Below are 72,089 nucleotides of genomic sequence, written 5' to 3'. Positions count from 1 at the left end.
TATATTGCCCATAGAATTTTATGAATGAAAACAATTTATAGATAAACAGGATTAATTGGTACGGGTAAGTTAGGTTTCACTAATGGTAAATGTGAATGAGTTGTGTCCAAAAAATCATCGGCCTTTGGTTTGAGTTGTATTTATCTCAATCTTGTTTGGGTTAATTTATCTTGACATTTGGCTCGTGTTGATTTGTTTCTACTTTCAAATCATCATATTGACTCGTCATAAGATTTCACTAGTGATTTTCAGTCTATGTTAACTTGTCCATACCTCTAGATTATATTGACCAGGCTCAATCTTCGGTTTAAGTATTGACTCAGGTCGAACTGTCTTGATTGTAAATCTAGATTGATTAATTTTAACTTTCTGTTTGGATTGACTCTTCTCAATCTTTTGACTAAACCGATTCTATTCGACTATAAATCAACAACTATTGACTTTTAATCTAGCTCAACCTTCATCCGATATTAGTATAATAAAAAATGAATTTTTTTTGTTAGTGTAATAATAATAAAGATTCAATTTTAATGATTTAAATAGAGCAAAGACAAAATTATCTATCACTATTTTAAAATGACAGAAAAAAAAGGTGGAAAATATATTTACTAAAAAAAATTAAGCTGTTAGAAATATAAAAATAATATATGTTTTGTTGTTGAATGGCAAATTAATACACAAACGGATGACGTTTAGTTACCTTTAAAAATAATAAATAAAAATAAATAAATCTGAGTCTGAATAATTATTTACTCAATATGTGATAAGAAGAGAAAAAGAAAGAGGGTTGAAGAAATAAAAACATATAAAAAAACACTTGCATAATTAAATTAAAGAGAAGAAGTATGATTAAGAATTGGTCAACGAAAGCGCAATCTAGAAGGTTTAAGCTCGTTTAACAATCTGGAAAGTGAAATTTTGAAATGAGACAGACTTTTTACTTTACCAACGCAATTTCGATCTCTATGTTTATATATATTACGTACCCATTTTAATTTTTTTTTCATGAAATTCATTAAAATATCAATAATTTCTATAGATTTATATATATATATATATATATATATATATATATATATATATATATATATATATATATATATATATATATATATATATATATATATATATATATATATATATATATATATATATATATATATATATATATATATATATATAGGATTTGATTAATAGAAACTATTAGAAAGAAGCAATAAAACTTCAGTGATTTAGATTGATTTTTCTTCCTCAAGAAAAAATATAAAATTTTGATTTGATGATTTCTTTTGTTGACTATTCGAACCGCGTACGAAAGTTTGACATTGATTTTGTACATCACCATTTTTGCACCACGACTTAACTGGACAGAAATTGGTTCTTGCTAAGCCAATCATAAGAACTACAGTTAAGTATATAAGATTTATGAATATTTTCGGTAAAATTTATATGACGTTTCCTACACACATCATTTCACACTATTATTAAATTAATATCTTTCTAGACTCTTTTGAGTTTCAACAATAACTCGAACTCAAAGCTATATTATTAAAAAACTGTCTTCATTTCTCATTTGAATAAATTTCTTCGACTTTAAATAACTTGAGTTTGTAGACCAACATTAAAATAATATTTTTATTGATAAACAACCTTCATGAACACCCTTAACTTTTTCTCAATTGAAAGTTATTTAATAATCTTCTTCGTAATACGCAAATATGACTATGACGCGGCTTTAGATAGATTTTAGTTTAAGTATTGGTAAAAGAGAAAAATATGTAAAAAATTAAATTAAATAATTTTATCTATAGTCTAGTTTTAGCTTAAAGAAAACAATATTTTATTTTTACGTTTTCATAAAAATTTATAGAAATTATACCAGAAAATTTCTATAAATCTAGTTCTGTAAATACCATAATATAAATTGACATCTTAAATATTACATTCCTGCCAAATAAATTCCTTTCGACCGCATAATTTTCAGACAACCCGACAATAGCTAGCTTCAAAGATCATGGAAAATGGATAGGTCATTAGTCAAAAAAAAAATCCACAAATTTTCCATACAAATATAATGGAGAGCCAATGCTCAGATTACATATACATATGCCTTCCATGACTACCGCCAGCTATGGAAACCATCAAAGAATTATGCTCACTAAGCATAAACAAGATTTTAATAAAACAAAAAGACTTATTTTATACAACAGCAAACTTTCCATGTATCGGACAGCCCATTCTTAAGATTGCATATAATATAAAAGCCTTTCATGAATTACAGCTGTGGAAAAGTCAACCACCTAAGAATTACTTTTTCCCACTGATAACAAGTGACTGGAAAGGCTCCCTCTTTATATCCACGAATGTGGTGAACTCCTTGCTCAATGGCTGCTTTCAGGTTCTCCCTCCATTTGCATATAGGCATTTTTCCACCGTCCACCTCTCACTTCCAATCGTATAGCTGAAGCCTAAAAGATATAAATAGAATTGAACAATCATAAAAATCCAGTGGTGGTGTATTATCACTGACAAAGACAATATCAAGAATAAGGGAGACCAAGACTTGCCGAACAAATTCCATACAAAGAAAAGAGAACGAACCCCCTCTACTCTGGCAGATGGAAAAAAGGTTTTTCACTTGTCAAATTTAAGTTGAAAGTAAAAAATTAGAATTTAGTGCTAAACACAAGATACAAGTCGTATAAGAAATCAGGCCGCATCATTCAATAGTCAATTCCAGTAGATATTTATAAATTTTTAATTTGATAATTTATAATGTTAAAAAATAATTTACATGATTTTATCAAATTTAATAAACAATGAAAAAATAAAAATATATGTATGAGTGTATAAAATTCGAAAGGAGCGTTTCAGATCTCGATATCTGATTCTGTCTGTATCGGATGTGACCAAAAAAATTTGTTTTTCACAGTTCAAAATCGGATGCATACATTTTAAAATTTCTGTTTCTCACGTGCAGATGTAAAGTATTTTTTTAATATATTATTTACTGTTTCATTACATTACTTTAATGTATTATTTACTGTTTCATTACATGACATGATTTTTAAAATTTCTGTTTTGCATGTCCAAATTTCTGTAAAATGTTTAATTATATTATTTACAAATGTTTAATGAAATAATTTTAAAATTTGTTATATTATTTTAAAAGGTTTAATTATATTATTTATACGGTAAAAGTTTGTTTTTTTAAAATCTTTTATTATATTATTTTAAAATTTAAAAGTTTGTTTATTTTGAATGTAAAAGTTTATTAGATTAATTTAAAATGTTTAATTATATTATTTATACATTTTTAAATAGATAACTTGTATACAAGTATGAATATTTTAAGTTTATTAAAAATATAAATTTATTTAAAATTCATATCAAAAAATTATAAAAATTATTATGTAGTTTTAAGTATTATTATATTTTGGTGTTTTTATTTTTAAGTTTATTAGATTATTGTTTTGATTTTATAATTTAATTATAAATGTTTAATTTATTCTATTAGTTTTTAATTTTGTTAAAATTTTGTTATAAAATAAATTGTATGAATTTTTTTAATTTATTTAAAGAAAATTGGTATGTAAAATTGATATGAAAAATTTGAATGAGTTTTAGGTACTATTATGTATTATTATTTTGGTGTTTATTTTTAAGTTTATTAGATTATTTATAATTTATAATTTATTGTATTAGTTTATGATTTAATTATAAATGTTGAATATATTGTATTACTTTTTGATTTTATTTTTTGTATGATAAAAGAGGAGAGGAAGCTCTATGTGTGCTAGAAACCAGAGAATGCAAGAGGAGAGGAAGAGAGAAGCCAGAATAGAGAGAAACAATTAGATCAGAGAGAAATATGTGTCCATAAATTTGCACTTGGCACTGAAAAAGTTGTTTTCAAAGAAATCTTTGACCATTCCTTTTTTTTAAATATTGAATAGTTTTAAATAGAGGTGATTCGGATATGGTTTAAAAATTTGGAAGTGTAGAATGAAGGGGTTGAAGGTGCATGGTGAAACTCCCTAAGACTTTTAGAGATATTTTGATGGAGTTTTGTAATGAAAAGTTTTTTGGTTAGAACCAAACCATATAATAGGCCCAATTGATAATTCCAAACCTAACCAATCAAAAGTGATTAAATAGTCGTCATCGTCGCTACTTACTCTTTAGACTTATTCTTCTTGTATTTATGACTATTAAAATGGTTTGTATCTACTACCTACATACTGTGTTCTGTTTGGATTTATCTGTGACTATTAAAAAGGTTGTATCGACTACCTACATTGATTGTGTTATGTTTGGACTTGTTCTTCTTGTATTTATGATAATGATAACAAAGGTTGTATCTAGTGTAAAATTAGTTTTGTATTTTTCTTTGTAGTAGTTTAGTCCTTTAATATAATCTTGACTTATGATACATAGATGACTTTCTACTCACAATTGATTGATATTTTTGAGTATGACTGATGAAAGGATATATGCCGTCTTTTCAATTTTGTTTTTTCATTGTATTCTTTTTTAATTATGAATAATTTATCCTCTATGGGTTTTACTTATTTTGGTTTAATTCCTCAATGTTCAATATATTGGTTGATATAAGAATTGTTACCACACAAAAAAATATTATTAAAAACTGGGTGGTTTAGAAGAAAATGAAAAATATAAATTTATATAAATATTTGCAATGACAAAATATATATTAGCAGGGTTCAATAAGTACACAAATTATATTAGACTTAATGAAGGTTTATAATAATAGTATATCCACTTTGATATGCATATTTTATGTATCTATTCTACTTTTCAATAAATACAATTATAAACATGTCAGCCTTACATAGACAGTGTTACACATTCAAGTTTTATCTTATTTTCTTACAAATTAAACATACATTCTATTTTGTCTATCTTCAAAGCAGGATTTCCCAATTTAATATAGCATGTTAACAAATGTTCAATTTCAATTTAATTAGAAAGGCAGACACAGAATGAGACGTCCATTTTCCATAATATATAAATAATCTCCGAATGTAATAAGGAATCTATCTTTGACAAGGTCTTAAGCCTCCGTTCCATGAGTAGAATCATGATTGGATGAGTACGTGTTTTCTTCTTGAAAAGAGGGATTGAGGACATAATCTCAGTCAATGTTTTAGCCATCAAAATGAGTCTTTGCCAAATAAATCTTTCTGAAACCAATAACGCTATAACAAAGTAGAAATCCCAGAAATAACGAAAAGCCCAAAGAAACTATGAAAGCTGAGACTGAGAGTTTCAGAAGATATTTCCCCAGACGAAACTTCTCCTCCAATATAATTCTTTCCAAAATATTTTTCCTCAATCTCATTCATTATTCCATTTTCAATCACATTCAGGATGGCTGTCGAAAAGTAACCCGTGAGATTGGAATTTAGAGGGAATACCTGGAAATATAACATAAATAACACTATACAATAAGTGCACTCTATATAATTCGCATTTTATTAACTAAATTACTTCATCCAAGACAAAGTCAGATTTTGCATAGACCAGTTAGTTATGACTTCTGTATTATTATGTGTTTAGAGAAACTTATAAACAGAACATGCAAAATATGTGCTAAAACTAAAAAGTCTATAGTTTAGTCTTATTAGTTTTACAACGACAACAAAAAATACAACAAATTAAAGAAAAAGAACCGAAGCACAAGCTTGTCCAAGAATGAGAGAATTAGAAAAGAGATACTTACAAAACCAAACCCGGCATTTCTGTATTCGGGGCCAGACATAATGTAATTGGATCCGTATTCTTGAAGGTAAATATTAAGGTAGGGAACTTCGTCGAATATAGCTGCAACACCCCCATTTTGGCTTCCAAGCTTTAGAGCGTCATGGTACTCGGCAATGTTTCTGTATGGCCTTAGTTTGGATGGGTCAAACTTAAATTGGTCAATCAAGACGTCGTAAACGAAAGACCCAGACTGGTATCCAACGTAGTAACCCCCTCTCCTTATATCATTAAGGTTCAGAAAACTGGGTCGCAGTTGATCTAAGGTCAATATAGAAGTCAAGTTAGCAGTGTAACTTTGCATGAGGACGAACGCCAGTAGAAGCCAAACCATCAGCACAAATCTTGAGCAGCTCTTTACCACTACTTCTCCTGAAAATCCCAAATTTTGAAACCGAGAAAGATAATTAATCACATATATAAATTATTTAAAACTGAAGCATCAATCAACAGCATGTGTAATTACTTTCAGGAAGAATGGCTTGTGATATTGGAAACCACAAGATGGTTGCAGGGCAAAGCTTTTTTCGATTTGGAGAACCCTCTTGATTAGGCAGAGCGTTAACATTTCTTTCCATAATGAGTATGGCAAGTCCTATGAAGGCAGAGATGATGATTATGCTCAACCAAAGATCCCAACTGAAGGGTTTAACAAAAGTCCACATGGTTTGATCCCTCCCGTGTTTAACTGGTACTACCATTTTAACACCTGATGCAATATATGGTACTGTGAAATCTACAAACTTCGAACGGTTGGCCAGGATCGTCACATCTCCTACCATAACTTCGCCCTTTTTTGTCATATTTTGAAGTAAAGTAAAAGTAATTAACTGTCAGATTTTTGTGGCTTTATTTTTTTCTTAAATACGAAAAGCATATATAAGGTGCAATTTACTAACCTCTGTCAAGATTTGTTTTGGATTTGCATGGCGTGTTCTATAAACCTGGCTTGACTCAACAACAACACACCTAGGGAAACATTGAAGGGTAAGTAGGTTATAGCGGCGTTGAAAACATCCATGCAATATCCAGATGCGGTATACTTTTGCTGAGAAGGGTCCCAAACTACATTCACAAACTGAGGGAAACCATCTCTCATGGGTATCCTTACTATTAACTTTATCTCTCCATTCTTCATTCTATCATTTGATCCATTTCCAGTTGACGCCTGTAGTAGCACAAGCAAAAAAGGTAAAAAACAAGAGAAAAGAGATAAAAAACACTTACCCTTCATCGTATATAGTGAGTACTGTTCAGTACTTTTAATCATCGGATGAAAACAATACGTTGTTGTTCACTCCTTCCTCTTTATATAGAGTTTTAGTCCATTGGAGAATGCTTATTTAGTTGCCATTAAATAATGGATTCACAAATATTTTAAACTATATTTATCTTTTATTTGATATTTATATAGCTTTGAAATTTAATATACAAAATGCTTGTTAAGGAATAAGAGCATTGGTTTGATATGAAAATTCAGTACAAAATTTAAAAAGAGAAACAAAGGTCAAAATATTGAAAGTGTACATGAGCTAATCATTTTGGAAGAACGACAGTTGTTAGTTTTTCATGGTTAAGATAGTGACTTCAACCTCAGTCATAGACTAAGTCAACCAAGGGAGATCAATTAAAACTAATACACTGTCACTTTCTAAAATTAGTTTCTCTTAATTTTATAAAATTTATTTTAAAGTGGTATAGTTATATTTAAATATTTTTAGTTTAAAATGAGTAAATTGGGAATGTTTTCTCTTGGTATGCATTTCTTGACACATAATTAATATTTCTAGAAAAAAAAAACTAAATGATGTGATGTGATCAATTGTGAAAAAAATGAATAAAAAAAGGGGAGAGTTACAATTAAGGCCAACAGGTGGTTTTGTGTTAATGTTGTGTGAGGTAAGTAATGATGCTATTTGGTTTTTCTATTTGGATGTGATGAAAAGAACTACATCATTTTATATATTTCAATGTGTTTTGAGATTAAATAACAACGTCATTTCTTTGGACTCTATTAAGGAAATATGTGGTAAATGTAAAACATAAGAATGAAGTGAGGAAGGAGAATCACAAACAAAAAGTTACAAAATGAAGTAACTTGTGTATAGTAACAAGACAAAGAGATTGTCCAACATGAAACATGGAAGTGAAACCAAATTCATGTTAGTGTGGTGAAACATTTAAATAAAATACTGAGATGAACCAACATTACAGAAATCTACAAGTTTTAGAAATATACATTATGATAAACAAATGAGAAAATGTCTAAACAAACAATAAAAACACCATCAAAACTAAAATAAAAATCCTAAAACAAATCCATTACATGTATCTCATATTACAAATAATAATATAGTTTGAAATTTAATATTTCTACTCACATAACCTACAACTAGACCTGGTGGGTCAGGACAACCCATGAGTATTCTTTTAAAAAAAATATTCATTTTGAATACAAGAAAAAATACAATTAACTTCTAATTTGTTGTAAATGTATTTATTTTTAATTTTTTAAGGAACTATATATACAAACAATCACCTCATATAATTGTAAATTCAGAAATGATACTTTGATACACATAAATTTTTTACATTTATTTAATATTACCATTCTTTAATTTTTTTTGTAAAAATATACAAATCATCTCCTTTATGATTATTTTACTTTTATAATGTGTCTCAAATAAATATAAATATATATCACATTACTTCTCAAATGTAAAAAAATAGAAACATTAATTAAAAAATCATCGAGAATACAAATTCACACAATTTTCAGAGTAAAATCTTTTTACATGTTACCTTCAATATAAGAAATTCACTTCATACATTGACGATAATTATAATATATAAAATTAATTTTGTGTTGGTATCAATTTAATTAACTAAAACAAAAATTAAAAATAAAGATATTAACATCAACATAAAAATTTAATTAAAATAAATATTCATCAAAATAAAACGTTAATCAAAATAAATATTAAATTTTTTTTACTAACTTTAATAAATACTAAAAATAGTGCTAGTTTAAACATTAATTAAAATAAATATTGAAAATAAATAGAGTTAGTATTATAAAAGTCTATATTAAGATAAGACTATAAATTCTTTCTCTTATAAAAAATAAGAGATAAAATGTCTATTTTATAATTAATGGCTCATTAAATAAGTGCGATCACAATATAAGATAAAAAAAATTATATTTTATAACAACATTTGCAAGTAAGACAATTATTCTTAACATACGTGTTAGCAAAATCATATATTCAATCAAAAGATAATTTTAGTTTGTTTTCCATTTCGTTTCATCTTTTTATAATAATATCAAATTAACGTTATTATATTCATTTTCCTTTTAACATGTTTATCTTGAAAAGGAATAATAAAAAAAAAATCTAAGCACATGTTCACTTGAATGGATTTGGGAAGAGTGATTGAACGGATTTGAGAGAATTTGATGGTAAATTTTTATGCTGTTTATTTGAGTGGATTTGGAGGTAAGTGAAAGTAGATTTGGAAATAAAGTTTGTGAGAAATAGGGTAGAATTTGATTGGTTACTTCCAAAATACACTCTCATTTATCTCCCAAATTCATTCAAGTGTTCAATAAGCTTTGAACTCTATTTTCACAACAATTAACTCTGATATATATATATAATTTATAGCACATATTACCGTCATTGCAAATTAATAAATAAATTATAGTTAGTATTAAATTATATATTATATATTTTATTTAATAACATAATAATAAGTATGTATAAAAATATTAAAAATTATAATATATTATACTATCTTATAAAATATATAATTTTACGTGTATATTGTTTCTAAAAGTTAATTAAAGTCTTTTCATATAGCTAAACTCATTTTAACCCTGATTCTAACTCACTTGAGAAAGGACTTTGGTGGTTGAGACTTTTTTAACTATCATCTAAGGAGGCCTCCTAAAAGGGAATTTTTTTCAAAGATGGATTAGGGTTAGTCCAAGAGCCATGGGTCAAATTAATACCTCTAGTTAGGTTAGCCTTAAATGTCCTATTATCTAACCATAATCTTATGTGATTTCTAGTCATAATTAATATGGTACTAACAAATTATATTATATTACCAATAAAGTTTTATAAATGAAAAAAATTTGTTGGTAAAATTTAATTTATAAATAAATTTTATCAATAAAAAAATTCATCAATAAAATAGAATTTATCTATAGGTTCTATTGACAAATTTTATTAATGAAAACATTTGATGATAATGGATGTGTAGATAGATAAAATTAGTCAATAATTCAAAACTTTTACTACAAATAATATTTCCGTTCATAAATTATGTTTGTGATAAAATTGATTGATAATGATTTTTTTACAATATTTTGGTAATTAATTTTTTTTAAAAATTCATTTGCAATTGTACTTTTTGAAATCTGACTATAAAATGGATATGAATTTTCCCGTCAAATATGATAAAATGTTTATTATAAATTAATTAAAGATGTATGAGAAGAAGAGGAGAATAAAAAGAAAGGAAGAAGGAAGAGAAAGAAGAAGAGGAGACGCCGAAAACAATGTTTGTGGTAGCATTAATAGTGGCAGTGATAACAACAAAGATGGAGAAGGAGAAGGCAACAACAACATACACGAAGACAACAAAAATGGTAAGAAAGAAAGAGGATGAAGAAGAAGAAAACAAACGAAGAAAAAGAAGAGGAGGAAGAGAAAGAAAAAAAATCATATTATAATATTTACATATATATTCTACCAAAATAATAGTCAATAATTGTTGTGAATATTTACATATAAGTAATTATCAATGGATAACTACTAACAAATGTTTCGTCACATTCATTTTCAATATATTTTTCTCTTTGGTGGTAATATATATATATATATATATATATATATATATATATATATATATATATATATATATATATATATATATATATATATATATATATATATATATATATATTTATTTATTTATTGTAAAATTTACATGCATGAAAGATCGAAGAAATAACTCTTATTTCTAGGGATTACTTAGTGTATTCTTGTTTTCCGTTAGGATAACTCTCAAACATAAGAAATTGCTTTAAGTTACTCACAAATAGATTTTGCACATAATAATGCTTGAAATTGCATTTTCTTGCCAACAATATGTCTCAATTGCAGTCTTAATTTTAAGCCATGATAACAAAAGTGATAATAGTTATAGGAAGACCAAGTGACATGCTCAAATTCCAATAATAACATTGTGAATCAAAACAAACATAACAAAACATTTCAACCCTTTTCAGCAAAACTAAAATCTACTTCTTTTGTCTAATATCCTATCATTTATTATAAAATACATCAAACATGAAATTGAAATCATGTTCTATGTTTTGGAATCTTCTAACACATTAATTTTGATACTACCATTCTTTTATACTTTCATTTAACAATTATACATGATATTATTTTATTTGAAAACTTTGTTTATTCTTATTTTTAGGATTGAACATGTTTTTAATCCCTAAACTTAAACATAAAATTGGAATTCGTTCCTGTTCTAAACATTGATACAAATTAGTCTTCAAATTTTGAAAATAAATGAATATAGTCCTTTTGACCCAACAATATTAATTTTTTTAGATTTATTAAATGATCTTTTATTCTGACATTTGAACTAGAACATGTCAAATGATGTAAACAACTCAGTCTCTAGCTTAAACTGTATTTAACACATCAAAAAAATTTAACACAGTTGGATAAAGAGGATTATATCTATTCTTTTTTAAAGTTTAAGTACCAAATTGTATCAAAATTTGAGACAAGGACAAATTCTAATTTCGCATTAAAGTTTAAGGACTAAAAACATATTTAACCCTTATTTGTATTAGGTAAATATAATATTTTATTATTAAAATGAGTTGTAAAATGGAAGAGAACAAAAGTAAGGATATCCCATCTAATAACATTTTCTAAACACTAAAAAGTTAAATAAATATTACACATGTCAATTTGATCTACTCCATAGGGATTTTGTTTTATATGAGTCAAGACCAAAAAAACTATTAAGACACAAAAGGCTCACATAAGAAAAAGTTTAGGGCCAAAATAGTAACAAAGTTCTATGGGGTAGGAGCAACCCACGAGTCACTTTGTGTAAATTAGTATTGAGTCATGATAAATGTGGTTGAGTTAATGTAAAAAGACTAGTCTCGGCCTTCAACTCAAGTTAACTTGTTCAAATTTTATGTCTGGGTCAACTCATATTGACCTTCAAGTCATGTTGACTAGTCTTGATGTTTGACTAGTGCCGATTCGTCTCAACCTTCAGGTTATGTCAACTTGTCCCGACTCTTGGCCTATACCAATTAGTCGCAACCTCTAGCCTCCGTTAATTGGGCTGAACCTTCAATCTGATCATCGACTTAGGCTGAGTTGTTTCAATTTTCAATCTAAATGGACTTATCTCAATTTTCTATTTTGATTAACTCGTCTTAACCTTTTAGCTAAGTCGAATTTGTTCAACCTTCAACATGAACCCATCAATATCAATTTTTAGCTCAGCTTAACCTTGATCCAGTACTAGTGTAATAAAGATTTTAAATTCATAATTATTTAAATAGAGCAATGGACGAAAATATCTATTACTATTTTAAAATAATAGAAAAAGTTGGAAAATATATTTGCTAAAAAAAATGATGCTGTTACAAATATAAAAATAATATATATTTTGTTGTTGAGTGGTAAGTTAATACACAAACGGATGACGTTTAGTTACGTTTTAAAAATAATAAATCAAAATAAATAAATCTTAATTTGAATAATTATTTACTCAATGTGTGATAAGGAAGAGAAAAGAAAGAGGATCGAAGAAATGAAAAGATATATATAAAAATAAATAAATAAAACTTGCAAAATTAAATTAAAGAGAAGGATGATTAAGAATTGGTCAACGAAATTTATGAGCGTAATCTAGAAGGTTTAATTAAGATCGTTTAACAAATTGGAAAGTGAAATTTTGAAATAAGACAGACTTTTCACTTTACAAACGCAATTTCGATCTCTATATATATATTATGTAACCATTCTAATTTTTTTAATGAAATTTGTTAAAATATCAATAAATACTATTGATATATATTATGATATAGGATTTGATTAATAGAAACTATTAGAAAAGAAGCAATAAAACTTGAGTGATTTAGATTGATATTTCTTTTTCAAGAAAAAATTTAAAATTTTGAATTGATGAATTTATTTGTTGACTAAGTTTTCGAACCGTGTGGAGAAAGTTTGACATTGATTTTGTACATCACTTTATTTGTACCACGACTTAACTGGGCAGAAATTGGTTCTTTATCAAACTGATAAGCCCGGTCCAATCATAAGAACTATAGTTAAGTATTTAAGATTTATGAATATTTTCGATAAAATTTATATAACGTTTCCTACACACATCATTTGACACTATTATTAAATTAATATCTTTCTAGATCTTTTGAGTTTCAACAATAACTCGAACTCAACTATATTATTAAAAAACTATCTTCATTTCTCATTTGAATAACTTTCAAAAGAGAAAAATATGTAAAAAAATTAAATTAAATAATTTTATCTATAGTCTAGTTTTAGCTTAAGAAAACAATATTTTATTTTACGTTTTCATAAAAATTTATAGAAATTATACCAGAAAATTTCTATAAATCTAGTTCTGTAAACACCATAATATAAATTGACATCTTAAATATTACATTCCTGCCAAATAAATTCCTTTCGACCGCATAATTTTTAGACAACCCGACAATAACTAGCTTCAAAGATCATGGAAACTGGATAGGTCAATAGTCAAAAAAAAAAATTCCACAAATTTTCCATACAAATATAATGGAGAGCCAATGCTCAGGATTACATATACATATGCCTTCCATGACTACCACCAGCTATGTAAACCATCAAAGAATTATGCTTACTAAGCATAAACAAGATTTTAATAGAACAAAAACACTTATTTTATACAACAGCAAACTTTCCATGTATCGGACAGCCAATTCTTAAGATTGCATATAATATAAAAGCCTTTCATGAATTACAGCTGTGGAAAAGTCAACCACCTAAGAATTACTTTTTCCCACTGATAACAAGTGACTGGAAAGGCTCCCTCTTTATATCCACGAATGTGGTGAACTCCTTGCTCAATGGCTGCTTCCAGGGTTCTCCGTCCATTTGCATATAGGCATTTTTCCACCGTCCACCTCTCACTTCCAATCGTATAGCTGAAGCCTAAAAGATATAAATAGAATTGAACAATCATGAAAATCAGTGGTGGTGTATTGATCACTAACAAAGACAATATCAAGAATAAGGGAGATCAAGACTTGCCGAACAAATTTCATACAAAGAAAAGAGAACGAACCCCCTCTACTCTGACAGACGGGAGAAAGTTTTTCACTTGTCAAATTTAAGTTGAAAGTGAAAAGTTAGAATTTAGTGGTAAACACAACATACAAGTCGTATAAGAAATCAGGCCGCATCATTCAATAGTCAATTACAGTATATATTTGTTTCATTGACATATGGTCATTGAATTTCCAATCCGCTAGCTTTTTTCTCACCACCTTTTTCTCAGAAAAACACTTGAGCGGGGAATCAAGATATACTAAGTTTCTTGGTTGAGGTGCTCAAAATCGTAAATCTGACATTTATAACTAGATCTTTCCATATTCTATTAGTCATATAGAAGTGAAGACGATCAACACAGATGCAGAACAGTATGAGACTCTTCAGATAAAAAAACCAAGGCAAATGGGTTATTATTTAGAATGTGTTAACCTCTCAGACAAAAGCAGTCAGGTCAGGGAACCTAGGTATCCAATTCACTCAAACACAATAAATTGTGGTACCTGAGCTAGGTGCTTTGCAGATATCAGTTCAACCATGACAAACGATGCATGCCATCCTTGTTTTAAACCAAATATTTCCAAAAGCCCATCGGAAACATCAGCTTCAACAAAGCCTCTCTGAAATCCCATCAAAAAGTCTATTCAGTCAAACAATTAATTTGGAATAACCCTAACTATGTATCCCTAGATATTTTTTATAAATGAAAGGAACACGAGATTGGATGCTTTCATATCATCATCTTAATGAGGTATTATCTCAGGCAACATACCTTTTCCAAATATTTTGGTTTTGGTTTACCCCATGGATTTCTCCCACTTCCATAGCTATGAAGATTCAGAGCTACTATTGCCCTTACACTGAAAGGAATAACGTAACCACGTCATGAATAGTGGAACAAAACAAAAATTTCACAAGAGATATTGAGTTGTGACTCTTGCTAAATTACTTTGCAGTAAAATTTAACTAATTCAAATTTTCAAAATCTATATGAACGACAAAGAAATGCACACTTCCAAAACTACAAATGGTACTATACAAGGATTCCTTGGATAGAAGTATTCTAGAATCTAAGCAAAAGATGGAATTTTTGTTAATGGACCTAAAATCCCTATTGTGGTGCCACTGTAGTAGCAGCCTTACATTAGAGTTAGAAGATACAAAATAAAAGATTTCCCAACATATTCGAGACACTGCAACTCTGCTCACTTCACACTTTCCCATTTGAAAAATAATTGCTCTCTCAACCACCTCTTTATTTAGAGGCCATACGCTTTATTTATTATACTAAGCCTGCCCAACTAACCAAACCAACTCCCTTACTAACGAAAACCTAAATAATTTCTAATTGGTACCTATCATCAGCCTGTCTTGAAAGCATTGATTTAATTACTACTTATAATATGCAACAGCAACAATTATACTATAGATGAGAATTGTACCTCGTAGGAATTGTAATCTGCTCCCACTCTGAGCTATTGATCCTTTTGATATGCATCCGCAAAATGTTTTTAAGTCCCCTAATGACAGAGGATGATTATGATTATAGCAATGAGGAATATTCTAATTAGCTATTAAGTCAGTCTTCTTCCTTTACTACAAAATAAAAATAACATGTCTAATTTTCAATATAAATAATCATAATACAAGTTCATCTCTCATGATAACTCGTATGAAATCAATGGAAAGAAGCTGCACATCACCATAAATCCAAAGACATTATTCTACTTATTTGTCGCAAAACAGATTAAGACACAAGACTCATGCTAGACACAGAAGAATAATCAAATTGGCGATGCATGGTGGAGTGTGAAATGGCTCTTCTCAACTTAAATTATCCAATCTTGTGTTTATAAGAAGCAACGGCAAAAAAATTGAAGGGGAGAATTTCTCTATTTTTCAGCAGTACTGCAAAATTATATTCAGCTTCCACTCAAAAGGTGAAATCATGTCAAGTTAAACAGATGGGATTATGCATTCTCTCATGTACAAATTTCACATGACAAGGTCATGTTTTGGAGCATATTGTGTCTCTCTCTAGTCATTGAAAAAGTGGGGTCAGACAAAAATAATAGAGAAACAGACACAAAACATGCATATGTTGTGAGAACCCGTCAGAAGTATGGGTTGAAAAGTGTTAGGATATTTATCTTATTTATCATCATTCTATTGTGTCAAGGGTTACCCTATTTATCATGATTATATTGTGTTTAGGGTTATCCTATTTATCATGATTATATTGTGTCTAGGGTTACTCTCATTATCATGATTATATTGTGTCTAAGATTATCCTAATTATCATGTACTCTTACAAATTTATTTTTATAAATAGAAGAATATGAGAGGGATCAATCAAGCCCTCTAAAATTATTTTATAGTTTAATTCTCAAGTAAAAGATCATTTGTCAATTCATATTTCCAATTCTTTACACTAACAAAAGAATAATTATTGTTGCAAGAATAGACTTTTCTTTTTTCTATTTTTTCTAATGAAGAGTAATGTGAAAAAAAAAAAAAAACAAGAATATAAAATTATCGTGTGAGTATTTTGCTTTTCCTGATTTATCACATGAATAAAACAACTTTAGCTGGCATATCATACCTTAGACCTGGATCACTAACACAAGGTGTGAAAAACCAACCCTGTGTGCAGCTGTATCCTGAGTATATAATCTGAAGCCAAAAAGAAACGGATTTATTAGTGATCACAATCCATTATTGACCATAAACTATTATATCATTCCCATTTAAAAACTGTAACATCTAATTAAGTAAACTAAAGCAAGAAAGAAAGAAGGTAACTAATAAAACACGTCACACACTAATAGCTTTAATACCTACCTTATTTGAAATTGGACCGCTTGCAAGGTAAGGTTTTTCATTTCGTAGATGATGGAAGCCATAAGCCACTTGGGCATCCATTCCTGTAGAAATAAGAAGATATTCTATGAATATTTGTAAATACAGATTAAAGATTCCATTGAGCTATCTGAAAACATTTTCATTCCATCAACCACCCAAAACTTGTAGCATCTTAAGTTTCTACATCACTCATACGAAACATACACACTCAAACAGGTGAAGAAAACATAAAAAAATCTAAGGTATAAAGGAATTCTCAGTTAAGTTCAGTGGGTCATCCAATGTCATGGTCAAATCTTGTTTAAGCATATGAAGCCACTGTAACACAAAATAGTCGTAGTAGGCCTAATAGCCAAACTTCGGGCATTAAAAATGTGAGCAGCATGCATGATAAGGCATTAAAAATATGAGCAGGATGCATGATAAGTCAGTAATTCCATTCTTGCAATACTCCCTAGGATGCATCAATAGGAGCAACTTGGTTTTAAAATAACACATCATACAACTAATATATAGTATCACATATAATGTAGTAACTTCTTTCTCAATGATTAATCTCAACTATGATCTAAGGCACTAAAAATCTAAAATAGACATGATATCATCTCCAGAAATTTTCATTAAAGTCACCACTATAATACTACTAATGTACATATTGAAGTACCTATGCTGAAGTAATTATAGTACACGCCTTCATAACTTGCAACTGTCTCTGGTAGTGCTCCTTTAATTTCAAAGCTCTGCAGAGAGCCAACACAGAAAATTGCATATTACAACTCCCCAACAGCAACAATTGAGGAAACTAAGTCACAAAAAAAGTGGGAAAAGTTGCATGCTGAACTAAATATTTTGCAGTCTTATCCAAAAATACAGTAAATAGCAAGTTGAAACAACCATCATGTAAAGAATCAAGTTCGATAGGAGTGACACTCTAGAAAGACCTTGACAAAGCCAATTGTATAAAAAATGATGGGGCATATGCTGTACAGAAGTATATCTTGATTAAAATTTATAGCATAAAAATAACCAATGGGTCATTGTATGTACTAAAATATTCATTATTTGGGTAAGAAGTTGGGATTTTAGGAAAAACTTGAAATATCACCAAATATTATTACTAATCTAATCCTTTGATACCTATATATGAAGGACGTCGATTTGGGAAACAAAGATTACTACTGACCTAATCTGCCTCCTATATATGAAGGATGTGTGCATTTGGGAACCACATACTCTATGCTCAAGAAAAACAAGCAAAACAAACCTAACCAATTCATATACAGTGCTAAAACGCATTAATGATATGAGAAACCAGACAATAACCTGATCAAGAGTGAATTGTTCTGTAGGCTTCAAACAGTGCGGTAGCTTCACAGATGTGCCTTCTGGCATTGCAAGTGAAACTCGCCAACTGCAATTTAAAAAATATTATACCAATTTAATATATGTGAGCAAATCAAAGAGAACTGAATAAAACTATATCTCCTTATAAAACCCAAATTCCACAGTTCTAAAAGTTCATATATAGAAGACGCACAAATAATTTTAATTTACAGTCGTCATACTCTATCTAAAACTAACGATGGCAAAAGCTGAAAAACAAACTCATTTTATTCTGTGACTTCATATCCACAATCACACTTAACTCAGTAAAGAAAAAACATATAAACTATATTCAAAATACACAAAACCTATCCAAACGATTAACACTCCCAGTACTAGCCCTTTGAAGAGTTCTCTTAATAGCAGACCTCCATGCAAACGGAAATGACCCACCCTGAAGAATATCAGAAAGACAGATTAGTACAGTAGATCCAACTTTCATTTAACCCATTGTTTCCGGGTGTATGGAGGCTTACCCAATCAAAACTCCTAGAAAGGTCATTGCCTGTCCCCAGCGGTATGATCCCTACAGGAGGAACTGGCTCTCGAGCCTGTGTGCGAAGTTCTGTTAGACATCCTAGTACCCAACCAACTGTACCATCACCTCCAGCAACCTGCCGAATCAACCAGTTTTGAGATTGCCAAAATATAGTAATATCCTATCAAATATTTGAATCCAGTACATACAACAATTCCCATTATGTGTAATCAATCACATTTGTAACTTAGAAATTAAAGAAATAACTACATAACCAATCACTTGTCAACCATACCTAATCTATTTCAGTTTAATTTAGGAGGGAAAAAGATAATAAGTAACAAATCCTTTTCTAATTATAATAACTTCCATTTTTTAAAATCAAGAATGCACAACGGAAAGAAACCAAATACGGGAAGTTTGGAAATAGTCGTTAGATCGATATGTGGTGCAAGAATCATGACAACTTAAGCAATCACACGCTGTACTTTATACCATATGAATGAATTGTAATGCATGTTCCAGTTCTCGAATCAACATACCATAACCCTAATTCTTTCACGAGTTTCTTTGGCACAAGAATCACCAAGGCTCGCCAACATCTCCAGACAACTCAATCCATACCGTACGAATTCATGAGGCTTCACATCTGATAAGTCAAATACCTGCACCGTACAACCAAACAACAATCACGACATGTAAAGACGAACAAAGTTATAGAGAAAATAATAACGGAAGTAAAAATTCGAACCACGAAACCATTTCTACAGATTAACTTGAATTTCACATACGCGACAAATAAAAAATAAAAAATAAAAACAGTTACGTAACAGGACACGGTGATTCTCAAAACATTTGCATTGTCTATAACCAGTAGAATCCTTCATAATGACACTTCTTCTCTCATTTCAGAAGTTTAAGCGTCTCATTAACAAGATCCAATTAATTTCACGGTTTCCTCTGTTTAGCGACAAGTGATTCGAAAAAACATAGATTCTAACGACAGAGCGACAGAGCGACAGCGAAATTTTAAACACGCACAAGCAATTTACAGCAGCAGTACCTGCTCCTCACTCATGAGTTGCTGCAGTCTCTCCTTGAGAGCGGGGCCGTGGCGGCCGCCGCTGCGGGAGTTGATAAAGACGACCATGGGATAGGGCGGGGCGGCGGAATCCTCGCCGTCAGCGCGGTTAATGTAGCGGGACTCACCGGCGGCGGGGTCCTGAAGACGAATGGAATCGCGCATTGCGTAGCGCAGGTACCGCGGCATGGTGAGTTGCTTCTTCAACTCTTCCTTGTCAATTCGCATCCCGGACAGACCGCAACCGCGAAACGACTCGACAATCGACGACCGCACCGCTATCTTATTCGTCTCACCAGTCGTCGCCGGCGATCCCATCTTCTTCTTCGCTGTCCTTTTCTCTCGGCGACCACTGGATTCCTTTCTTCTTTGAGGCAAACCCTCTGGTTCGCCTCTCGTCTGCACTCTGCACAAAATTTAAATCAAAAGAGGAATCAGTTTATATTTTTATTATGATATCATAATTTATGAATACTGAAACAAAAAGAAAAAAAGTGCATGTGTGAAGCAACTCTTGACCCTCAAGGCAGTATTTCCAGCGCGCAGGCAAAGAAGAAAGTCCAACCAGTAAATTTGAGTTGGATTGGAAGCACGCCAATTTTATACTTTATTCAAAAACTAAATAAATAAAATTTTTGGCAATGCCGTTGTGGGAACGCTTTTTCTTGTGGGGTGGGGAAAATGGCCCCTCATTTTACCGCTATTTACAAAAAAGGACTTATTTCTCCAACTCACACGTCCCCACCATACACATGCCTTTTCGTTCATCATTACTCTCTACTCCATTTCAAATTCTTTAGACGCATAGTAACATTTAACCAGTTATTTGCTGTAATGATGTAACTCTCTGGAATGATAAATAATAATACGCGTACCGTTTCTCTTCATTGCTGGATGATAGCAATGTTTTAATTGAACCATCCATCTTTTTCTCAAATCTCCAGTGTGTGTTGACGAGCACACCATTACTCAAGAGCGTTTGGCTGGGCAATTGCATGGTGCTCTTGAGAATGGTGGCTCGCGGAAAACAAGAGAAAATTCACAGAGGAAACTCTTCTTTGATGTAGAGTTTATATGTATAACTTGTTCTTCTTTGGTCAAAAACGAGTCTTCGACACAGAACAACACAGGTCATATCTACAATCGCAATCCTATTTTAGTTAAACAATAACTGTAATTTAGATTTACTAATGCTCCTAAGAGTTGGCTGCCAACTCAACTATTTCAAATTCCCTAAATTAATTTACCATCTTTCCCTATTAAAAAATATACCACAATTTTGCAGAATGCTAATTTTGTAAAATAAATGTCAAATACACTGTAACTAATATTTTTAGATATTAAAACTTTAAATAATAATGTTAACAAAAATCACTTTATCATATTTTAGAAAACCGGCTTGGTGTTATACTTATATCTGGTATATCAAGTTCACCAATTTTTTTTTTCAATTATTACTTGCTAAATGTAATAAAAAAATTTGAAACTATTTACTAATTATACTACAAATACATAATAATTTAATTACTAAAATAAAACAATAATGCGACATTATTACTTAAGTAGCTAAATAAATAATTAGTTTTTTATTCAAAACTGAAAATTATTCATTTCTACTATTAAAATTTCCAGTGTGAGCTGTATTAAAACAAAAAACGCCTTTTTATACTTATAGGTAGAACGTATTTTCATTAATTTGATGGTGATGAATAATCAATTTTGTTTATGGTGAAAATAAAAATAATAAACAATTATTTATGAGAAATAAGGCCATCCGTGTATGATATCTAAATACAATACATCATTTATTTTTCATTAAGTATAAAAGTATGCCAGTGATAAAGATGTTTTGCCTTTTTTTTTTGACATTTCATATTTGTTTTTAACTTAACGCAATTTAATATAATTAGATTATATTAGATTTCATTTGTATCTAGTCAAATCTGACATAACTTAAACTAGTTCACTTTTATACGAGTTGGGTGATATGTTTAATATAAATGACCTCATATTCACTCCTATACTTAATTTAGCTATAAATATTTCTAAATATTTTATTTGGATATGTTCGTAGTAAACAATCTTAATCATTAACAAAAAAATTAACTTTTCGTTTGTTAAAAAAATAGCTTTATGGATATAAAAGATTTGAAATTAATGAATAATGGATAATTTATTTATTTTATGTCATGAGTTATAAATAAAAAAAATAAAATATTTTTTTATTGATAGAAGCATTATATATTTATAACCTTAAATTTGCTTACTTGTTATTTTAAGCAGATTTTTATCCCCTTTTATGATTATGTTAGGAATGTGTCGATTTTAGAGTAATGTTATCCATATAGATCATAGCAAACATGCTTTTTAGAATTTAAGTTTTGCACTTTAGTTTTTGTTGCATGTGGGGGTTTGAGTTAATGAACGTGGGGGTTAGAGTTAATGCATGTCTGATCTCACTTTAAAAAAAATAGTATAGAATTATAGGAATGTGTAGTTTATGAATCATGTTTCCTAAAAACAATTTTGGTTTTTAATTTTGAAATAATTTGTGGAAGAACATACAAATTACGATAAGGGGAATTGATTAATCTTTTTGTTCGAAAAAAATGATAATTATGAAAATGGATTCAATGAGATTAAATCCCATAGTAGATTGTTGTTATTGAATTGTCTGATTTATTATGGTTGATATATGAGTATAACTACGATGATTTTAAGATGAACATATTAAATTGATATTAAGATTATTTATACATGAGAAAGTACATTGAAAAATACATATATGGTATATGCAACCATATAACTTATGGTTGAAATTATTATTTTAATTTAATTATTTGAATTGAATTAAATTTGAATGACGTGTACATTTTTTTATTTATGAAAAAAATGATGATATTAAAAATTTTGAGGGTTCGAAAACCTGAATTGGAGCAAAAACAAGTGGATTTTAATTTAAGAATGATGAAAAATAGTTTTAGACGCGTCATTCGTCAGGGATAGGAGTTTGACTTCGCCTTGCGGATGAAGACGTTCGTCTACATTGGTCCGGGGGTCTAAGTCAATTGCTGCTGTCTCGACTCCTCTTGCCCTTTTGGATGGAACAAAAGGGGTGACTTTTAGCCCGGCGACATAACATTGTCGGGCTGTTTGCTGATCGGCTCTGACGGTACAAATAGTACCATGATCTGTCGGGAACTTCATGGCGAGGTGGGGAGTAGATACTATTGCCCCGAACGCATTCAGGCAAGGTCGTCCTAGCAGAGCATTGTACGACGTGTTTGCCTCGACCAAAAGAAATCGGACCCGAAGCTCAGGAGCTTCTCGACTTGTTCCGAGCCGAGTCCGTAGGTCAAGGTATCCCCTGGTGTCTACTCTTTCCCCTGAGAATCCGACAATCTGCTCGTTAAACGGGGCGATGAGATCCTCGGATAGGTCCATTTTCTGAAAGGTGGACCAGTACAAGATATTGACTGAACTTCCTTGATCGACGAGGACTTTGCTGACATCATAGCGAGCTATGTTAGCCGTGATGACCATAGGATCGTCATGGTCGGGGTCGGGTGCATGGAAGTCAGCGTTGGTGAACGTAATGGCGGGGATCGACCGAGCCTGCCGCTCGACCATATGGACCGACTTCAATTGTCTCAAATGTCGCTTCCTCGCCGAAGCCGACACGCCTCCTCCAGCGAAACCACCAGATATGGTGTCGATGCGGCCTCGGACTGAGCGTTCTCTCTCTATGCGTCGAGGCGGACTGCGCGACCGCCTGCGGTGTCGATCATCCCTGGGGGGTGATCGTTGGGGACTTCGCCTAGGAGGGTCTCTTCGGCGAGGAGTTGTTGCTCTAGTGGAAACTCTCTCCTTGACATAGTTCTGGAGATAACCTGCCCGAATGAGTCGTTCTAACTCGTCCTTTACCATGTTGCACTCTTCCGTGTCGTGCCCATGGTTCATGTGGAACCGGCAGGTTTTGCTGTTATCCGCATTCTTGGGAGTGACTTTTCGCCGCACGGTGAGAAGTTCGGCGTGTAAGGCCTCTTCCAGTACCCTCGTCCTTGGTGCGTTGAGGGCCGTGTAACGATCGTATTTAGATGTCCACCCCGACTCCTTCCGAGGTACTCGGTCTGGCCTGTAGTCGTTGGGGGGTCGTTTCGCTGGTTTTCTTGTCTCCTGATTGGGGGCATCTTGGTGGTGCTTCTTTCTGGCGTTACGGTGGTCTTCAATGCGGATGAATTTTGCCACAGTAGATTGTAATTCTTCCATGGATGCTGGAGGGTCAGCATATAATTGTTCCGAAAATTGCCCCGGCTTTAAGCAGGACGACAGATTGCTGATGATGAAAGTAGGAGTTATGTCCGGCACTCGCCGAGCTGTCTCGATGTACCGCTGCATGAAAGCTTTCAAGGTCTCATCCTTTTCCTGTCTGGTATGGACAAGCTCAGTAGCAGTCATCGCCGGTTTTTTATTTGCCGCGTACTGTTTCCGGAATAAAGATTCGACGGTTGCGAAGCAATCTATGGAATATCGGGGAAGTTTATGGAACCATTCCAGAGCTTCCCCCTTGAGGGATAAGGAGAAAGCTCTGCATATCACCGGATCGCTATCGGTATAGAATGCCATGGCATCTATAAAATTGCGTAGATGGTCATCAGGATCTTCAGAGCCATTGTAGCGTTCCAGAGTTGGAGGAGGCTTGTCCGGCATGTTTGCTTGCATGATGGCTTCTGTGAATGGAAGCAGGTTAGTGAGGCGCATAGGAGTAGGCCCCCTCCTTCCTCCACCGGCCCGTTGGGAGGCTTCCCCATGATGGCTGGCCTCGTTATCTTCCTGTCTGTTGGAAGCAGATAATTCTGGCGTTGGGATCTGTGCTCGCAGTGCCGCCATCTCCTCTGCGTGTTTACGCTGAATCTCCTGCATGGTTTGTGCCTGTGCCTCAAGTTGCGCTTGCAATTGCCTGATCAAATCGTGCGTATCGGAATTTTCCATTGTTCCGGTGGTCGTTGTTGGGATAGTAATCTCGGGCCCCACGGTGGGCGCCAAAATGTTTCGGTAGGGATGTAGAGATCAAGATACGAACCTAACAACTTTACTCCCTTTCTCTCTGGTGCTAGCTTCACTGTGTTATATTTCTCTTTCTCTTCTCGGATCTTCGTAAGCAAAGTGGGCTGGGTACCTGCAAAGGCACTCCGACGCTCAAGTCAACAGGGGTGTTGTTCGAAATATGAGAAATCTCAATCAATTTTCTCTTAGGGGAAAAAACGTACCTTTTTTCTGGTGTGCTTCGTATATTTAAATTAACATAATAAACCGTTTACCTGAAAATCCGGTCAGTTACTGAAGTGGAAGTTGTAACCGTCGAATTGTGCGCTGACACTGAGTCAATTATTTCCACGATATATGGTCGTGATTCGCGGCGTTATTCAGTCAAGGTGTGTAACTGCTTAACTGCTAGATCACGGTGTCACATTCTGTATGTCGATCATCATTCGTGTCGACCTAAGTGGATGACGTGTCGGACGTATGTCTCATGTCGCGACATCGCTTATGCGGTTGTCTGTCGAGCCTCTGTATGTCGATCATCATTCGTGTCGACCTAGGTGGATGACGTGTCGGACGTATGTCTCATGTCGCGACATCGCTTATGCGGCTGTCGAGCCTCAAATGGTCGAGAGCGTCACGTGGTCGTAAACTATTACGGTTGGTTATCAAGTGATCGACCAAGCTGTGTGGTCGAACGTCATTACAGTAACCTTCGGTGGTTGTTATTGGTTGACCGTTGGGTATCCTATAGTACAGTAGGTATATTGAAATCTCCTTAATGCACCTTTTGATGTCCAACCTAGAAGGAATATATTAAATTATTATTGAATATGTCCGATGACTCATAAATTACTCAAATGAATATAAAACATTTGCATTGGATTAATTTTAGTCTAGTAAATCACGCCTTATAAGTAATTGATAAATTGTTCTTTAAATTTGTTTAACAAATTAAAAATGCAGAATGGCGTGTCTAAGGCGAATAAATTATTTCATAAGTTTATTATAATAATTAATTTTACTTTAGTCCGTAACGTGTCACCATTGATAGGAAGCTTCTCAACCAATACCAAACAAATCTGACAAAGATAAATTAATGGAACTAATACCTGACAACCATAAGAAAACGCATTAAATGAATATTACCATTTACAATGATTTAAATTGGAAAATAACCTCGAAGTGGAATTTCCAAATCAGAATAATGAAGTCAATGTTGTAATCGAGTACAAGGGTTATTGCATATGGTCTCAGTGATCTGTCTACAGCCTGGTGTATATTATAAATATTTGCCTCACAACTTCCACTTAAAGGAACCTGCGGCTGCAATATTTTTTACTATCATTTCTCGGGAAAAGGACAAATTTAACCAAATACACAAATTTCTTAAAATAAAAAAGTATTTATAGAAAAAATTGCGGAAACTTTTGCATTGTATTAATGTTTCCAACCAAAGTTGTCTTGGGGTATTTAATTTACGGTATTTGTTTCCCACAAAGGAATGCATTGGTTTTCGAAACTATGATCCATTCAATTACGGAAAAAAATAATAAACCACCAGCACACCTTCCATTCTCACATACGAGAAAATTCAATTGCGAAAAAGAACCCACCAGCACACCTTCTATTCTTACATACGAGAAAATCCGAACAAAGTATTCCTTATAAATTTTATAACAATTTATACTTAAAATAATTTACAACCAATAAACAAAATTGATTAGAATTAAATAAAAAACAATAAAATATTTATTCTTTTATTCTGACATTATAAATAATTAAAATATATAAATATAAGTAACAATTGAGTAATAAATTAAATAAAATTATCAATTCAAATTTTGATTTTTTTAATATATTTTTTATTTTTAAATATAACTTTTTACAATTTTTTTAAATATATTAATATATAACCAAATTATCTATCAGAGAGAGAGAGTTTTCTTTCAAAATAAGAAGCGCAGTGTACAACATAAGAGATGTTTGACATTAGAAAATTATTATTTGTATTAATATTACAAAATTTTAATTAAAAGAATATAATTGTGAGCTGTTTAAAATTTATAAAATATACTTCATTAGATTAAAATTGAAAATACTTTGTTAACGGTAGATATCACGAATCTTATTTTCTGATGGAGTATGAGTTGGCTCAATAGGACAAGTCTGTCTCGTTGACTATTTAACTCACTTTTCCTTTATTAATAGCCATACGACATCTTTTCCTTTAAATTGTTTCCTAAATATTTAGTAACTATAAATAAAATACCAGATAAAAAAATCATTGAGGAAACCGTGGTAATGTTCTCATTTATGGTCGCAAAACTAATATATGAAATCATTGGTATGTAGGACCACTAGGGGCACAGACAGTGATAACCACATCGTGCCCGTACCAATAAGAGACACTACAATTTTAGCCTAAAAAAACATCTCTTTGCAACGTGGGTTGGAAAAATGCTGTAAAAAGTATCATTCACGCAAACGGAAAGTGTTCTTATGGGAAAGATACAGTAGTCTAGGAAACTCATATTTGATTTTAAATTATTCGTCTTCACTCACGATTGACTAATCTTTTCTACCAATATTACGTTATGGTTTACCAACAATAAAAAGTCATATATAAAATGTGTAGAGTGTTCAACAATATTTTGTGTTACACATTACATTCTTATGACATCAAAATAATGTTTATAACACCATGTAGTTTTTATTAATTGATCTTTGTATTTTAAAATATTTTAGTTCAATGTTGGTTCTTGATCTTAGAGGTTTTAGTATCGATTTTTAAGTATTTTTAAAAATATTTCTATAATAAAGGATAATAGTTATAACAGTCATAAAATAAACAATCGTGTCAATGATAAATATTTTTATATAATTATTTATTTATATTATTTGTAATCACATGGACATTGTAAATAAATTTATGTTGTTATTATTTTTGGTTTAGTTATTGTCTAATCATAATGTTTGATTGTGAATATTTATTATCGTTAGATTACTTACTTAGAAATTGTATATGATTGTGTTGAAGTGTCATTGAACTTATTTAGTACTTCTTCGTAAAACTAGTCTAGTACTTTTAAGTCTTACATATTATACTTCGAGGCAATGTTAGTATTTCTCAACCTTCCATGATATTTTCCAAGAACACTAGTACTTCCTTACAATATTAGTACTTCTCAATTTTGCTTGATACTTCTCAACAAGACTAGTATGTTCTTCGTTTATTACTTTGTTTGATGTTTAGTCTAAACCTTATTGGTTTATAAACCTTATTGGTTTATGAACATAAAATTGTTAAGACGTACATTATTAACATAATGGATAATATAGCAGATTATAATTTCATCTTTTGTTTTTTTTTTCCTGAATTCTTTCTATATTCCAATTCATAATCATCTTCATTGTTTTCTATCTTGATTTAAAATCATAGAATAATTTTCAACCATCATTGTTTTTCATTCTCAACAAAATTAATCAATTCCAAACAATGTTTGAATTCGGATTATACTAAAGACTTTATAAACATATTTATTCCATAAAGTTAGCATTACAATATTTACCTCCCTAAATTAATATTTAATTAAAAATAGTCTTACATCAATTTTTTCATTAACAGCCTTACATCAATATTTTTTAATAGCAATTTTTTTTATTAGCAATCTTACATAAATTGTTTGCTCAAGATAAATTTGATTATCTCAATATTAGTTATTAAAGTGAATAGTCACATAATCTTGTACAATACTTAACTTTCCTATCATCCTCTTCTATTATAAAGCTTCTTTTATGAGTATGATATACTTGGTATTAGATAAATTCATCATATAGATCACAGTTTTTCCTTCCAACAAAATTTAGTCTCAAACCATGTAAACACATCCGAAAAAAAACTTTCTTGTATCTACATTCCTTACATGTTTGTATCAAAAAATCCATTAATAACATATCTACCATAAATAGAACATTTATACACTAGATTAAAAGATATTATTATTCCATTCAAATATATTAACACTCACTTCAAAAAAATTTGATTGAACACTTGCAACATCTACCATAAATATATCAACTACACTAAAACATAAGGTAAATTTGATTCTAACATATTATCTCATATATGATGTTCCTTAATAAGATATAAAAGAATATTCATCTCCCTCTTTTCTTTTTAAGAACTAGGATTTTATATAATAGATGATTTCATGTGATGACACGAAGGTGTAGTCACTAATATTAATTGATGTATCCTAAACTTTTCACCCACCTTAAAATAATCTTGTTGAGTAAGACAAAATTTACTTATCATTTAATTTCTTTGTATATATCTCAAATATTCGTTTTACAAAGTCAAGGTCTTTCATATCAATTTTCTAGCGTAATTTTTCTTTTGAACTTTTAATTTCATCTTTGTATTAGTCGGTTAAATTTTTTTATCTATGTGCAAAGATTAAGAACAACAAACATGTTTATTTTCTTTTTTAGAATGTAGATGCAACTATCATAATTGCACCTAAAAAACTAAATTCCCTAAAGAAATTGTCAAAATTATTGTACCATTGACATGAAATTATTTTAAGTCATACGATGATTTCATCAAGAGATATATTTTTTCTTAATTTTTAACTAATCCTTCAGGTCAGTTCACGTAAATGGTCCCTTCCAAATCTATGTGAAAATTTTAAAATTCAACGTCGGTTCATGAAATTATATTTTTTCATTATTGATTAGGATCGAGGACAAAAACTCGTATATTCTTTTGACATTAAATTATTGATAATATTATGTTTTCTTTGTTTTAATTTTTATTTTTAATAAAAAAATTACTTAATAAATATTTGGATAGGCATTTGGGATGAGTATGGATTTTACTCCATGAGTAAGGATGGATATAATCAAATTCACACTTGTTTCTCCATATTCATCAAATCTCTCCCACTCAAATGTCCTAATCTTATATTATACAACTTTACCTTGCATGACCAAACAAAATACGCATACATATTTATTAATTCTTTCTTTTGGTTCCCTTAACAACTATAGACGTTCATATTGAAATTTTTGTTGTACTATTCAATCTTTGGTGTTAGACCTAGAAGATCAAACAAATTAATTGACTGACAAAAGGATATTTTTTAAAACTCATCCCGATAATTGACAATCCTTTTAGATATTTCTTTATCATTCTTAATTGATGTCCTTTCATAATCAACAACTACCTGTCGCCACTAAAAACGGACTATGTTTTCTTTTTCATTATTATTTGGGTCAAAAGTGGAATTTTGATGAAAAAAGTTTAACAAATTAAAGTTAACTCGTATAATGACTGGAATATCTTAAACTATAATACTAAAAACAGTATAATAGTGTGACACAATATAATATAAAAATAATTTTAAATGTTAAATAAGAAACAAGTTCATCATTTATCAATATTAATTTTAAATATTCAAGGTGAGTGAATTTGGAGTGAATTTTGTAATTTTTTTTCAAACTTCGTCTTTCTCTCTTTGTTAAAACATTTATAGTGGCAGTTTATGAGTAAAAGCATTATTTTAGTGTAATTTTTAAAATAGGAATAGTTGAAAATTGTTAAAAATGGTTGTCTTTATCTCCTTATTAAAACAACTTTAGTGATAGTTGTTTGAGTGAAAGTATTATTTTGGTGCAGGATGACAATGGATAATGAGTTCATTATTTCATTTATTTCGTGGTAAAAATTCATATTTACTCTTGTATGGATATATAATTGTTGTTTCATCCTCATATCAGTTAAGTAACTCATATATCAGTATCTGGTGCTTACATTTTTTTAATATTAATTAATTAATTTTTATAAAAATATAAAAAAAAAATACAAATTTATCAAATATTTAAAAATAAATTATAACTGTATAAATTTTAAATTAAAATATTAAAAATAGTTAGATAAAAGTTAATGATTGAATAAAATATAATGCAATTGCAAATAAATAAAACCAAACCAAAACAATATGTTAAAATATTACAGTAAATGAAATATTTGTATACAATTGTTGGTAAATTTATGAGAATGAGTTAGAAAATAAAAATAATTATATAAAAATTATTAAATCAATATTTTATATGACAAAAAAAATAAAAATATTCAAAAAATAAAAGTGATCAAATGTATCATAAGAAAAATTAGATATACCATTGAACAAATTGTATAAATGAAAAAAAAAATATAACTAAATATATGACAAGACAGAAAGAATCTTGGACATTTGAAAAAACTTTTTAAATATTAAATTAGTTGAATTATGGAGAGATAATGAAAATTATTTAAACCAAACAAAAGATTCTTTAAATAAAACAAAAATTAAGAATAAAAGAAATAATTTTTAATATTACCTAATAAATAAAAAATTTATGCCATCAAACATTTAAAATTGAGAGAGTAAAAGATTGTCATGTGAAAAATAAATAATAAATAAAAATACTAAAAATAATAGAAATAATTGAATATAAAACTTAAACATTATCTTGTTTAAATTGATAATACCTTATTTGAACCTAACAACAAAAATATAAAATTGTGATAGAAAATAGTAATTGGATAGATTTTGTTATATAAAATCAAATAATTAGAATATGTAAAAAAAGTGTACAATAAAAAAGATACAAAACTAAATGTTAAATGTTATATATATATATATATATATATATATATATATATATATTCTTTTATATTACTTAATAAATTATGAATTTTTTAATAATTTAAACCAAATGAAGATATAAACCAAGATGGAATTGAGACGAATATAAAACCAGAACGCATACATCTTTATTCTCATACATGATTAAAAAAAATTAAATAGTCACTACGAGAACTCCTACTTAAAAGAGAAACAAATTCAAAACATACTAGACTCTATTTTTCATTCCATGAATTTTAAAAATACTTTGAATGGATTTTATTTTAATTATTCTGTCAAATCACACTACTTGTATGCATCTCATTGTATATCTTTATTAGTTTTATTCCGATCAGTCTTGTAATAAATCAGGTTCTTTATAATCTTTTATTTTCATTTTCATTTTTGATAAGTTAAAAATATTAATAAAATTGTTGAAGTATGATATTTTATAGAAACCTAGTTTTTAATCTTAATATGACTCTATTATTATATCATTATACAAATTTCTCCTTTCAAACCGATCGTCCGAGTGTGCCGTCAGTCCAATTAGTCTAACCGATCGGCCGAGCCAATTATCAGGTCAATTATTCTGGGTGACCGTCCCTGATCAGACTGTAAATGATAAACGACTCATTAAAATCCCTAATACAGAATTAAGGTATGATTGGGCCCAATCTTTAATACTACCATGAATGTTTTATGGACCTCCACACCCGAAATGAAACACAAGCCAACTTGTTGTATTAAGAGTTTCTTGTAGGACTTTGTGTACTTTAATTTGAGATATGTGCATAATGAACGCGTATGAGTCTTTCATTTATTTTTCTTGCATTTAGTGTTTCATAATTTTAAATTCAAAAACTTTTGACTTCTTCATGTAAAAACAATAAAGAAAATTCAGTTCCTGAATTTAGATTCCAATTTTTTTTCTTATTTTTCAAAATATAAACTCCGAAGCTAACCTGTTAGCGGATTTCATCGGTAATAAGAGAGTTGGTTGGTTTGACATTTTTTTTAAGGGATTGTGTAAAATAAGATAATCTGTAATTTGACAAGAGAAGTAATTTATTTAAATAGATAAATATGCTGAAATTAACTTTCATACTCAATATTCTTTTACTGCTACTTTCAAAATTAGAATTGTAACATTATGCTTTAAAGATTCTAATAAGATCTTTCTTTACTTGTTACAAAATAGGCAACAAAGTAGTGTTTTGTATACAAAACTTTTCTAAAAAAGTCATTGCTTCTTAAAAAAACATAAGATGGTAGCAACAAGAATAACTTGTGGGATGTTCCTTATTTCTTCACAAAATTTTGAAAATACTACAAGATGGTATTAGCGAAATTGTAACAAAAACATGATTTAAAAATGAACATAAACGAAACCAAACACCTTCAAAGCTTACATTACTAGTAACAAAAGGGCAAAAACATTTTTTTGAAAAAGAAAAATATTAATTAAAATAGCTTAACAAGTAATCGGGTAGAATAAAATAAATCATTGCATCTTGTCTTTCCATGTCAAGTAATTAAAGAAACTACGCTTATTATCCTGCACAGCAGGTGATACATTATCTACTATGACATTACCGACATGATCAATTCTGTAAGAGACATCAAGTCCCTCCAAAATCAGGTGATAAATGATTTCACTGGAATCTATAGCATTCTGCTCTCTTTCATGGACTAATGTTTCATTTTCGTGGTCATCTACATCAGAAGCATTACCCAATAGTTCATCGTTTTCATTCTTAAGTAATGCATCATGTGGCCGATTGCGTTGACTCAATGACCGAATATCCCATGAAAGAACCTGCTTTATCAAGCTTTGGAACTCACCTGGTGATGCATACAATGACTTCTTTTCCTGAATCATAAACCCGTATGAATTACATCGGAGCAAGAGCAAGATTAAAAATGTGACTTAAGCAATAACAACATAAAGCATTAACCAAAACTTCAGGGAGGCAAAATCTGAATATTTTTTTATAATTTCACTTCAAGTTGTTTTAGGTCTTTCTCTCCTTTAATTAAGGGGCTTTACTGCGATTGACCAGCTATTCAAACAAGGGTCCGGGGACTTTCTCTCCGACGTTTTATAATTTAAGGTGAAAAATGTGACACAATGCATGAGACTCCCTAATACCAACAAGTGGGTTTGGAAAGGACGCAAATGGAGAGAGCTTGTTCCTGGGTCTGAACCCGTGAATTCTAAGTGACAAGGTAGTAGCGGCCTTACTGCTGCACCACCATGGTCATCCTCATTTTGCAATATAAGCTAAGTAAAAACAAATACTAAAAAATGGTTGTAGATAATTTTGAACCAAATGTCAAAAAAATGCTAAAAACACTTTATAAGAAGCTAAAATAATCTATAAAACGGGAATATTAGCAAGTAAAACCGATGCTAAATAATTAAATACAATGTTAAAAATAAAATAGTGAGAATAATCAAAATCCAAGACATGATTGTGGTAATCAGAGTCATTTCCCTTTAATTTAAAATATGTACCCCTGAAGAAAGTTGAAAACATGAAAGGTTGAATTACATACTGATTGGGTGCATCCATTATGGCTAACAAAAATAATTTCAAATAAATAATTAATTAAGCCTTTGCTAAGTTTTGTCATTACAATATCAAGCAAGGTCACTTGAGGTTCAGCACCTGATTTTCTTTTTTTCCAATTGAGCCACTTAATTTACCATTTCTATTCAATATGTTTGGTTTTGCATTGAGATCTAACAAACGTATTTTACGTGAAGAATAGTGATATATATTGGCAAACTCTATCAAACAATTGCAAATGTGACGTATATATAATAATGTGATGTATTAGCTCTAAATCATGATCGTCTGGTGAAGAATACAAAAGATTTGTCTACTAAAGAATGTCCGGTAGTTTTAAGATTAATTAGACTATCCACCACCTGTATTAGATGGCATTTTGTATTGACTATCTTTGCAGTTTTCTGTGATTTCGTTTTCTTAGTCCTATATAGAGAACATTATATATATGCAATATATGTTATAGTGAGAACATACTTTGTGTATAAAACCTTCTGTTATAATACAATTGTTTTATTTCTTGTTCTTGTGTTTTTTCTTATTATTCTTGAATGAACCCAACAATCCACACCGTCTGTGAGGAACAAGAGGTACAAAATCAAGAAGTGCAAGATTTGAAGACATGGTCACCAACTTTGCTATTTACAAGTTTTTTTTTTTTACAATGATTTCAGATTATGGAGGATTAAGATGGAAGTTATTTTGATACAACAATAAATTGTTGATGAGATAAAGGTGAGGTGAACATGTTACTGTCATTGTCTCAAAAAGAGAAGATTGACATAATCAACAAAGTCAAAAACACCATAACTTTGTGTCTTGGGAATAAGACATCCAAGGAAGTCATGAAGGAGAGAGTTGCTACATCAATGTGTATGAAACTTTAGTCATTGTATATGACAAATTCTTTGGTACGTAGACTCTATCTGAAGTAACAATTGTATTCATTCAAGATGACTAAATCAAGAATGATGGTGGAGTGGCTAGAAGATTTTAACAAGATTCTGACTATCTGGATAACATTGAAGTGAAGCTCAAAGACAATGATAAGACTTCACTCTGGAGACAAAAACTTCAAGAGTATAAGGCAAACTATAATGTCTTGAAGAGTTTGAATGTCTTGAAGTCAAAGAGAAAGAAAACAAGGGAGGTGAAAGGGAATAAATCAAAGCATTCATCCGATGATAGGGCAGATAAAAGGCCTGAGTGTTATAATTGTCACAAGAGATGTCACTACAAGACAGACAGTCCAAAGAAAGAAAAGAATGAGAAGGGCAGAAACTGTCATTACAAAAGAGAACATTTTAATGTTGTAGTAGTGTCTAATAGCTAGAATATGCCAGAGTGTTAGTGGCATTAGTGTCAATTACACAAAGAAGTTGAATTATGAACTCAGGTTGCACTTATCACATATGTTCAGTGAAGGAGTTCTTTGAGACCTTAGAACTGAAAGAAAGAGGTGTAGTTCTTCTAGCGAACAATGAAGCCTATAAGGTGCAAGGCATGGAATCAATCAAATTGAAGATGATTGACAACCAATAAATGATATTGCAAGATGTGAGGATGTGTTCAAGAGCTCAAGAGAAATCTTTTGTTGATTAGTATGTTTGACCTTATGGGTTTGTTAACCAAGATTGAACAAGGTAATATAAAGATTTTAAAAGGCGCCTCTATAGTTGCTAAGGAAGTGAAAAAAGAATAGTCTTTATATACTAGAATAGTGATAACACATGTGTTTGTAGCTAGGCAGACAATGCAAGATAAGACAAAACTGTGGCAAGATTGGGGCACATTAGTGATAGAGGTTTAACGGAGTTGGGCAAATAGCTAGGAGGCGATAGAATGAAAGAGTTGGAGTTTTGTGATCAATGCATACTTTTGAAAGTCTCAGATTGAAGTGTGGGACTAGTAAACATATATCCAGTAGACCAATTGAGCCGTTTGAGTATGCTCATGTAAACCTATGGGGTCCAGCAAGAGCCCAAACTCACAGTAGGTCTTATTTCCTCACTACCATTGATGATTACTCGCAGAGGGTGTAAATTTATTTCTTGAAAAGAAAGACTAGAACTTTTCAATGATTTAAGAAGTGGCACTCCATGATTGGTAATTAGCATGTAACCAAACTTATAGAGCTTAGAATTGAGAATGTTTGGAGTTTGTATAAGTGCAGTTTAAAGAGTTTGTATGATAATCATGAATGGTACAAAAGATTGTCTACTAGAGTGCGTCTAATAGTGTTCATATTAGTTAGACCATGTACCATCTACCACATGAATTAGATGGTGTTTTGTCTTAATTGTCTGTGGTTTTTGGTCATTCTGTTTCCTTAGTTCTATAAATAGAGAATTCTATGTTTGTGCGGTATATGTTGCATTGAGAACATACTTTTATATAGAACCTTATGTTATAATACAATTACTTTCTTTCATTATTTTTCTTGTGTGTTTTTCTTGTTATTGTTGAATAAAAACAACAAATAATATTTTACTAATTTTCCTTTATTAACTTATATGTTCATATCATTATTATTATTATAACAAGGTTGTAATTTCATAAGAGTTGCTAAAATATCATTTGGAAAAGTGAATCTATTCTTCTTAAATAAAAACAAATATAAAGAGTGGACATAATGCATTAAGCAGTTAACAACTCACCGCCACTATCCAGCAATTTTCGAGAGCTGAAGTGAAGTCCTCCGAAAAGCTAATAGAAGCTACAGAAAGCAAGTTATCATCCTGAAGAAATACAATTTTTTTTTAAGAAGAGGTAATTCATTAAACTTTTGTAGAGAGAGATGTGAGAAAATGTAATATTGCTCTAGTAAATTTCACTGCTGAGCTTTCAAATAATAATAATACAAGAGTACAAGAGTCTCATTGCGTAGTAAAAGGTAGTGATGATTTATTATATATCATTTTTCACACGTGTGAAGATTAAATTTGATATCCAGCTAACAATTGTTTAAAGTTACTTACAGTAATTCAAAGATCAAATTGTTAAAATATGTTATACATTAATTAGAAAAAATAAACCAATATAAGCAGCGAAAGATATAGCTAAAAGGAAAACGGGGCATTACTGTCAACCAATTTGGCACTGTAGCTTCTCGGATGCTGTCACAATATGGTAGGTAAGGCTTGAGATCTAGCACTGGCTGTTGATGAGATTCGGAAGCAACATGATTATGCATTTACATAAAAGCATAAAATTCACAGTTAACCAAATACCATATCACGAGTGGCACAGAATTTCACTAAAGTTTGCATAAAAAGCAAAGACTGAAAATGGAGGCTTACAGTTCCATCAACCAGATCCACACCCGAGAGCAAAACCATATTTCCCTGTACAGCCTCTACCTACAGTATAAAATTAAAGTTACAAACTACGCCCGTCCTTTTTGTTTATTTGAATACAAAAATTGAAATTCTAGGGAGTGGATGACAAAGGGAACAGAGACAACATGAAAAAAAAAATACATTAATGAGACCCTGCATGAGAAGTAATCACTGAAGAACTAAGATTTTCCTAATCACATAATAATAAGGGTGAAATTCAATTGCCTATCAATATGTCGCTATTATTCCATGATCAGTAGTTCCTTTGTTACGCCACTGATTCATACTTCTTCTCATCCACTCTTAAGACAAATGACATGTGACAGTCACATGTTTATTACACAAATCATTATTGTTGCTTGACACCAACCTGCCTCAAAACAATGCAATTTTTTAGTGGACATACTTGTCACGTGCATTTTTAAAATGTAAAACAGTATAGTATGTTTCTTAACAACACACCACACTGAATTCATACTTGGGGCGAAGGGGAATAACCACCATATGCAATGAGCCCAGGAACAACGGTCTGAAATCCGATACTGTCTTGGGAATGAATTTACCGTAGGCTTGCATTGCAACAATTTAGTAATGCTAAGAGGAATCACAAAGCAATCTAAAGACAAAAAAGGATAAAGTGATTTTTTCTGAGAGACTTGTTTGCTGGTCTTCAATATTCAACATTATGCATTAAATCAGAGACAGATCGATTATTAAAAGTGTCATTCGTGAGAAGAATCATCTCATAGTCACAAAACCAACAAGTGTCCTTACCTTTGCAACTGTGAGTCCGATGGGGCATGGACGGTGTGGGGATCGTGTGGCAAACACTCCCTTTCTTCCACCCTTCAGTCTCGGAACCCTCACCTGTTCATCCACCGATCCATATGAAAAGACTTCTATAAAACAAAAATTAACATGGCATAGCTATGACAATGTAGATTAAGATTATGTTTGAATAAACTTCTTTTTAAGTATTGGTAAAAGAAGAAAATAAAAACATAAAATGAATTAATCTTCTCAAGTATGCTAATTTGGACTCAAACTTAAGTCTCATAGAAACTGTCTAATCTAACTTGTACAAGGATTAAAAATACATTTGGACGTCAGAATTTCAATTCATTCTTTCTTTTGATTTAACTTCAATGACTAAGAATATTAAATCCTCTTTAGTATATAATAAACACTTAGAATTGGTTATAAGAAACTAAGCAAAAAAATCATGTGAAAAGGGTCCAGATTATCAGTTGAAACCAGAGGCACGCACCTTGGCCTTGAACCCTGATTTAGACGGATGCTTCCACAGCTTATCAATATCCGTATTTAAGTGAAAAACATACAGAATCCAACAATGAGAATATTCCTCCAAACCCTCGAGCGACGCCGGTGGAACGCGAGTAGTGTTAAAAACCAAACACGCCCTAGCAAGTGGCACGAGTAACGGTTGCCTCGGCGTCCCGTTCCTGGTGGAGAAGCAGGAGTGGACGGTACCGATTGGCATCATGGGATAACAAGTGAGGTTTAGGTTTTCAGACTTGGGTTGCGACTTCGTAACTTCTTCTCTCAAAGCCTGCAAATACCGGAATCGGAAACGGAATTAGGACGCATAAAGTGGTTGGTTGGGAGAGAGAAGTGATGGAGACCTGTTGAGCCCTGATTCGCCCTTGCCTTTCGGAGGCACATTTCTCAGAGCAGGATTTCAGAGATGCCTCGAGCTCCTCGATCTTGGAGCTCATATGGTTCCATTTTCTCTTTAATGCGTAGGCTGCAAAATTCAGTGACAAGCATGAGAATGGTGAGTGAATGATTACAATCGGAATTGAAATAACTTCTATGTACCAGAGATGGAAATGGCTGTGAGTGTGAAGGTTATGGCGGTCACTGTCAACCATTTTGTTTCTGAAATGTTGCCGCGCATCACTAACCAGCTTCGGCTCGAAGTAAAATCACTTCATTCCTACTCCTACATCTGTAGTTATACTCAAATTAGGGTCTTTAAGTTTTTGTTTTTCTTTTTTGAATTTAAATATAGTGTTCATATAAGTTGAGGCAATTTTCACTCCAGGGGTATAATTAAACCGTTAAATATTAATATGATAATAATTTCCAATTGAAAAAAGAGATACTAATATCTATTATGATAATAAAGTTCAATTAAAGAAAAGATATATTAATATCTATGTAAGCAGTATAAAAGAATTAAAATGAAAATTATCACTTGATATTGCAACAACTGTTTTGCTTGTAAAAAACGGACACTGAAAAAAGTTTTATCATGGATGTGAAAATGTTATAGCAAAAATGGATGAAACCGTAAGCTAGAATATTATAAATGTTTATATCTTCTGTATCGTGTGATATTCTTATATTCTTGTAAGTCTGGCCATTAATATTTCGATTATTTCTCAAAACCAAATCTTATTCATAAAATGTCCTTTATAAATGGCCATTTATTTTCTTGATTAAATGACTTTATTTTTCTGACAAATGTAAATATTGAAATCTCATTGTTGTTTATTTAGTAGTTACATAATCCTCTGTACGATCAAGTATGTCACTCGAAAATGAACGACTGGAAAAAATAAGTTTTACAATGATGCAAAAATATTTTAGTCAATAAGCTTGAAACCTTAAGCAGAGTATTAAAAGTGTTTATATCTTATGTATCATATGATATTCTCATTTTGGGTTAAATATGTTTTTAGTCCCTAAACTATTGACCGTTTTTGGTTTTCGTCCCTCTTCCAAAGTAAGGTACAATTTGGTCCTCAATCTTTAAAAAACGTTCGTTTTAGTCGAAAAAACGAACGTTTTGAGGACTAAAATGAGGACTAAAAACAAAATTTTGAGGACTAAAACGAACGTTTTTCTAAAGAATGAGGACCAAATTGTACCTTACTTTGGAAGAGGGACGAAAACCAGAAACGGCCAATAGTTTAGGGACTAAAAACATATTTAACCCTCTCATTTTTATATTCATGTAAGCCAAGCTATTAATTAATATTCCGATTCCTTCTCAAAATCGAATCTTATTCATAAAATGTCCTTTCTAAATGGTCATTTGTTTTCTTAATTAAATGACTTTGTTATTCTAGCAATCGTGAATGTTGAAATCTCATCGTTGTTAGTTTAGTAGTTAGATGATTTTCTATATGATTAAGTATGGTACTCGGAAATGAACATGTCCGATTAGAAAAAAATGAGTTTAACATTAATAATGTTTTCAATTTAACCCTTTTTTTTTAATTTTTCTTTCTTATAATATACTATTAAAAAAGAGTAAATTTTAAATTTAATTCAAACTCAAAAACTTATTTACAAAATAAAATATACACTAATTTATGTATTATAAATAGAATTGTCAAAACGTATTACTAGATCTAACCTATCATGAATTAGCTTTTTAGTAAAACAATAAATTTGAGTCTAACATAACCCATTAACGAGATAGTTCGTTAAGAAAATTATATATTTTTTTCAATCTAACACATTTTTTAACATGTAATAAAATTCAAAAAGTCCAAACATTTTTTAAAAATACAATTTTTGTCATTGTAGATAATAAATAAATCATTTATCTAACAAACTAAATCATAATTATATATTATACCTTATTACTTTAGGAAATAAAAATGACTAATGAAACACAAAGGTAATGAGTGAATGAAATGTCAAAGACACGAGTCTCTTTCCCAAAATTTCAGAAAATAAAAAATTTTGTTTGTATCTTGGGTTGAACTCTTAAGTTAAGAGTGAGATACCAATTTTACTCATCATAGGTTCAATGTAAGTAAGTTGGGTTTTTAATGGGTCAAAGTATGTTTTTTCCCATAGTGAAATTTATAAAAATTTGTTAACCAAATTTGGTTCAAATTGTGGTAGACCAAGTTAACTCACATATTTTAACTCATTTTGACAATTTTAATTATAAAATTGTCGTATATTTAATCGTTATAGAATTTTCAACATAATTCATTGTGTCGAGGATATACATCTCAAGCACGAGATTAAACATTAATAGACAATGTGACAGCGGTCCAATAATATGTGAAATAATAGATCTATCAATAACAAACTTAACTAAAATAAACTAATCCATAATTTTAATACCATGTTACTAAAAAAAATTTTAAGTCTCACTCAATCTTAAAAAACTAGTTCATAAAATAACATTTATACCAATAAAATTAGTATAATATTTAATAAATGTGCACTTTCTAACAAATATACTTCTTTAAAAGATTTTCATTTATATTTACATAACATTTTATATTTTTTAATACAATTTTAACTGTGTTTTGGTTACTTTTTTTTTATCAAATATGAATATTTTATTTTTTACCAATAAATAAATACAAATTAAGAATTATTAACAGTGAAGATTAATGACTGTTAAAAATATAACTCCACGTTGAAAGTTGTGATTAGGTTACAATTATACTTCAAATAGATACCTTTCTCCTTGTATAGACCACTCTTGAAAATTGTTTTTCCAACTAGACCCCTTTAATATTAAGTAATTTTTTTTAATGACTAAATTTTCATCATACTTTTTTCTAATTTTGCAGATTGTTTACTACTGAAATTTTGTTTTTGGATAAATGAATTCATAGCAACATATTTTTTTTATAGTTTTATAGATTTATATATATATATATATATATATATATATAATAAATTACTTTATTAAAAAATTATATATTTTTATAAACTCAAGTAAATATAAATTAAAAAAATACATTTAATTTAACGTTTATAAATTAATTGGGAATAAAAAATTTGAAAGAATGATTATAATAAATAAGATAATTTAAACATACTGTAATCATGATATAATAAAATATTGTAATTATGGTTATTTGATACATACATACATATATATATATATATATACATACATATATATATATATATATATATATATATATATATATATATATAAATTGAAAAAAATTGAAAGAAGTAAAAATTACTTTGAAATAACTGGTAACTTATAAACTATAAATTCCAAAAAAAAAACTACTTTAAATTAATTTATCAAAATCCTTTTTATCAATCATACTAACTTATAAATTAGTAGCTAATCTGTACCAAACACATTTTATATACATATCGATATCGGATTATGATATATTTAATAAAAATAAAAATATTAAATAACAACTAATACTAAAATAAAGTGTTTTTTTTAAATACTTATTTTTCCTGAATTAACTTTTAATTTTTTTACCTTTTCCTTTTTCGTTTTTCATATCCAATACAATTAATGATTAACTCGATTTCTTTCCTTGTCTTTTTCATGTCCCCCAACTTCACTGTCTGTTGTCTTTCTGTCTGTTGTTTTTTCCGCTTTCATTTATCAGCAACATTCTGAATTACATGTATTATGACACTGTAAAATAAAACCCACCTTTAATTTTTCATTCTTGGAAAATCATATCATCTTCTTGTTAATTACACATGAAAAACCGCTTTTGTTTGAGCAGGTAGGAATTCTTGGTAATCAATTTTTTGAATCTTTATTTTACATTAGACCTCAATTTCTTTTTTCTCTTTCGGAAAGCTGTTCAGCCACACGAAATGCAGTTCAACCCATCGCTGTACTACGCCGTTTTCACTTCTTAAGTCTCTGTTCACAATTTGATTTTCCTTCACTAAAACTAGAGGATACATTTTGCAGACGAGTGTTTCGAGCAGTGCGAAAGTAAAGAACACAGCAACCTCGCAAGTTCAACCTTTAGGCATGGCGAAAGATTGTTCAATACAAGGACCAGTAAAGGAGGAGTTCACTTACCAAGCTGGATCCGCTCCCTTCAAGAGTTGTCATGCTTCTACCATTGTCGAGGTCATCGATGCAAAAATCTTTGCCCACCAAAAAAGATTTATCGATCTTTTTTTCTTTTTTCTTTTTGGTGAAATGAACCCAATGACACGTTGTATGACCTCTGTAGGTTGATAAGGATCATTTTTTGGTTGCCTATTTTGGGGGTTCATTCGAGGGGGCACCTGATGTCAAAATATGGGTGCAGACTTACAAGGTAAAATGCATACGCTTTACCCCCAAGTCTTTCAATTAATAGGAAACTGGGCGTTTTCACACTGTTGTACTAGTTTTGGTGTCTGATTTTGGGGGCTTTAGTATATTATCCTGCCAGGGTTTCTTTTATTTCTCTACTTCTATAATTTAGTGTTTGTTTAATAGCTGTTTGCTTTACCTGGCAAAGTCAGGATGTCGTAATGTAGAGTTGCTATTGAGTAGTTTTACAAATGTGTCTAAAGAGAGTGGTAACAGATTTTGATTTCTAATCTGTTTGTCAAAAACTGTCTTTTTAGTTTCACATCTGTAGGAGGGATGTACTGAACTCTAAATTTTCAATGCTGCGCTGACTTTCTGATCAAAATTTTGGTGCATAGAACGGGAGATGGCAAGCACCTGTAATTGCTGATCAACAACCAAATGTTCCTATGTGGAATCCTGTACTGTTCAAACTTGCATCAGATGTGATACTTCTCTTCTACAAGATAGGCCAAGAAGTTCAGAAGTAAAGTTTATAACTTTTTGTCCTCATACATTTATTTTTCATTTGTGCCGACATTCATTGCAGCAATGTTCTCACATATGGTAGTTGTTGAAACAACCAGGTTTGTCATTCCACTTTGGTTGATTGACATCCAATTTTTATTTTTTTCCGGTCCAATTTCACTATCCAACATTACAGATATAACCTAAGTGCTTATTTGGAAATTTCCGTGATAACACTTTTTCCTCTTTCCTTTTTTCTTCTGACTAATGTCTTTATTGGAGATTTGATAACGACATGCATATTTCTGATTATTAATTAATTTAGTAAGTCTGACGAGCGTTTTATCACCCTGAGTGAAATTCATGGGTGGTGCGGGCTTTTGGTTCTGACAAAACTATGCTACTAGAACAACATCAAATTTTTCATGCATATTATTGTTTCTCCTTAGTAAAATCCTGTGAACTGGGTAGTTTGAATCATATTGTTACAATAGGTGGGTTTTACTTAGGCTATAACAAACTTCTAGACATACAAATTGGTGAGAAAGCATGGCGGTAAAGTTAATGGCTGTGAGATAAGTGAAGAAAGGGGAAATGAGAGAGGACGGAATCAATTTCAGGTTGTCTTGGGTGGTGTTGCCGTAGGGCAGAGAATTTTTCCTTTTTTGTTTAGTTTGCTTTCACTATCAATTGCTATACTCTGTGCATATTAACACTGTTCTCTGAGTACTTTTTTCTATTAATCTGCAGTAAATTCAGTTCCTATCAGATATATTGATAGAATAGTATAACAGAAGAGTTCCCGCGTGGAAGTTCTTATTTACAGCTAAAATCTGTAATTGGTAAAGAAAAAGATAATAAATTCACACGGAAATATTCCCATGACATATAAATCATAATATGTTGGAAAGATATATTCATAATTCATTGCAACCCCATAGATTGAAATCTTTGAACGATGGCTTTGTCCAGACTGAAGTTGTTTATCTAATAAGTTGTATCCCCGTGTCCCCTTCCCTCCCCTCCCTCACCATATAGGACTTTAGGTAATTTTAAGTTTATTATTTGTCTTACTTTTTCAATGAGAAGTATACTTATTTCAGATGGAGTGGATTTGTGAAACGCTCATACGATAAAGGCATGACTTGGACATCAAGAGAACAGCTTCCTCCTGGTATATTAGGTCCTATAAAGAATAAGGTACATCAGAATCTATTTCACTGAATTTTTTCAATGGCGGTTTGAAATTCATATATTAAATTTATTCTTTACTACTGATTTTCCTTACTATTTCTCAGCCTATTTTGCTTGAAAATGGTAATTTAATTTGTGGATCATCTGTTGAAAGCTGGAACTCTTGGGGCGCCTGGGTAGAGGTGTTAACTGAACTCATCCTAGTTGAGCAGTTCGCTTCAGTGATGGCTAGAAATGGTAGCATGCTGACATTTTTACTTATTGTGTGCAATAGGTAACAGCAGATTTAGGCAGGTCATGGAGCAAGCATGGCCCAATTTACATTGAAAATGAACCTCTGAGTGTGATTCAACCAGTACCTTATCAGACTGCAAATGGGAAATTACGTGTTTTACTACGATCCTTTGATGGCATTGATAGAGTTTGTATGTCAGAATCATCTGATGGTGGCAAGACTTGGGGATATGCAAAACCTACTCAGCTCCCCAACCCAAATTCAGGTCAATTTTGGGAACTACATTGCTTTCAAATTTTTGCTCCATGGTTATGAAGATTGTTTTAACTGAACAGTAGCATTGATCATGGATAACTTCAAATTTGAAGTTTTTTACTCCTTTCCAATCCTTTGCTACTTGTCTATGTTGGGCATTAATGACGCACCTGTGTTACCTTGTTTACTAGGTATTGATGGGATTAAGCTTAGAGATGGCCGGTTATTGCTTGCTTATAATACTAAATCAAGGGGTGTGCTTAAAGTGGCACTCTCTAAGGATGATGGTGATTCTTGGTGCGAGGTTCTTACATTGGAGGATACATTGGGAATGGAATTCTCTTATCCTGCTGTTATCCAGGACACTGGTGGACGAATACATATCACCTATACATATGATAGAACACAAATTAAGGTACAACTCAACTTTTGTATGATAATTGAATTTAAATTGACGGTTTCAGTTATCATCATTGGAAGATGTTGAGTTTCTTTTTTGTGAATTAATCTGCAATTCATTTCTTGCATTTGCTCATGATATTAACCCTTATCTTTTTTTTTTCTGGCAGCATGTTGTTCTTCTACCAAGTTGACGTGGAGTAAATAGTTTCAATTTCGAAAACGCAGAAACAACAGTATTTTACTTAATCCATCTACATTATCATATACTATTCTTTGTTCAGTAAAAAAGCTAACTAAAAGTTTGGTTGTTGGTGTTTACTTTTTTCTATAGCATGAACAAAACTAATAATCATTGTCAGCTATAATTTTTATATATAATTTTTTAGAAAATTTCATAAAATAGTCTTCTGAAAAGAAAAACGATTATATTTTGAGTCCTTTAAAAAATCTGCAAAATTAATGCTAAAGAAGTATAAGTACTTTTGCATACTTTTTTTATCCACGCTCCACCTAATGGAAAAGACCATTATTGCACTCTTTAATTCATTTTAAAAATTTCATTGTCCAGATAAAATAAACTTGTGATCTCTTTTTGTCAATGTTAGGAATTTAGTAAAAAATTTATGGAATATAAATTGTAATATTCAATAATACATTTTGTGGTATTGGCGTATTTTCTGTTTGTTGCATACGAATAGTACTAAAAGCTGGACAAAAGGGAATTATTATTTTATGATTAATTTTGTTTTAATTTTTTTAAAGGTTTAAAAGATAATTATGTTTGTTTAGGATTAGTTTTTAAATTGTTTATTTAAGAATTATAATAGCGTCATAAGTGACATTAGGAAAATATATGTCCTTTATTAATACATCAGAGAAGATCTTTCTTTTTTGTAAATTTAAATGATAGAGTAATTAAAAGTAGCATATAAGAAAAAGGAGGAGGAGGGAGAAGCGGAATGAGTTTGAACTTAGGTGAGTTTAATTATATTTGCTCTCGTATTAGAACTAGGGATTTGTATTCGATTACATCTTTGTTGGGTTGTGTCTGATTTTAGTTCCACTTAGGTAGTGGGTATGTTTATAGTTGTGATAATACCTGATTATATATTATTTTATATTTTTATATTAAGTATTGATATTTATGTTATAAAAAAAATATGTAAGTATGTTTATTATTTAATTTCTATATTAAGTATTAACATTTGTGTAAGAATTTCATTGTTTCACTGATGATCAAAGTCTCAAATTAAAATATCATAGGGTGAGAAGGTAAATGATTTTTTTTTTTACATTGCGGCTTGAATTGTAATAAACTTATTCTATTTTTTTTTATAAATTCACTTATAAGTCTAAATCTTAGATATTTAAATATAAAATAAAAAATGACTAAATATATAAGTTAAACATAAAACATAACTAAATAATATTATGTAAATACACATATATACATACATTTATATATAGGGGTTTTTTAGTTGGTACCTTTAATCAAATTTTAAGTTAAAAAAAATTTCTATTAAAAAAACAACTTTAAATTTAAGGATATTCTAATAATTTTAAAATTTAATTTAAAAAAAAATAAAAATAGTTATTTATCATTCTAATTGGTCCACATTAGTTATTACTTTTTATTTTAAAAAATAAACTACCTTTTATTTTATTTTTTATTTTGAAAAACAACTACCGTTTAAAAAATATATAATGAAAGGTAATGATAAATAACTACCTTTTATTTTTTATTTTAAATTAAATTTTAAAATTATTAAAATATCTTTAAATATAAAGTTAGTTTTTCATAATAGAAATTTTTTTAACCTAAAACTTGGTATGTTCCAACCAAAAGAATCCATTAGCAAACACACACACACACACACACATATATATATATATATATATATATATATATATATATATATATATATATATATATATATATATATATATATAATGTATATAACATTTACACTATCATCATTGTTTCATAGTAATATTAATTTGGAAACTAAATAGTCAAAATAAAAATTTGCTGTTGGGAAATCTGCTATAACCTACCATTTGACATTCATTCCAAATACGAGGAGTACTTTAACTTTAAAGTTGTTTAAAGAAGAGAGACACCAATAACTTAGAAATTAATATATTTCATTTATTTACAAAAACAATTTCACAATAAAATATTTCTTCATCATATTTATATGGTACAAAAATTTTGTTTCCAATTATATAAACACAAACATACTTATCCTGTGCAGTAGATGGCAAGTATTTTAAGAAACAGCACAGTGACATAGAACATCGAGCATTCAACTCATCAAATAAAATGAACGGCGAACGATGACAATTTGAAAATGTGGAGGGCTGATATTTAGCGAACTCCCAAACTGAATAAAACAAGAGTTTTAGAAAATTTATTCATATAATTTTTATTAGTGAAAGAAACCTTAAAAAATTTATGTGTACGACGAAGATAGTTTTACAGTGTAATTTCTCTCTCACGTTCCACACAGTTTTCATTGAAGGTGTCTGTAAGAGGAAGAGTGGAAGTGGAACCATGTCCTTGTTTCTTACCTTTGTATATTTGGCCTTCGTAAGTAAGGTTAATAGAGCTTACTCCTTTTCTGGGTATGCAAACAACACCTTAACTCTTTGACTCTTTCATTCAGCTGAAAAACCATTATTTGATTTTGTATTTCATACATTTATTATCTGGAGTTCTATATCTCTCTGGTTCAAGTACATGATTATTTTTATGTTGGTGCTTTTTTCTTATATCTACTTTATACTATTAATTTCTGGTGCCATCTCAAAACTGAAACTTGACTGAAAAAATTAAGTCTCACCGAGAGTTCTTCAATATTCCAGTAGTTAGATAAGATGAAGTTGCAAACTTATGCAGGCAAAACTCTACAAATTCAGGTGCCGGAGGCTTAGGAAATAAAATCAATGGCTACGTAAAAGGGCAAGTTGTGGAGGAGTTCCTTTTTCCTGAAAGATCAACTCCTTTCATCAGTTGTCATGCTTCTACCATTGTTGAGGTGGTAAATTACAAAAAAAGTTTTTGCTCTTTTCCTTGTTTTAATTAAACACTGTATTGATTAACACAACAGATTATATGCATTTTGACTTTTACAGGTTGAGAAGGGCCATTTTCTGGTTGCATATTTCGGGGGCTCTTCTGAGGGGGCACCAGATGTAAAAATATGGTTGCAGACCTATAAGGTAGATACGTTGATTAACTCATCTTTTTCCAGATTTTTCTGTTTTATAGTTGCTGATGGATTGGTCTTGCAGTAAAAATTTAGTGTCATACCAGAAGTTGGAGGTTCTACTTGGTTGTCATCTATGGAAATACTTCTCCTGTAGAACTGAAATTAATAGTTTATTTTGAAGATTTTCTATTCACAGAATGCATAAAAATGTAGCTTTGGAAGTACATGAATTTCTAAAGTGGCCGACATGTGAATACTGAAAATATGATTTCAAATCAGTAGTCATTCTTGTATAAACTGCTTCCTATTCCTATCATTGTAAAATTGGTGGCAGGGGATGTTACTTAGCTCTAAAGTTTTGACAGCTCGTTTTGGTTTGTGAATGCAATTTCGTTGGTAGAATGGCAGATGGAAATCACCCATAATTGCTGATGAAGAACCAAATGTTCCTATGTGGAACCCTGTACTGTTCAAACTTCCATCAAATGAGTTAGTGCTGTTCTACAGAATAGGCCTAGATGTTCAAAAGTAAAACTTCAAACCTTACAAGCTTCTTGTGTGTGTGAGTGGATATCTGTTTTGCTTGCAGGTATTCTCTATTTGATGGTAACATAAGATTCCTTTGATTGAAGAAATTAGGAACAATTTAAGCTTAATTTTTAGTGATTTTATGACAATTGGAAGGAGTAAAACAACTAGCACAGCATCTCCACATTTTCTGTAGAAAACAAAACTAGAGGGAATAATTACTTTATACACCATCAAACATATTCCTAAATAGACTACTGGCATATTCAACATGTGAATGATGCTATTCTTTTTTTTTTTCTTTCAAAATTCCCTTCCTTTTGCACCCATGTCCTGCACAATTGAGATATGATCTCCAATTTTGGTGAAATTCTCTCCCTTTGTAAAGAGGGAAGTGCATCCTTTATTGTATACAAAATTGCAATTATAAGAATATTTCCTAACCTATTTCTTTATTCTGCAACATCCTACATAAAGTAGGATTACACATTGGCTGGGATTCCACACAACGTCAACTTGATTCTTTTTGTTTTCATGGGTGCTTTTTGTATCTTTTTATGGTTAAGAATCTGTGAAGTGGTATCACCATGCATTATGAAAAGTCTACATTCCCAAGTATGAATGTGTGACACTCCATTGATTGGGATCCATTTTTTGGTACTCAATATCGCTCTCTAGTAAAATGTAGGTAACTTTAAATAGGTGTTAATCTTTTCAATAATACACACCAGCACAGTTTCTTTCAGGAAATGCTTATTTTTGTAACTGAGGAACACAAAATCTGGAAATCTCTCTATTTGAAAGCGAAGTTTTATAGCAAATAATTGTTTTAAAGATGGAATATAAATTCAATATTCATCTTAACATGTTTTTGCCTTCTTTACTGAGTCAAGCGTTTTACCCTGATCACCTTGGTAGTCATCGTACTCAAATGTACGAGGCCCTAGTTACAATTTCGAACAAAAGAGAAGAATCTGATTGTGTAATTTCAGATGGAGTGGATTCATGAAACGCTCAAATGACAAAGGAATTACCTGGACAGAAAGAGAACAACTTCCTCCTGGTATATTAGGACCTATCAAGAATAAGGTGAAACTAAAACTACTAACTTACTAAGTAACATTTTGTCTGTACCTTTGACCTTGGGGTATATAACTCAGTCAGGACAAATTTATGTTTTTTGTACTGAATTCAGTAACTGTTTTTCAGCCCCTCTTGCTAGAAAATGGTGACTTACTCTGTGGATCATCTGTTGAAAGCTGGAACTCATGGGGAGCATGGACAGAGGTGTCTAATATAACAGAACTAACTGATCTTGGTCATGTAATAGCAGTTGATCTTTATTAGCTGGTTAACTTCTATAGCTTGTGGAATGGTATCAGGTTACAACAGATTTTGGCAGGACATGGAGAAAGTATGGACCAATTTTCATTGAAAACACAACTCTTGGTGTGATTCAGCCAGTACCATACCTGACTGAAAAGGGGACACTGCGTGTTTTGCTCAGATCCTTTACTGGCCTTGGTAGAGTTTATATATCAGAATCCTTTGATGGTGGCAAAACTTGGGGCCATGCAAAGCCTACACAACTCCCCAACCCAAACTCAGGTTAATTTTCTAAACTATTCATGTTGCTTATTTAAATATTTAGGTGGACAACAAGAAAAAAGTTGATCTTGAGTTGCTATACTTTTGTGAAATTGTTGATTTGCTTTCCTTCTGTGGAACACATGCATTTTACATCCTCATGCATGCATTAGTGGCTCATTTAAGAAACTTGTTTTGTTGCCTTAGGTATTGATGGGGTTAAGCTGAGTGATGGCAGGATGTTGCTAGCTTATAACACAATTTCAAGGGGTGTGCTTAAACTTGGGCTCTCTGAGGATGATGGTGAATCCTGGCATGAGGCACTTACACTGGAGGATACCTTAGGAATGGAATTCTCATATCCTGCTGTTATCCAAGCTAGTGATGGACGAATACATATCACATATACATTTAACAGGACACAAATAAAGGTACAGCTTAAAATTTGTGTAGCAAGTGTAAATTTGTTCTATTCATATCACTAACCTTCTTTCCTTAATTGTATTCTCTACAGCACGTTGTTGTTAGGCTAAGGTGATGCAAGCCAGCTTGTTCTTTGTAGGCAAGCAGAGAACCAGTTCTTCATGTCTGCAACATATATGGCCTTTTTCTATCACCAGATACAAATAAATGACACAATCAATTGATCCAATGTTCTCAATTAATCTATAAGAAAACCTTTTTTTTTTCACAACTCCTAATCTGTGTACTTCGTAAGTTAATGTCTGTGTCGTGTAACTTTGTTGTCTTTGATATTTTACCGTTTGGCTACTTTTTCTTTTACTCATTATAGAATTTGACACACGTAAAAAGAATTCGTAAAAAAAGTGAACTTTTCTCTTTTTAAAAGAAAAGAAAGAGTAAAAAGTGATGAAAAATAGTATCAAATAAAAAAGAAATTGTGTGTCAAAAATATTTTTCTTAGGAAATAATATTTTGCCGTGTTTAAAAATTTGTATGCCAAAAAACTTTTTCTTAAGAAAGAATATTTTTCATAATGTTTAAGTACTAATAGAACTTTTTTTTATTGTAACTTTTATTAGACATTATACCGTAAAAAAAGTTTCTATAAAAAAGTACCCTTTTTCAACTGAGTCGAGAAATTATAATTTTATGTTAAATTTTTGTTAAAATTGAACAAAATATCTTGTGATTCATACTTTCATATATGTTTAAAGGTATATATTGTGTTGATTTTGATATATAAAACATATCAAACTATTTTAAACCAACATCAAATTTTGTAAATATAATCTGTTTAAAAATAAATTTTGATCTGAAGGAGTATTTAAAAAAAATATAATCAATTAATTTTGTTTATCAGAAAAAAAAAACGTAAATTTAGTAAGAGTTGTACCTGTAATTTGATTTCTACTTTATTATTATTATTATACTATTTATTGTAGAGTGAGAAAATAAGAAAAAGTAAAAAAAGTGTAATATTGATATTATCATGTTAAACTTTTAAATATGATTGGAACACAGCAATAACATCAATACCTATAGTGCTGTATGGAAGTTTCGTTCTAAATAATTTTGATTTGCTTCTGCCCGCAAAACTGTTGTGTCTTCATCGAGGAATGAACTTATCAACCCTGTTCACGGGCCTAAACTAATAAAGGTTCATGATTTTTTAGAAGTCCAGCAATACAGATAAAGGAGAGACTTGCTCCCTCCATCACCACCACCAAATTCTTTTCATTTTTTTATTATTTTTTTATTTTAAAAATACCTTATATTAATTTAACTTTTACCATTTAATTTTATTTATTTTTTTAAGATCCTAAATCTCCTTATACCCTTTCACTCTTTCATAAGGATTGAGAAAGGGGTTGTAGAAGTGAGTCTTGGGAGCCATGGAGAAAGGGGTTTTATCGGAAGCGTTATCGCTAACGCCACTGAGCCTCTCGCAAGAAGGGCACATGGTGAGTGTTGCCGCAGGCATAGGCATGTACAAGGGTAGAGCAAGTTTCAGTGCCTTCAGCTCCTGCAACTCCTTCTTTAACCTTCTGTTTCGTCCGTCAACGTTTCACAGCATTTATTCAAGAACTCACAGTCCACCTCTGTCTGCTTCAGCTTTGTTCTGCAGCAACAAAGCCAAAACCTTAATAAACCAACATGTCATCTTATCATCTCATGAATCTGTCAAATTTATGAACAATATATTTTCAACAAGAAAATTAAGCCTTACTAAATAATTAGACAAACATTAAACATGGAAAACATGGCCACCAAATGATTGTAGGTTTTAATTAACTAATCATTTAATTAAATTGCTTCATTTTTAAAACTAAAACTTTATCATATCACACATACCCAATACTATTAATCTGTGCTTGATGATTATAAATATAAACCTTTTTTTAGATATATAGATGAAGGAGAACGTAATCAAACGTTTGTTATAGTTTTGTTTGGTATGGAGCTGTCGATTTTAAAATCAAAGAAAGACGTACCTGGCTTTAACGGATGTCGAGGCGTTAACGAATGTCGAGGTCATAGATTTATCTTTAAGGGATGTTGATATGTTGACATTTGTTTATATTCGTTTAAATATTATTAAAATGAAGAGGTGCATGGAAACGTGGTGGTGGAGGGAGTAACTCTCGATAAAGGAAGTCGCTATAAACAACACATTGGGCCTGGCCAATAAAATGAGTACGCAATTACTTCCTGAACCCCATCGTTTCTGGAATTTATTTTCAGGAACTCAATAAATAATTCTAATTTTTTTTCCTGGAAGTCAAAGATTCCCTCCTTGTACGGAAATCATTTTTTGGAAGGTTTTCATGGGGTGGTAGAAGAAATTTGATAAAGTGGAGGAAGCAATTGGCAAAGGAGTAATTTAAAGAAGTTATTTGAACAGAAAAACAACAAAATGCATCGTTAAGATGAAAGAAGGAAGAAAGAAAGGTAAAGAGGCCTGGTTATGATTCATTGACATGATGGGCCTAGTCCATTGAGAAATTATAGGACGAGGAATAAAGACAAGAAAAAGAAAAATATCAGAAGTTTCTGGTTGAACCTAAAATTGAATGCCCGAAGCGAAAAAGACATAAGAAATAATTTAATTGGAGAAACATACGTAAGGGAAGTAAAGTTGTGATGGTGAGCGTGGGACCAAAGTCAGACAACAGAAAGAGGGATATCTGACAATAAAAGAATTGGGTTCCTTAACGAGGAATTAATTTATTGAAGAAATGAATTTGTATAAAAGGAAAGTAAAAATGATAATGTGAAGTTAATTTGGAAGAAAGAAAAGAATTAAAAATGTTAATGAATGAAGATGTTTGATTTTGGACGGTGTGAGATGTTCCTTAGGCAGAAGACACGTATAGAAAGTGTAGGCATGCAGTGTTGTGTCGGTGGCATTTTTCAGGGGCTTCCTCCGTTTGCTTTTTTTCACATTCGCACCAACCCACTTCACGTTTTTGCATTAACTGCCACGTACTTGTCTACCTCACTCTCCTTGATTGGTGGCCTTTGACTCCACTGTTATTTAACGTGGGAAAGATCTTGAATGAAAAAGAATGTAAGAAAAGGGTGAACCACCAAAATAGAAATATATATTTTTTATTCCTTTTAATTTTATTTATTGATTGATATTAACGGAGAAGGAAAAGTCAAGGACATGGTAGCAACAGTTATGTTGTAGCATAAATGCTTGAGCCTAACCTATCCTACCTCTTATGATAGTTTTGGAAAGGAAAAGCCTTTCAAATGTACTAACTGTTATATGCATGTGTCTCTCTTTTTTACTCTTTCCCTTCCACCACCAACCTACACTCAAACCAATCAACATCATTTCACTACTTTCTTTATTCCTCTTCTTAAATATTTACACATGTAACCAAAAACTCTTTCAAATTATCCAACTCTCTATACCAGTTTAGTTTTGTTGCCTTTAAATCAACCATGACCTCCTGCATCAACTGAAAACTATCACATAACTAATTTCTACCCCACTTTTTTAATTTTGATGTCGAAATTCCATAACGCACACGCATTCACGAATCCAGAAACTTCTAATGATTAATCTCATTTTTGAAAGCTACATTTACGGTTGACTAAATGATTCATAAGAAGAAGAAAAGATAGTCTGCACATGATAAAAAATCTGTTCGTTTTGTAATGATGATGTCAATGGTGGATTTTTATCAAGTTTACATGTTTGGTACTGTAAAGAAATATGCTTTTTCCTGCATACAAGAGTCATTAATTTGAGGAAAGTTAAGCCATTTAATTTTGGAAGGTAAGATCAATAGAGTGGGTAGAAGGACGGAGTTAAAAATAAATTTTGCAGTATTTAGCTATAGGAAGGAAATTGTAAATGTAGTTTATTTATGAAAGTTTGGTTTGAAATTTAAATTTTGGGTGCTGAATTGCCATCAGGGCATGCAAAGAGGGTGAGATGATGAGGTTTGAGAAAGAAAAAGAGGGAATTGTGTGGGGGTGAGGGTATGGGAATAGGACAAAGATAATGATTATGACGAAATTTCAAAGAAGCTACCAAAGAATGTCAGGTGGTAGTATTGTACTTTTTCTAGTTTAAATTGGATTCGTGCTCACATTGCTGACACCAAAGGATTATACAAACAAACACCTGGTTTTCATTTAACACAGTAAATTCTCATTCTCATTTTCATCATCATTATTATTATTTTACTATTATTGAATTTGTAATCAGATTAGAAATGGCCAAAAATATGTGTTCGAAGAAAACAATTCCATATCAGTTTTGTTTTATCATAAGATGTTTAATGAAGATATCGAATTAGGATTTAGCATGTGTTCGGATTAGGGAAAAAATTGAGAAAAAAAAAACGAGTCGATGAATTTATGAAAATGAAGATAAGACTGTGATGTTGTTTGCATTAAAAAAAATTATATGATTTAAGTAAATTTAAAATGAAAATTTGTGAAAAATTATCATAAGATAGATATAATGGAGTAAAAATTTATTTTAATAAATAAAATTATATGATTACTTTTTTTATTGCTATTATTATTAATTAAACTTATAAAACAATCACGATTGACTTCATTAATATTTTAGAAAAAAATATTTTGTTATAAACTTTTTTTTGACAATATTTTAAAATAATAATCATATTATTTTTTATTAATTTATTATTTATTTGTTATTATATTGATGTACTTTAAATTTAATAATAAAAAAAATATACATATCCAAATATTATAAAAAAAAATTATACTGACATATTATTATCTTAATATTTGTCAGTTGTTCATAAATGGAACCCCTGAATCAACACAAACACCAAACACACCACCACCCAGACAACTCCAAATATGAGCTCCACCACACAAAAAAATCTCACGAGTACATCAACAACATACATATACAATAAATATGCATAAAGAATCCCAAGCACAACCACTTCTCACCACAAACCCACACCCACCAAATCCTTACCACAATCCATCTTATTCGCAATTCCCTCTTTCTAAATACTAAATACCTATATAGTGTAAATGATTTATCTAACGTTTTCAATTTCTAATTCATTATTTTCATTCTGCGTCAGTCAAAACCTAGTTACAGGGAGAATATCCTTATATTTTTATACAGAGACAAAAGTAATACCATGAAAATATAAACAATATAAGACTTTGCTATGGACAAATATAGATAAAAGATTAAATTAAAGATACCTCCATCTCCAGCATTTGAATTTGAATTTCATACTTGAGATTCCACTGCTGTATTATAAATAGATAATATTTGAGAAAGGTTAAATCAGTAAATCAATTTAAACTTTTGAGATAGTTTTTTAATATATTTTTTTCTTTAAAATTTTACTTTTAATATCTAAAACAAACTTATTTTTTAAATAGTCTGTTTTTTCTATCAAATAACATCGTTAAAAGTTGCGTGATAATTAGCTTAAACATTGTTATGCTATTAGTGAACCGGACAAACATTTAAGATGATAATAGCATAGAAATAAAATTCCATAAAAATAGTGTTTAAAGATTAAAAATAAAATTTTAAATAGTGTTTAAAATTTTCACGATAACTATTTATGTAATAAAAAAAAAGCATGTGGAAATTAGGTATATTGTAAAATAAAACTTAATGGATACTCATGAACATAATCTTATATTGTTGTGTAAGATAAAATTGTTGACTTTTATAATGCTTTTCTAACATAAGTTTATGAGCTTTTATTATTTTGCTAAAATAAATTAGTTAATCTTTCCAAATCTTTTGTCAATTTTTATAATTAAAAATTACTCTATTGGTCCCTTTTTTTTAAGTGTTGTTTAAGATTTTTGAGAGAAACTATTAAATGTATTAAGTTTTGGTTTGATAAAGTATTATAACATTTTCTACTTTATTATTTTTATTTTGATTTCAAAAACTTGATAATTAAATAAAGAATTAAAATGAATTATAAGCTTAACAAGGAAATGATGAAAATGAGGGAGTACTGACTATAGTTTAAGATTAAGTATAAAATGGGTTTATACTGTAGTGTGATAATTAAACTTGAATTAACAGTGAATTATATGTCGGAAGTGTAATAAATGTTTATAGAATTCTCTAGATACTTAATTTAATGTTGATTCAAGTAAAGTCATGTGGGTCATTTGGTGCAGTTAAACTGAACCACTTAGCTATAAAATCATAAACACACGAGGTTCTTGTAATCTGTATAACTATAATAGTAAACCATTTATTGCTACAACGACTACAAATCACCTCATTTTTATTTGAATTAGAGAATGGAAAATAAAAACTATTTAAATTAGATGAAAAATGTTTCATTATCATAGATTTATTGTATTTATTGTTTTGATATACTTTTTAATTAATTATTATTATAATAGTTCAAAATTTAAATATTAATAGAGTATTTATTACATAACTAGTGTATTAAAAATATAATTAATTTATGACATAAAAATTTATAAATTCATTATGTAATTGACTCCATTATAATCGTTTGTGTTAAAATATCCTCGTTTATTTTGTTTTCTTTAAAGATGAAAATTGTCTTGAAATTTTCATTGCTGTGTTTACATCATAGCGGAAGGCAGATTCACGCTCCAGTCTTCTGTCGTAATCCAAGCATAACATACATGATTCACAAAGAGATATTATTGAAAGTGATTTGATTATTTGTCTAACATTATCTTTAGATCTAAGTAAAACTAATCAACTTTATATTTATTAAAAATAATATTTAAATATCTCTCATATTTTATATAAGGAGTTAAAAAATAGTTACGAATAGAAAATTTTAATTGTTTTATCATTAAAATACTAAATTTGTAAATAGAAAAGTTAATTAATTGAATTTTATTTTATAAAGATTATTCTCTCTCTTTAAAAACTATTCTCATTCCTTTTATACATTTTTCTTTGAATTTGTAATTTCATGCTTGTCTTTTTTATGATAGAATCCACTAAAAAGTTTCGACCTAAAACACATCAATTATAAACTAAATGAAAGTGTTTTTTAACTAAGGCTGTGTTCGTTTGGAGGGAAAACACTATTTACGTGAATTACCGCAGATGGATTTCCAAAAGCAAGGTCGTTCGTTTTGATGGATTTGCACGGATTTGGTAAGATGGATATCCGCTGATTTGCGGGATTCCACTGTTCAGCTCATCTCGCAAATGTGAGAGGATTTGCGATGATTTACGAGAGAAAGACCTATATACACATTTTTGCTTCCATACATCAGCCAGAAATAACCGGTTACAACAGAGTGTAACCGGTTACAGAGAAGAATGAATTTTGCTTGCACCCGCGTAACCGATTACGCAATATATATTTTTCAGTTTTTTTATAATTATTTTAATATTATAATTTAAAAATGTACATTTTAATAAAATTAGGTATATTATATTTTCTAATTTATTAAAAATAAGTTGATTATTTAATTTTTATAATTTTTAAACATTAATTTTATAAATTATTCATATTTTTTCTTTCTTTATAAACATTTTTATAATTAAATATAACATTTTATATTACTTTTATAACTAGGGGCATTTTGGTAATCTTCAATTTCTATCAATTAAACTAATTTTTAAAATCTATCACATCAATCAAATCCTACACTAATTCTCACAAACTTTACTTCCAAATCCATTCTCAAATACTCACAAATCCACTCAAAAAAACAACTAAAAAATTACCCTCAAATCCACTCAAATCCATTCAAATCATCTCCCTCAAATCTACCCAAAAGAACACAGCCTAAATGATAGTATTTTAACACAAGAAATAAATATTTGCTGAATTTTATAAATTATGCATACTCACAAAATAGTCCGTTAGTCAGTGTGGCTAACTAGGATCAATGCATGTGGCGTAATTTAATTTGAGATGTTGCTTTGATGTGTGTATGATTTAAATGTAATTTCTTTTATGGAGGAAATATTACATTGAATTATTGTAGGTTGTGTATTGAATATTTATTTCAAGAATGAAGTTACCCTAATTTTATTAATTTTGAACTTATAAAAAATATTAGGTAATTGATCACTAGTACAAATATAGCGTATAACGTCACGCGTTGAACATCTAACTATTGAATGACTAACGTTAAAAATGACCTATGACATTTTTGTAAATAAATGCAATTATTAAAAGTCGTTTAGAATTCGAGGTAAAAGGATATAAAACGTCTAATGTGCCTGCGTTAGACGTCAAAAGGTTAGTGAATTCAATAAAAAATTGAGTGGGAGATTGAAAATTTATTCACTTAATCTTAGCAGGCGAGACCCTCTTCTCTTTCTCAGACTTTTCTTAAACGAAGTTTGACGACTATCACATGTAAACTTTCTTTCATTTGATGCAAATGCATTTTATGTATGATTTTCGTTTATTTTGACCGATTATTTTCGTGTTTTTGTTCTTCATAGGCGCATTATGCTTTATGTGTCAGTGGTGACGACACTTTATTTCGACGAAAGGTTAGTTTTCATTTTCATTTTGAAGAACTTATTTGTTGAACTTGTTTGTTGTTTTTTTTGTTGAACTTGTTTGTTGTTGTTTGATTGGACTTATTTATTGTTGGTTATTGTTGTTTGTTGTTGATACTACATTCATAGTTCTTTCTTTATAAAATACTGAAAACTGAAATTTGTTGTTTTTATGTTTTTCAGGTCGTATATTAACAAATTTTGACGTTAAGTTAACATCGTATATTGACAAAATTCGACGTCAATTTAACGTCTTCTGACCGTTAAAAGTCCAAAATATTCGACGTCATACGCAATTTTTGTACTAGTGGATGAAAGTTCATTGGCATGAACAAAATATTATATCTCATAAGTAGAAAAGAAGTTATCCTATAATGTAATGAAGAGTTAGTTATGGAAAATGTAACTTTGTGTGAATAAATGTAATATGACAAGTACTTAAATTTTTAATCTATTTCAATACATGAGTATTCTAAAAATATAGTGAAATATTTATGATAATATATAATATTGATAATTAACTATATAAGAGCAGACCAAATAGATTCTTAATCTAGATACTTGATTATGATTGAATTAATTAATAACATTTATGTTTATCTGAGGGATGAAAACTGAATTAAATTAAATGTGTGACATTTTATAAATCATTAACTTATCCTGTATGGTGATTGTGTTGTTTTTAATTAAAATGATTTTGTGATACACGAAAATTGATGATGTTTAAGGTGAGATTGGTCTATAGAGCTAAGCATATGAAAAAATAATTTGGTATATATATATATATAAATAAATATATGTAATTTTCTAGCACCTTGTGGTAGATTATTTAGGATGTGATGTGACTTGGTCACAATGAGTTTGAATTTCTGTATAAGGAATGTATTTTGTTGGAAAACATCCAAACCATTTGATGTTTTGATACATATAATATATGTGATGATACCTTTTAGAAATATGTGATAATAATTATAGTATGGAACATAATTGATGTATCAATATACATTACCTATTATTAATGTGTTATAAGAATAAAATATTTAATTGTTGAAAGTGATGAATAGTGAATTTGTAAGCGTGTGAATCTTTAAATTGATTGTAATATCAAATAATATGTTGGTAAAAAAACGAAACCAACGAGAATTATATTTATTATTTTAAGTGAAACTAAAATAATGTTTGCACTGCAAACATATATTACTACTAGGATGTCTTAAATCACACTTTACTAAGTTGAATTGAGTTATATGGGATATGTTGTATTTTTTATAAATAAAATATAAAATATTTCAAGTGAGTCGACTTCATTTAAAATGATATTGTTCTTGAACAAATTACTCAATTATATATATGAAAATGAACTAAAACATTTTTTTACCAATTTAGCAAAATTTATTGAATTTTGAATATTTGACTTCTACGTATATAGTCATTAGACGATCATTGGTTCATTAGACAAAATTGAATTTAGTCTGAATTGGAGAGTTTTGTTATGTCTCTTTCTAAATATAAGATAATCTAATTGTTAATCATTATTTAAGAAATAACTGTTTGATAAAATAGAAATATAATTTTGAATAAGTATTTATAATATTTAAATACATTGTCAGTTTTGGACTACTGACATTTAACTATAATAATGACATTTAACTATAATATTTAAATACATTGTCAGTTTCTATCTTTTCACAATAATTATTATCATTACATCTACTTATTATAAGTAAATAAATATTTGAAACCAAACAATATATATAATATAATAGATAAAAAAAGAACTAGTGCAGAGATAGATATAATCAAATACATAGAATTAATATATAACTTAAATAAATATAAATAAACAAAAATAACCAATTAAATAGGTTCAATACGTAAAAATAAATATAAATAATTAAATAAAAAATGTTAGTATACAACTAGAAACATTTATAACTAAATAAATAGGATCAATACAAAATTAAAGATAAATACAATTAAACAAGTATAATCATTATGAAACTGAAAGTAAATATAATTAATAAAAATTACGAATATGTAACTGTGATAAATATAATAAAATAAGGAAGACCATTACACAACTAAAAATATAAATAAATAAATAAAAATAAAATTATAAACACGTCACTTAATATAAATAAAATAAATATAACTAGATAATATAATGAAACAAAAAGATATAATGGTAAATGTGTGACTCTCTTACCTCAAGAATTATAAAAGATGTAGAAATAAGTGTTCTTTTCGTCCTTCCTTCTTCTTTTTCCTTTTTTCTTTTTCTATTTCTTCCTTCTTTTTATCTTTCTCTTTTTCTCCTTTTCTTTCGTTTCATTCTTTTTTTCTTTCTGCCTTTTTTTTTCTCCTTTCCATTCCTTATTATTTTATTAATATATTTATGTTATTTTTTTTATTATTTTATTACTAAATTTAATTATTATTATTTTTTATAATAGTAACATTATTCATGGTTACTATTATTATTATCCTTAGTAATAGTATTATTTTTAATTAATTAATAGCTTAATCTTTCTATCTCTCTCTCTCTCTCTCTCTCTCTCTCTCTCTCTCTCTCTCTATATATATATATATATATATATATATATATATATATATATATATATATATATATATATATATAAAATTAAAATTCATATTATACTCCATCAATGTATCTATAATTACTTATAAGCCCTAGTTATTATAATTTTATATTAATTCTTTAACTAACATGCTAAGAATAAATACTGAGTCTTAGAATATTTTAATATTTCAGTGTATTTTCTAGCTAAACTAGAATTCTTTCTTTTTGGAGGTATAATTGCAATATTTTCGTTTTCGCTCACGTTAAAATATTTTTATGTGAAAAAGATGTAAACTAAAAATAACTTATTTTAACTTGTTTTGGCACTGAAAATATTAAAATGAATAAAAATAGTCATCGTAATATTAATTTGCATTTATAAACTCCAATAAATGCTATGTCTGTCAATTTGATGTACTGAAGATGTATACGAGAAAATTTGTTTATAGATATCGAATTAATGATATCCGAGTTTAAAAAAATAGTCATTAAAATAATTAAAAACCAAACTTAAAGTAGTAATATTCTGGATCGCTAATTTTAAAGACAATAATTTAATAATTATTTGGGAGATACAGGAGAAACACAATTAAAAGTAAAAAAAAATAATAATTAAAAATGAATTTATATAATTTTGAAATGTAGTTTTATTTAATGAATTTGTGTTGTGACAAGAACATCTTTTCCTTTATTATTTGGGTGAAGGTGTCGTGGTATTAAATATGGTACCTAAATTCATAGATGCATTGAACAATGGATAAGGGCAGATGGTAATCGTAGCTTGATGCAATTATGAATTTGGTTGAAAGTAGTTTACGTCTCAATTTATATTGAATGCATTCTGAATGTGTAGGTCCTATAAAAATCAATGAGAAAGACAATGATATGGCTAGCTTCCACTGCAAGCACGGTCTAAAGAACTAGATGCGCATGGCCATAACTTTACTCACTTCTTAAACCATCTTCTTCTAAATGCTTCATCTGCTTTCCACATTTTATTTTAAGAATATAACTTTTTTTTAATGGTTATTTCTTTTTTTTACTCGTAATTGTGATTATACAGAATTTTTTCCATGATATTTTTAGTTTTTTTGTATAAATATTTAATATTAGATTCCAAAATTATACACAAAGTGGTCACCTGAGAGTTATTTTCTCTTCCTTCAAATCAAAGAGATATTTAAGGCAAGAATTTGAATTTCCTCCTAAATTTTTTAATAAATTTAAAACAGAAAAATTTTAAATTCTGTATATATTAGATAGTATAATAAAACATACCACAAGTTCATGGCATTAAAAACTATATAGAATATCTATAATTGTAAGTTTCTTAACATTCAAATTAAATATAGGGAAGGTTTCTTAATGTTTATTTTAAAAAAAAATTAATAAATACGATTCATGTTTTTCTTATATGTTTGTTTAATCTGTTTTTTAAAATAAATACAGTCAAATTTCAGTTTTTTTTTAATAAGTACATTGTATCTACTTATTAAATAAATGATTTTTTTAAGAAAATATTCATTTAAAAAAATATTGGTTTTATGGTTAAGCAAACTATTCTATAAATGTGGAATGGATCATATGGGATAGTCGAGAGACTGAAAAAAATGTAAGGTGAATTGGACATTTAAGTTGACAATCCACATAATTTGCCGTCCATATATGAACTAAAGTGTGGACCGACTAACTCATATTAATTTTTTTAGTCTTTTGTTATTTATTTATTGAACACGATTAAATATTTTTATTTATTATTTTATTAATATAATATATTTATAAGTATAAATTTATATTTTTATTCTAGGGCTCACTTTTATTTTTTTATTAACATATTTTCTCTTTATTTACTTATAGTAAACATTGAATTATTTTATGTTTTCTTTTGTAATTGTTATACTTAGAATAAATCCTTCTTTTATTTTGTTAAGATATTATCAAAATGTTTTTAATTTATGTAAGTCAGCCTATTGTCCTATTAGTTTTTTGTGAATCGCTTTGTTCCAATCCGGATCAAAACGAGTGGGCCAACCGACATTCACACCCCCAGTAGTCCACGGCAAAAGAAGAAATTCTAAAATACCACTATTTAGAGTGAAAGCTTCTATTTAATTTTTTTAAAAGAAAGAATTTCAACGAAAATTAAGTAAAAAAAATATTTATCTCTCTATTTTTCTACTCCTCTTTTATTCTGTCTTTCCAATCTATTTTATATATTATTTTAAAACCAAAGGAAATAAAAATATAAAATAATTTTTATATTGAAGAAAATCTTATTTTGAGGTTTTAGTTTAAACGAAATTGTATTCCAAGAAAAAAGTTAAGTCAAGCTCCACAGAAGGAATAACTAAACCATTTCCAAAAGCTAGTAAATGAGACAACGACGAAATTCGTGAGGGGAATAAAATATTCTATATAGATTTAGTGAAGGGGTATTGGTTCTATATCCTTATATGGTCACGACATGAGTTTTAATTTCGTTAGTATCTACTACACAACATTAATGTTTGCAGAAACATTTGCATTTACCTAACAATGATTGGTTATTATATAATCAAAGCAGACCGTGACAGATGTGAATCAGAGAAACACCGTAACATTACATGAATTTCACTTGTCGGAGGAGGATACGATAACTTTAACCAATAATCAAAGACAAATAATAATAATAGTAACCTCTAATGTTTTATCAATCTAAGTTTATTTTCAAACCTATATAATGGAGGAGCAACGATGGGCAACATTAAATGAATAATTTTTATGATTAAAGCGAAAAGATTGGAATAGAGATAAGAGTGAAAATGGAAGTTGATGGAACGGTTGAAATAATAAAAAAGATATAATGAGGAGAGTAAAAGAGGGAATGGGTAAGTAAGTATATTAGAAGGAGATTAGTTGGGTGGTGATTATCAGTGAACGAATTGTTGTAGGTCCCTTGAAGGGATGGGTATCTTAAAGATTTGTCAGAACTTTAATAAGCAGATTTATAAAACCCTGGTTTGAAGGGTTAGAAGAATCTTAGTAGAAGTTGAAAGGAAAGGATTAGGTGGGGGTGGTGTGGTTAAAGTAGTGTATTACGTAGGCAGCACGGTATCTTTTTGATTTCAGGTGAGAAGAGGTTTTGTTAATTTGTGGTAGAAAGGTAGCTAAAAGCTTGTGTGTAAAGTGTGGGAGAGATATTGATTAATGGTGTTTGGAGATTAACAAAACCTGAAGAGCCTTAGTTAGTGGAGAGAAAGTAACTTTTCATGTGGCTTCATCTAAGTGGGTTTTTCTATAGTTAGTAACACTTTAAGGATTCCATGTAATCAAAAAGTTAAAAGTAAAGAAGATGCTTTGTTCATTCAAACAAAAGCTTTTTGAGGTGGGAATTTGGCATCTTCTCCTTATCCCTTATGTCACCAAAATGGAACAAGTATACAAAAATTATATATACACACATTATAGCCATTACATGGGGCGGTGCTCCTCTCATCATAAGGACCTAGCTAGCCTTTTATCATTTCCTCTTCATCCATTACTCATATGAACCAATTATGTTAAATAATTCATATACCCCACACCACCATTCATAAATACCTTCTCAGTATTTTTCATTTTATATCATCCAATCTAAACTTACCTTCTCAAACACCAATTACATCCTACACACATACCCTTTTCTATACATCAAAACAGTTAATCAGGACGGGTCAATTTCTTTCACCAATTTCTATATCTTTCACCCATTTTCATCTCTGCTTATTATCTAAAACTATCTCAACATACACCAAACATTATGAAAAAGAAAAAAATAATATCGATAAAGTCTATGAATTTTTGTTTTTTATTTCAAACAAAATTGTGTGCTTTTATTAATAGTTAAAGAGTTCATTTTTTAATTCATTTTGTTTTTGAAAAAATTGTACGTAAATGATAAATACATTTTTTTATATATTTTGATCATTCTCAATATATATTTAAATTTTTTTTAAAAATATACATTTTTAACTAGAAGCTAGATCTTTAATCTTGTTAAGGGTTTAATGAGAGCAACAGTTCATTACAAATTTTATTTTAATTTGAAACAAATAAATGTTCGCTCGGCCTTTAAAAATATTTTTGTACGAAACTTCTCAAAAATATCATTTCCTACATATATTACTTTTTAATAGATAAATTAAATATGGAAAATGTTTCACATTTTCGATATAAAATATATTTTTTTCTACTATACAACGTTCCCTTGAAAATATTAAAATACGTCTCTTGTTGATATAAATGATTTAGTTGAAGTACGAACCTGCGTGTGTGAAGGGTTAAAAAAGAACTCTCAAAATAATTGATGATTACTGCGTGTGTGAATTACTATATTTTCCTTTTAAAAGTAGCAATAATGTTGGCATATTTTAAGACTAGAAAAATCTATAGGGATAAAATTTTAAACAGATAATAAGTTTATGAATAAATTATAAGTGTTTATTTTTTATTTTATTAAAAAATTATATCTCTAAACTCAATTATTTTTTAATCTTTTTTTAATAATAAAGAATAGTTGCATCACTATTGTTCTGACATAATGTAATATATGAATATGTTGTCCTTATGCCTATGTTATTTCTTGTGGTGTGTTATGCTTTATGGGTATGTGTTAAAAAGACATAGGATGATATTTTTGACTTTAGAGTTACAGTATTAACTACACAGTTTATTAAGAAAATAAAATATCCAATTTTAATGATGATTTAATCACATATACAAGATTTCAAGGTGTTGAAAAACTAAATGAGATTAATATATCGAAACTCTTTATAAATAAAGTTAAGTAATCACTCTAGTTAAAATACAAATCTTATAAAGAGATGTAGAGTGAAACTAACTAGACTATATTATTGGTATATAGTTGGTTATTCATGTATTTGTGGCTTAAAGTAATTTTTTTTATATTTTTCATATGTTATGTATATAATCATATTTGGTAGGGAAACATACAATATTATAAACAGTAGAAAAAAAAAAATAAAGATAGTCAAATGTATTAAATATTTGTAAACTTAAAAAGATGTATGCATCTACATATAGCTTTTGGAAATTTAATGTTACAAAGTTTGTCTGTTATATTATATATGTACTTTTGTAAACGTGTGTCATACGTATGGAGTAATATAAATAGATTAAATAAGACGTTAAAAGAGAAGGAAATTCCGTTATTAAAAAATTATATCTCATTATTTATTTGAAATTAGAATTGAGTTACATTTGCTCTCTCTTTTCAATCTTGATCTCATAAAATGGGTTAAATTAACTTGATTAATAACTATAATTATAATTAAATGTTCTGTTTATCCATAAAAAAAAATTCCATGTCAAATTCAAAACATAAACCATTAATTTTAATATAATGATTGTGATTAAAAATCTCCACTTCTTGGGTGATTTTTAATATACAATCATACACGAAATATATTTCACAGATTAAGACCTGTTAATTATTATGATTAATGAAAATATTAAATTAACGCTAGATTAAAGTAATAATGATTCGGACTATGTATTTAGTTACAAATCTCATATGTGAATTGCTGGTGACTTTTGTGATTTGTTGACCACATCTTAAATAATTAAAGTTTGATTTTAAATTTTACATTAGAAGGTGTTTTTCTTTTCTTAAATAAAAAGATTAAGGACAATTTGTGTTATTCTCTTTCTTAAATGAAAAGATCGTGGGCAGTTTGCAATTAAAAACATAATTTGAATTATTAATTTTTATCTAATCATTGATATTATTATTATTATTATTTGTTCTGTTATAAGCCAATTTTTTAAAATCTTTGTGCGTACAATAATGACAATGATGATGAAACTCGTTATCTCGTACATGTCAATTTTCTACAACCAGACTGACCCTAATATTTTATTTATTTTCCAGTATAATCAAGAATTCTCTCCTATATGAAGTGATTTTTACTACATGGACATTTTACACGTAAACGACAAAAGCAAATATAAAAGTTTAATAGACATGTATTTGAAGTGTAATTTTATTACACTATCTGTTCATAGAAAATAATCATTCATATAAACTTTAGTAACAGTATGATAATGTAAAATAGTATAGTGCACGTATTAACATATTATTTATCTACTTTTAGGAATTAAAGTATGATTTTAAATCATATATTGAATAAAAAATATAAATTATTTGAAGATTATATAATTCTTTATGTATTGATTGATTACGCTTCTATTAATAATTTATTTTTAGTCAACGTAGGATTTTCAACACACTCCATTTACCTATGAGATTAAATATTAATAAATAATCCGATAACAGTTGCATAGCAGATGAAACTATATATCAACAAATAATAAATATCGGTAAAATAGGTTCTAACTAGATTAAGAAGTAAATTTTAAACTTAACTAAACTTCACCAAACCAGACTTGTAAAGTGAAGTTGACACTTGTATATTCTTAAAAAAAAAAAACTGTATAAACTTTTACATTAACCATTAATATTTAGCGGTGCAGATGAATTAATTTTAGTAATTATGAGAGGTGAGATGGGTGTATGAAAAAAACATCTTGTTCACACTTTATTTTCACCGTATAGCTCTTTTCAAAAAGGAAATGATGGTACAATTCTTGTTCTGCGAAAAGGGGGAACCAACGGTCTTGTTTAGCTTGATTGGTGCTCTTCTGCCGACTGATTTCGTCTCTTGAAAAAGCAAGAGCACTTTCTTTTATTCTAATCTAAACTTGAAAAAGGAAAAAAGAAAAAAGAAAAAAGAGAGAGAGAGATGGGGGAATAGTTGTGGAAGAAGAGATTGAGGGGAGGCACGAAAGTCTACTTGCTTTGAGTGCAAGAAGCTACCAAAAAACTTTTAAGAGGAGATGGCCCTAATTTCTTCCCAGTTGTGAGTGATTTGCTCCTCTATGTGTTTGCTTAAAGTTTGACCTTCGTGACATGATTATCATCCACTTTTTACATATCTTAATAATAAAAAAAGGGCATGCTAAAGTGGGGTTTGCCTTGCAATACTGAAAAGTCTCATGGGACCTTTTGCCTCATTACATTCCATCAATTACCCTTTGTGGGAGACTTTTCCTCTGTCACCCTATCATCATGTCAAATTTTTAAACTTGTGGGAAATGTGCTTTTCTTTTTTAATTTCCATGATTATTTACATCAATTCCATTACAAATATAGAACCTAATTCTTATTCATGAATGTGGGTAAATCACTAATTCTATGATTAAAGTCTGTGTTGTGTTTTAAAGTTTTTTAAGGTATGTTCTGTGAGCATATAGAGGAAGGATCCTTGGAATAGAATCAAAGGGTGGTGTAGGGATGAAAATAACGGGCGTCTTGGAATCATGATAGTTTCTCTATTATTGGTGGGGATGGGAATGGAATTGAAAAGGCAGGACTGGAGAAAGGGTGTAGTGGGGAAACTTTTCTCTTGTGAAGAAACCAACTAAGAAGCAACAACACCTTTTGACAATCATACTGAGGTAAATAATTTAGAAAGAGAAATAAAAGACAGAGATTGAAATTTGAATGTGCTGGAGAGGGAGAAGAAGTAAAATGATGGTAAAGAAAAGAAACATGGCTTGGGTGTAAGGGAAAAGAGAGATGCAAAAAGATTCAGAAAAAAAGTGTTGTGTTAGGGTGATGAAATCACCTAAAGTCTTTTCAAATGGAGAAAATAATTACGGCATCATGCTTAATATAAATGCTATTGCTAGAGACAAAACAGCCAATGTTTAAATAGTCAAAAAATTGAAAAAGAAAAAAAAAAAGGTTCTGGCCAATGTTCATTGTTCCACTCAAGCCTTTGTATTCTTCTTTCCATTCTCACCCAATGAAATTTGCGTTCAAACTCAATCAATTAAGGTGCCCAATTTGCATAATGAGGACAAAACATTGTTGACACATTCTCTCGCGCATTATTATTGTCCCTTAACATTATCTTTTTCAGCCATTCAATTCGCACGTTAATTAAAATAGTTTCTGAATAACTATTTTTTTTTTACGTTTATTCTAGTAAATTATATATACGTGAGCTATTTCCTTTGCTTCGCATCACTAAAAAACCGAGTCAACTATTTTCCAATATATCGCGAATTCGTCACTGACAAGAACTCCTGATGGGTGTTTGAGTTAAATAATAATGATAATATTATGTATTATTAAATTGATGATAAAATAGTTTGATGGTTGGTAACGAAAACTTAGGGAAAGGTGGAAAGTGAAGAAGTTAATGTGATCACAGGTCACGAATGGAATACTGGTCTTCCCCGCAGTTGCATCTCAATAATGATGAGTTAGGCGAAAATTGAGTTTTGATGAGCGCATGCAATCAATGACATAAACCGATGCTTGATGCTTTTATGACTTCTTTAAAGTTAAAACAAGCCTCCTATTTTGGATTCTTTGCACACTCACTGTTAAAACAAGACCAATTGTTCTTTACATGTATCCAAGTGAAAATAAAGTGTGTCTGCCTTTCTTGACTTTTTTTTTCAAGTTTAGAAATAAATGTTAATTAATAATGATTAAACATTATCTCTTAAAATATTTTTTTTTACTAAAATTGATCATAAACAAGGAAAATTGTAAAATTTCATTTTTTATTTAATGACCTTTTTTTGTAATATACTTTCCAGAAGACAAATATGTCTACGGCAGTAAGTAATTGTGAATTTATTCTCAATTACATGTCACATCACCTCGAAAGTTATTTATATAATTAAGCAAGCAATATCAAATTATATATATATATATATATATATATATATATATATATATATATATATATATATATATATATATAATATTATGGAGACAATTCCTTTATTGTGAAATAATCTTTCGTAAAATAAGATACACCTTTTATCAAGTTCAACGTAATTAAGGTCATTTAAATACGATTGAATTGAATCAACTTTTTTATAAAGATAAACCTTATTAAGGAAAGATCTAGATTAAGTGTGTCACAATTTGACTTTATAATTAAGTATATTAATTTTT

General features: G+C 29.6%; 5 protein-coding genes, 1 long non-coding RNA gene and 1 pseudogene across 9 annotated transcripts; 2 read left to right on the top strand and 5 right to left on the bottom strand.

Moving 5' to 3' along the window:
* Positions 1-2,037: 2,037 nt before the first annotated feature.
* Positions 2,038-2,702, bottom strand: LOC148207014 (uncharacterized). The gene is made up of 2 exons (XR_015786752.1): positions 2,568-2,702; positions 2,038-2,468 (listed from the first exon to the last, which is right to left on the bottom strand). It is a non-coding gene; the product is annotated as an uncharacterized LOC148207014 (long non-coding RNA).
* A 2,256-nt stretch (positions 2,703-4,958) lies between these two features.
* On the bottom strand, positions 4,959-7,120 carry LOC124848847 (glutamate receptor 2.8-like; annotated as a pseudogene). The gene is made up of 4 exons (XR_015783903.1): positions 6,681-7,120; positions 6,248-6,572; positions 5,744-6,153; positions 4,959-5,438 (listed from the first exon to the last, which is right to left on the bottom strand). The product of XR_015783903.1 is annotated as a glutamate receptor 2.8-like (transcript).
* A 6,493-nt stretch (positions 7,121-13,613) lies between these two features.
* LOC124848850 (diacylglycerol kinase 7-like) lies at positions 13,614-20,636 on the bottom strand. The gene is made up of 13 exons (XM_047326663.2): positions 20,492-20,636; positions 19,955-20,378; positions 19,434-19,556; positions 18,890-19,027; positions 18,722-18,807; positions 18,354-18,441; positions 17,695-17,770; positions 17,010-17,092; positions 16,771-16,841; positions 15,611-15,688; positions 14,941-15,028; positions 14,672-14,788; positions 13,614-14,051 (listed from the first exon to the last, which is right to left on the bottom strand). The coding sequence occupies exons 2-13, from the start codon at positions 20,288-20,290 to the stop codon at positions 13,890-13,892; spliced, it is 1,446 nt and encodes a 481-aa protein (XP_047182619.1). The 5' UTR covers positions 20,291-20,378; positions 20,492-20,636; the 3' UTR covers positions 13,614-13,889.
* Positions 20,637-22,930: 2,294 nt separating this feature from the next.
* Positions 22,931-24,964, bottom strand: LOC148207013 (uncharacterized). The gene has a single exon (XM_088109356.1). The coding sequence runs from the start codon at positions 24,962-24,964 to the stop codon at positions 22,931-22,933; it is 2,034 nt and encodes a 677-aa protein (XP_087965482.1).
* An 8,209-nt stretch (positions 24,965-33,173) lies between these two features.
* On the bottom strand, positions 33,174-39,581 carry LOC124848854 (tRNA-thr(GGU) m(6)t(6)A37 methyltransferase). Of its 2 annotated transcripts, XM_047326669.2 has the most exons (8): positions 39,437-39,581; positions 39,241-39,362; positions 38,865-39,167; positions 38,372-38,464; positions 37,559-37,618; positions 37,342-37,416; positions 36,917-36,997; positions 33,174-33,559 (listed from the first exon to the last, which is right to left on the bottom strand). In XM_047326669.2, the coding sequence occupies exons 1-8, from the start codon at positions 39,513-39,515 to the stop codon at positions 33,191-33,193; spliced, it is 1,182 nt and encodes a 393-aa protein (XP_047182625.1). In that variant the 5' UTR covers positions 39,516-39,581; the 3' UTR covers positions 33,174-33,190. The 2 variants fall into 2 exon arrangements, with proteins under 2 accessions (XP_047182625.1, XP_087961399.1); XM_088105273.1 differs by lacking the exon at positions 37,342-37,416.
* Positions 39,582-42,930: 3,349 nt separating this feature from the next.
* On the top strand, positions 42,931-46,524 carry LOC124848845 (uncharacterized). Of its 2 annotated transcripts, none has more exons than XM_047326658.2 (9): positions 42,931-43,083; positions 43,278-43,442; positions 43,549-43,635; positions 44,012-44,139; positions 45,224-45,320; positions 45,419-45,496; positions 45,589-45,814; positions 45,996-46,219; positions 46,374-46,524. In XM_047326658.2, exons 2-9 carry the CDS (start codon positions 43,341-43,343, stop codon positions 46,395-46,397), a joined length of 966 nt encoding a protein of 321 aa, XP_047182614.1. In that variant the 5' UTR covers positions 42,931-43,083; positions 43,278-43,340; the 3' UTR covers positions 46,398-46,524. The 2 variants fall into 2 exon arrangements, with proteins under 2 accessions (XP_047182614.1, XP_047182612.1); XM_047326656.2 differs by having other exon boundaries at positions 43,039-43,197.
* Positions 46,525-48,630: 2,106 nt separating this feature from the next.
* LOC124848844 (uncharacterized) lies at positions 48,631-52,227 on the top strand. The gene is made up of 9 exons (XM_047326655.2): positions 48,631-48,831; positions 49,106-49,244; positions 49,342-49,428; positions 49,819-49,946; positions 50,939-51,035; positions 51,156-51,233; positions 51,329-51,554; positions 51,741-51,964; positions 52,048-52,227. Exons 1-9 carry the CDS (start codon positions 48,662-48,664, stop codon positions 52,069-52,071), a joined length of 1,173 nt encoding a protein of 390 aa, XP_047182611.2. The 5' UTR covers positions 48,631-48,661; the 3' UTR covers positions 52,072-52,227.
* The last annotated feature ends 19,862 nt before the right edge of the window (positions 52,228-72,089 follow it).

Source organism: Vigna umbellata, chromosome 1, assembly GCF_029865625.1.
Source record: "Vigna umbellata cultivar VRB3 chromosome 1, Vumbellata_1.0, whole genome shotgun sequence".
In the NCBI taxonomy this organism is placed as follows: Eukaryota; Viridiplantae; Streptophyta; class Magnoliopsida; order Fabales; family Fabaceae; genus Vigna; species Vigna umbellata.
Note: the sequence above shows the minus strand (reverse complement) of the source record. Positions and strands in the feature narration are given on the sequence as shown.

Excerpts from the sequence above, each read along its gene's own strand:
- LOC124848850 (XM_047326663.2), bottom strand. The coding sequence starts at position 20,290 with ATGGGATCGCCGGCGACGACTGGTGAGACGAATAAGATAGCGGTGCGG. Across the intron at positions 17,771-18,353 it reads AACAATTCACTCTTGATCAG|AGCTTTGAAATTAAAGGAGC; the intron begins GTTATTGTCTGG and ends GGCTCTCTGCAG. Across the intron at positions 16,842-17,009 it reads GCGGTCCAATTTCAAATAAG|ATTATATACTCAGGATACAG; the intron begins GTAGGTATTAAA and ends TTTTGGCTTCAG.
- LOC148207013 (XM_088109356.1), bottom strand. The coding sequence starts at position 24,964 with ATGGAAAATTCCGATACGCACGATTTGATCAGGCAATTGCAAGCGCAA.
- LOC124848845 (XM_047326658.2), top strand. The coding sequence starts at position 43,341 with ATGGCGAAAGATTGTTCAATACAAGGACCAGTAAAGGAGGAGTTCACT. Across the intron at positions 43,443-43,548 it reads ATGCTTCTACCATTGTCGAG|GTTGATAAGGATCATTTTTT; the intron begins GTCATCGATGCA and ends TGACCTCTGTAG. Across the intron at positions 45,321-45,418 it reads TAGGTCCTATAAAGAATAAG|CCTATTTTGCTTGAAAATGG; the intron begins GTACATCAGAAT and ends ACTATTTCTCAG.
- LOC124848854 (XM_047326669.2), bottom strand. The coding sequence starts at position 39,515 with ATGCGCGGCAACATTTCAGAAACAAAATGGTTGACAGTGACCGCCATA. Across the intron at positions 39,168-39,240 it reads GGCGAATCAGGGCTCAACAG|GCTTTGAGAGAAGAAGTTAC; the intron begins GTCTCCATCACT and ends CGGTATTTGCAG. Across the intron at positions 38,465-38,864 it reads AATCAGGGTTCAAGGCCAAG|GTGAGGGTTCCGAGACTGAA; the intron begins GTGCGTGCCTCT and ends GTGGATGAACAG.
- LOC124848844 (XM_047326655.2), top strand. The coding sequence starts at position 48,662 with ATGTGTACGACGAAGATAGTTTTACAGTGTAATTTCTCTCTCACGTTC. Across the intron at positions 48,832-49,105 it reads AGAGCTTACTCCTTTTCTGG|GCAAAACTCTACAAATTCAG; the intron begins GTATGCAAACAA and ends AAACTTATGCAG. Across the intron at positions 51,555-51,740 it reads ACTCCCCAACCCAAACTCAG|GTATTGATGGGGTTAAGCTG; the intron begins GTTAATTTTCTA and ends TTGTTGCCTTAG.